This window comes from Tribolium castaneum, chromosome 7 (genome assembly GCF_031307605.1).
Source record: "Tribolium castaneum strain GA2 chromosome 7, icTriCast1.1, whole genome shotgun sequence".
NCBI classification, from domain to species: Eukaryota; Metazoa; Arthropoda; class Insecta; order Coleoptera; family Tenebrionidae; genus Tribolium; species Tribolium castaneum.
Genome location: NC_087400.1, coordinates 6,573,566 through 6,645,654, shown reverse-complemented (window position 1 = coordinate 6,645,654; position 72,089 = coordinate 6,573,566). Strand labels below are relative to the sequence as shown.

Here is a 72,089-nt window from a genome sequence, read left to right as displayed (position 1 = left end):
TGGTTTTTCGTGGTATAAAGTGTTTATTGTTGGAACTTGAAAGTGGATAAAAAGTGAAAAATATTTAAATTTTGATTACAAAGTGTTATCAAACAGTTGTCTAATTAAAGATTATAAGTAATGGATCACAGCGAACACAAAGTTTGGCTCAAGAAACCAATAAATTAGTGAAGTGTGTGAATTTTAGGTTAGAATTTTTCACTGAAAAAATCATGAAATGCTGCGGTAAATCTACAAAACTACAATAAAGATTAACAACTGCTGATACATTTAAACGTAAAGTATGCCAAAAGGTAGGCTTTTCAATGTCTTTGTAATAATTTTCCAATAAAGAAAGTGAACCAAACAGTCATTCGTTATTCGTGTTTTCTTCGTCATCTCTCATTTGTCAACATAAGTTTCTTGCATCAAAGATACAATAATCATTCCGCATAGACAATGCAATGATTGTGAAGCCCCAAAATTCGTACAATGCTCAAAATATCCGAATAAACATTTTCCCGCCATTTATGGTTACTGTTTTCGACCTAGCTCAGTAGCGCCCCCAACGGTAATTTTACTTTCGAATTGTTAATTAAATTTTATTGCGAACACGACCGTTAGACAACGTTGCCACATATCATTTATTTAAAATCCATTATTTATCAATAACTTTAATACAAAGAATTTTTTTACTATTTTTACCTTTATATATAACCAGTACTCTATTACACACCATTGAGTTGGTGCGCCAGTTTTTGAGCACGCTGTATACTACATACAAATGTGAAAAAAAATTGCTTTTCATGATAATTGGTGTAAAGAACTAATAAATTACCGAATTCACTAGTGAATTTGCTGATGATACACAAATACAGCTTTTTTAAATAAATTTCAGTTCAGTTTGAGTTAAATTAGTGATAAACAAATAAATTGAGCAATAACAGTAATGAGTGTAGGGCTATGGCAACAACATGTAAGTTATTATATTAAAAAAAGTGTAATAATTAATAATTTACTTATTTTTATTTTTTTTAATAATAATAATTTATTTCTAACAATTTATACAGATGTAGTAACAAAATTGATACAAAAAACGTCAGTATTATACACAGAAATAACAATAACATAAAAATAATTATAAGACATAAATCAAAAACCTGTCTAATATAGAATTAATTTAAAGTATATAGTTTAAAGTATAAAGTATACAATTGTATAGTTTTATTCCTGCATAATAACATTTTTTTCTGTCAGCGTAAGTTTGTGTCTTGGATACTCTAAGTCTACTTTGCGAGTGTTGTAGTTATGGTGGTTAGTGACATTAAATAGTAGATTCTGTTTAAAGAAAAATAAAAGTAATCTATGTATAAACCAGTTACTGTCAAAAAGTTATTGCTTTTAAAGATGTTCCTACAAGTTTCATATATTTTAAGTTAAACATAGTTCTCATGACTTGTTTTTGAGCAACAAATACTTTTGATATCTTTCCACTTTGCCTCCAAAATATTATACCATAGCTTAGTAATGATTGAAAATTTGCGAAGTATAATGTTCTTAGTTGTTCAGTGTTAATATATTTTTTTAAAACACTTGTTGTAAAATGTACTAAGTTTATTTTTTTAATAAATTATCTATATGATTAGTCCAGCTTAACTTATGGTCAATGCATATTTCCAGAAAATTAGTTTTTTCTATTAATTCAATTTCTTTAGATGATATTACAATTGTATTCGGTTTCTCTGTATTCTTGTGATTACAAATTGCAAAATGAATGCTGTAGGTTTTTTCAAAATTTAACACTAATTTATTTTCTTTAGTCCAGTTTATTACCTTATTCAAGCATGTCTTTGCTTCTTTCATTGAATCTATCACATTTTCACCCTAAATTAATATGTTTGTGTCATCAGCAAAGTTAACTGCAATATTTTGTCTGAGGCTGTTAAAATGTTTAATAAATCGTTTATATAAATTACGAAAAATAAAGGCCCTAGTATACTACCTTGAGGTACACCTTGTTTAATTCGAAGTTTATTTGATGTATATACAGTACTGTTTTTTGTTATTGTGATCTGCTATAAAATGTGATCAACTTTAACATAATTCCTTTTAGGTCCTATATTAATTTACTTATTAGGATCTTATGATGTAGGCAATCGAAGGCTTCGGAGAAATCTAAGAAAATTCCAAGTACCAACTTTTTTTCTTCTAATTTATGTAATAGAGCATTAGTGAAGCTAAATATAGCTGAGTCAACAGATTTTCCTTTAATGTACCCGTGTTGGGATGAGATCAGTAGTTGAAATTTCATTAAAATTTAGTTATCCTGGAAGATATAACAGTTTGAAAAATTTTAGAAAACGATGACAGCAGACTTATTGGCCTATAATTTGATAGTAATGTTGGGTCACCTTTTTTGTATATAGGAAAAACTTGCGCTCGTTTTAATTGTTTTGGGAAAATTCCACAATCTAAAGAGTTCAGTATATTAAACATTATTTTTTAATTGCTGCAGCAAAATCCGACCGGGGAAGAATGATGTTAGGATTATTGGATCTATGTAAATATGATATGATTTTAATTATAGCACAAATTTCAAAAGTGAGGACGCTCAAGTTGAAACAGAAATGGTTGTCTCTACCTTATAATTAATCGGAAAAATTATTGATTAGAAATAATATCTCAATATCAATCCCAACAAGCATGACTGTGTTTACTTAGTCCAATGTCATATTTTGTGTTTGTAAAAACCGCGTTCAAGCTGGTTTAGTGTTCGCGCTGCCGCTTTGTGCATTTATCTCCTGTTTTATTTGTTTTTTAAAATCCTATAAATTACATCTCGAAGTCCAATTTGAATATCTTTTGATAAATAATGTCGCGACTAAAGACAAGCAACAGATGCGTTCTCGTTGCCAGCATTTGCATGCAAAAGTTGTCCGTTCCGGCGCGAAGAGGTCCTCCACCTCTTGAATTTATTTTCCTTTCGACAGATCGAAACAATTTGTTTTAAGTACTGAACAATTACGGCGTTCGAGGTGTCTGATTGAAATTTATCTGTTTACAGAAGACGAAAAAAAGTTGAAAGCCTCCGCGTTCGATAAAAACAAATAGCTGTTTTTCGAGCATTGAAATTTATTATATTAAAAGTAATGAACCGGAATGGAGACTCTTGAGCTTTTGTAATAAACTTGAATCAGAGTGACATATTCCGGAAAACAGATTTTGGAGTTGTGGGGTTGGTATGCGTACAACTCGGAGTCGAAATGAAATATTTTGCGAATAATTATTTCGGTGAAGAGGAATTATGGGGAAAGAATTCTTGTTAGAATGAAGTTGGTGAAGTAATCTTGTAAAAATGTGTAAACTTGGATCAGTGACGGTATGAGTTAAAAGTGTGTTGAGTTTGAGAATGCTCGGCTCAGCTACAGCTTTAAAACAAGTTTAACATACAATGGAATTCAATTAAACAAGCAACTCTGTCGAACATCACTGCTCTAAAGTTCCAGAATAATTCCCCGTGTAATGTTAAATCCGAATTCCTTCAGGACGCCGCTTACCCAACTCTGTCCCTATAAGCATTCCTCTTCCTAAGCTGTCGTCAAATGCCTCAAAAATAATCGTTCAAAGCCGAAATTTCGAAAACATAACCCGTCCTTGCATAGATTTTAATTTTAATTAACTAGTACTAAAATACACTTTGTATGCGGCAACCTGCCTCCAGGTCGTCTGCTCCTGACACCGAACTAGGGCCAGACGAATCTTGCATTAAAATGCCCCATGTTGCGCCTTTGTGGCTGAAAGAGGTATTATAGGCGACATTTTGGAATTCTAATAGAAAACTGCCGTCATATTTCACCCCAGCTATTCCAACACTGAAAATTATTTTAATGTGGGTAATAAAAGACATCGTTTGTCTCTACTACGAAAAAAAAAACGGTCAACTTGTCAACAGAATGAAAACTAAAATGTACATTGTAGTTTGACTATTATCGCAGTTGCAGTTAAGATTCCTGGAAAGCTGCTGTTTACAGCTGCTGTAATTTCCCCTTTAATTCTTGAATTGTATGTGGGTTATTTCCGCACACATTATCCTTAAAGCATAGCCATAACTGCTGGCCTCCATCCGAATAAAGCTCCATATTGAAAGCTTACGTCCGAACTCGGCCTTATTAAAACCGACTCACTCGACTAAAGGCTAAATAAATTTCACACGAGTGATTTCATTTTGCACCACTAGAAATTTAATAATAATAATAATAATAATAATAATAATAATAATAATAATAATAATAATAATAATAATAATAATAATAATAATAATAATAATAATAATAATAATAATGATCAAAGTAATTATCTGTCAAGTTTTTCTCATACTTTTGCCGGGTCGAATAATAATAATAATAATAATAATAATAATGTAATAAAAAAGTCTGGCTAATGCTGTTCAAGTTCAGCTCCTAAATAAATCAAAACATAATCTATGAAATATAAATCCAAAAATAACTTAAACTAGAATAAATGCAAGGAGGAAATCATACCAAGAATAAACAGAAAATTATAAAACTCTTAAAATAACGTGAGAAGAAAAAGTAAGTAAGCACAGTAAGAAATAATAATATTAATAAAAATAATAATACAAAATAAAAAACAAAACAGCAAAAGAACAATTACTAAAGTAATAAATATTTTAATTTTATTCATTTTTTAAATAAGTTTACTGTCTTTGTCTTCAAATAAAAAGAAAATTAAAATTTTCACATATTTTTGGTGTTTTTCTTCCTATCTATAAGAGCAAAAACCAAAAAAAAATCAGGAAGATTTTTACCCACGTATTACCTATTTAAATGATAAAAACTCGAAGCCTCTTCACACAATATGAATTTCGATTACTGAGGCATTTTTAACTTGCCAGTAAAAAATTTATAACTTCAAAACTAAAAGTCCAAGAGAAACCGGTTTTTCAGGCACACTCTATAGTTCATTTTACATATACAAGGTGTTTCATCTAAACCCCACATTTGAATTATTGGTAGTTCTAATAATAATAGTCATTTGAAAATTTTTGTCTAACTATAATCTCTTAATTTTAAGATGGTGACACTTCCGATTATACCGGAAGTTTCTATCAACTTTTTTATTTTAAATGAAAAGCTATATTTTTTAATGCGTTTTTGGATTACTAGAGTTATTTAAAGGTAGTGTTCATAAGCTTTCCCTATACCTTAATTTTGCCGTTTACGAAATATTAGAGATTTAAAATTTTATTTTTCAGTTGAAAAATCGATAATATTAATAATAATAATAATAATAATAATAATAATAATAATAATAATAATAATAAAAACATGTAAGAAGATGAAGTCTGGTTAATGCTGTTCATGTTAGGCTCTTAAGTAAAACAAAACATAAACTATGAAATATAAATCCAAAAATAACTTAAACTAGAATAAATGCAAGGAAAAAATCATACCAAGAATAAACAAAATTATAAAACTCTTAAAATAACGTGAAAAGAAAAGATAGTATTTTTAGTAATGTAGAAACACAGTAAGAAATAATAATATTAATAAAAATAATAATACAAAATAAAAAACAAAACAGCAGAAAAACAATTACTAAAATAATAAATATTTTAATTTTATTTGTTTTTTAAATAAATTTACTGTCTTAATCTTCAAATGAAAAAAAAAGAAAATCTTTACATATTTTTGCTGTTTTTCTCGCTATCTATAAGAGCAGAAACCAAAAAAAAATCAGAATGACTTTTACACACGTATTACCTATTTAAATGATAAAAACTCGAAGCCTCTTCACACAATATGAATTTCGATTACAGAAGCATTTTTAACTTGTCAGTAAAAAGTTTATAACTTCAAAACTAAAAGTCCAAGAGAAACCGGTTTTTCAGGCACACTCTATAGTTCATTTGAATTATTGGTAATTCTAATAATAATAGTCATCTGACAATTTGTGTCCACCCATAATCTCTTAATTTCAAAATGGTGACACTATCAACTTTTTTATTTTAAATAAAAAGCTATATTTTTAATGCGTTTTTGGATTACTAGAGGTATTTAAAAGTAGTGATTATAAGCTTTCCCTATACCTAAATTTAGCCGTTTGCGAAATATTTAGAATTTCAGATTTTATTTTTCAGTTCAAAAATCGATAACTGCTATTTTTAAAAATTTAGAAATATTTTTTAACTCGTTTGAAAGAGGCAGTCTAGATGTTATTCTTTAAGTGTTTGTAAATTTCTAAAAAAAAATAGCAAATCCCAAATGTTTAAAGTTAAGTTTTCAGAACTCTACGCACACATAACTCAATTTTTGCATTTAATTCTACATTAACTTATATTAGTAACCCGTTTTTACATGAGAGATAACACAATTTTGAACATAGTTTTTATGGCTAACTATGCAAAAATAGCTGTGGTTAGTCAGAAATTTTCTACAATGTCAAAAAACCAAAAGATAACTTGAAAATTATTACAGATAGGTGTAGGGAATGCTAATACAGATCGATACAGAAAAAAAACTCTTTTCCATCTAGTAAAATAAAAATTAGAACATCCCATTTGAAAAAATTAAGTTATCGGTACTTGAAGTTCTTCAAACTTAACCTTAAAATTTTTGGGTTTATTAACTTCTTTTCCAATCTTGAGCACACTGGAGAACAAATATAGGCTTTGTCTTTCAATTCTCCAAATATGATTTCGAAATCTATAAAACTAAGAGAGACACCGATTTTTTAAGTGACAATTTTTTTTAAGAGCATATCTAAATATTTTCAAAAAAATTTAAATATCTCGAAAACGGTTAAACGTAGGTATAAGGAAAGCTAATAAAAACGGCTGTTATATAATAAAAAAAATTCAAACTGAATGGCCTTTAAAGATTTTCCTATTCGCCCTTCAAAATCGATGCCCTTCGAGGGTTGGGTAATTCGGACACGTCATTAAGCGTCGGGGTTGGGGACATTGAATACATGTCCAATTTCTCTGACACTTGGGTCATTTACTCAAAGCGTTGTGAGCGGCCAAATGGGGATATATGCTACAATTACATTATCTATTGTGGCCCTCGAACACCGGATTGAACCGCCTCTAAACTCACCGCAAATAGTTCGATAACTTTGTCGCAACTTAAATTCGAATTTGTTTTTTAAGCGAAACTTAATTATTTTGCATTTGCGAGTGGTGCGCTAGACGGTTTAAGATTTTGCTCAAACAGACGATAAATTAATGTTTGTGCAGCTGTTTAAATTAGTTAAGACAGGTTTATAATAAAACTTGTCTAGAATCCAATTTCTAGCTAAAACTAGCGATTTAAATTTTATAAAGTTTGCGAAGATGTTTTCAAATAATCTACCGCATTTTAAACGAGAATCGATTAAAAGTTGTTGATATTGTCTAAACTGATGTTTTAAAGATGCTTGTGTTGACGTTCGGAGCGAAACTTGCGAGCTTGATTAAATTTTAACAACTTGTGATATTTCCACGAAATAAAAATTACAGTCTGTGTCGGGACTAATTGTTTACTTCGCAAAAGCCGAGCGCTTCATTCAGGATGCGTAGAACTGATTAATTCCGTTATTTACCCAACAAACATCCGATTCGAAGATATAACGCTAATCGAATTCGAATAAGAAAAAAAGCGACACCAATAACGGCATTATTCACTTTTATTAGATGCTTTTGAAAGGTACGTTTTTCGAATATCGTGCCTCATTAATCGTTAACATGTCCCATAGGTCATTTGAGAAATTATGAGCCCCATTAGAGCAATTTGCTCTTAACGCAAAATCGAACCAACGACCTGTAACGCAGACTCGATGTTTAACCGGGCGGAAGCGATGCCTGTGGCTCTTGCAGGGATTGCCACAAACAAAAAAATCGAAATAGTATAAACAGAGGCTCAGGATGCTTTTGCTGCATTTTTTCTAGAGGATTAAAGCTAAGTCCAGCGCAAATTACATCGCAAAACCTCCACCTATTTTAGATCGTAAAAATGTTTCAAATGTTTCCTAAATGTAAAATCATATTCTGAAAACGATGGGTAAGTTTAAATGCTTAACAGAACAAATAATTTAAAAAGATCGTTAAAAATGTAGAGCTAAAACTAAAAAAAAAATGAAAAAATTAAATATCAAATTTTGTTAAAATATCTGTATACAGACTGTTTTGTATAAACCCAACATTAGAAGTATTGAAAGTTCTAATAAAGATATTTATTCGAAAGTTGGTACTCAGCCATAAATCGTTCAGTTCTACACGATAAAAATATTTTGAAGATGATGGCACTTGGTCATACCGAAAGTCGGTATCAACTTTTTTATTTTAAGACATCTTAAAGCTTTTGTGTTACAGTCACAATTTTATGGTACTTGTACAAAAAAAAAGACCTATATTTTTCTTTCAGTGAGTTCAAAATTGGAAAAAGATTACAAACTCAAAAATTGTAACAATATTTTTGGACAATTTCCGCAAGTTATAAGTCAATTTTACCAAAAATATTAAAAGTTTTTATTTAACTTGCTTTGTTGTCTGTCTGTCTGTTTCATATCTTTGGAGCCAAGTTTGAAAGAGTTCCTATTGTCCCAATAAATTGAAAATTTGCATACTTACTTAATCTACATGGCAATGCAATCTTATGTGGTTAAATACCTCCTAATAGCGTTGAATAAGGTTTTGAAATATTATAGTGTAACTTATACTAACATTTACGGTATGTTGATCATTGGGAAATATTTTAATACATAATTATTTTCATTACGTTTTGTTACAAATAAATGTCGATATTTTTTTAAATTCATTTATCTTAGACAATAGAGTATAGATACAGAACAGAGGTTTTGTATAAAAGGTTAACTCTCTCATACAAAAGCAAAATTTTAGTGATTGAAAATGGTTGCTAAAAATGGTGGATGCGCCGGGTTAAATAAATGCATTCTATTTTTTTTCTACCTTGCATCGATGACATTTTTCAAACCGACAAAAAACAATAAAAATCTGAAATAAATCAAGTTTTATGTAAATACACTAATTAATTTTGGAAAAAAAAGACAAAATAGATTTTCATTTAATGCTTTTTATCTTCATTAGTTCTGTTCCGTAAATAAACGTTTTAAAAATATAATTTCGTAAATTTAAAAATTGCATTTTTGCGTAAATTAAAAAATACTAATTTATTACTCGTTATAAATGGTAGATGCGCCGGGCTAAAAAATCTGTTTTTTTGGATTTGTATCAACCAAATATTGTTACTAACAAATTGATAAACAATTTAAAATTATGTTTAAAGCCATTAAAAACAGCTTTCATTTAACTTGCTTTGTTGTCTGTCTGTCTGTTTCAAATTTTTTGAGCCAAATTTGAAAAGGTTTTCGTTGTCCCAATAAATTAAAAATTTGCATGCTTACTTAATTTGCGTGACAATGAAATCCTATGTAGTTAAATACCTCCTGCAGAGGTTAAATAGGGTTTTAAAGTTTAAGGTTGTGTTTATTACAAAGGGTTTCCGATGTGTACATACCGTAACTTATACCAAAATTAACAGTATGTTGGTCATTGGAAAATATTTTAACACATAATGATTTTAATTACGTTTCGTTACAAATATATGTCGCTATTTTTTAAAAGTATATTTATCTTAAACGATTGAGTATAGATACAACAGAGGTTTTGTATAAAAGGCTAACTCTTTATACAAAAGCAAAATTTTAATGATTGAAAATGGTTGCTAAAAATGGTGGATGCGCCGGGTTAAATAAATGCAGTTTTAAAATCTTAATTTGTAAGCAAAAATATTCTCCTCTTATAGAAAAGCATTATTTTTTTTACTTTTTAGTGCATCTTTTAAATAAAAACCTGTTTTCTAAAAAAACCATTTTTTTATTTTTCCACAGTTTGACAAAGAAACGTTTTTGACTAAATAAAGGATACGTTCTGTTAGACACTGCTTTCTTTTCCGTTAAAATAAAATAAATTCATTGCATAATTATTTCGAAAACGAGTAAACTTAGGGAAAGCTGCTAAAAACTTTTTTAAAATAACTCGAAGAATTTAAAATGCAGTAAAAAACTTAACTTTCAATTTAAAATAACAAAGTTTATAATCTTCCAGTATAACTAGATATGACGCCATATTGAAAATATTTTCCTTGAGCAGAACTCAACAAACTTTAAAATTTTAGTGTAGTTTCTTTACTCAATATAAGACTAGTTCTAATACACCTTTTAAATTTTTATTTACATTTTCACGTTTTATTCCATGTTCAATTTTCAATTCTTTTGAAGGAATTTCTCATTACAGTCTAAATGTTAGCGATTTCTCCCGTCTGATGGGAGGTGTTGTTTAAGATGGGCCGCCAGCAGCTCATAAATACGAATTTAAAAGTCAATCAAATCTCTTGCTTTATTTTAAGGGTGGTGTATGCAAAGCCCAATATTGAAAACCTTTGCTACGGAACGATGCCTCCAGCTGCGCTCTGCAGGTATAATGTCACGGCCCGGATATGAATTCTACATTCGCTTTTTCATCAAACCACTTCCATCTTTCACCACCAACAAATAATGAAACTTTGCAGTTCCCGACTTATTTCAATAAATGTGCAAACTTTTGAAAAGCTTTTTTTTCATTACTACCATTAGCTACAAAAAAAAGTAATATTGACCAATTGATAGCTAATGAACATTTGACGCTGGAGGCAATACCAAATCAAACATCAGCAAAATTCACGGATAAATGCACACGAACTGGACGGACTCGTGTCGTGTTTGCTTTGAAACAATTATTGGGGGGAAAACGGAAAAAGTTAACAGGTAGCGGGTGGAAATAGCAACAAACGGCTGAAATTGTTAAGCCAAGTGGACGAATGACGGGTTTTTTAGCCCCGAAATCATAAATCATACGAGCCAAATCCGAATAAATAAACATGAAGATTTGGTAGCTTTACAAATGTATTTAGATGCGTCTTGCTTTGGTAACCCTCTATCAATCACAGCCAAGCATGGCTATATCCAACTTCAACTTCCATCCGTCTTTTTCCCTTCTTACCCAATCCCCAAACAAATTAGCTCCAGGAGGAAAAAATCTTAAACAATTTGAGATTGTTGGAATATCGTCAGGTAAGCACCGAATCTTTCGTTTTTGTGCCGTTTCGAGCGTCCCGGAAATATCGAAATGGCATTCAAATTCATTCCGGGCGCTTCCCCAGACTCCCATATCTGGATATCCCGCCCTGTCTCAGGCGAGTCATATCGCCTTAATCGTGTTTGAAGTGGAATAAGAACGGAGGGAATCGCGGAGCGAACCGGTCGACCTTTTGTGGCTGCAGACGCTGTCTGAAAGCAATTGTCAAATGTAATTTCACGCCTCCGCTGGCAACAGATATTTGGGTCATCCTGCTGCGAGTCGCCTGTATAATACGCCATTAAGGACCAACCTACCTGCCTTTAACGAACATTCTTCCGTTTCGGCGCCCGGAGACGATTTTCATTTCGCGAAATTAAATCTTGAGACGAGGCGATGATTGGGAGCCGACCCGGGAGAAGGGAACTGGTCAAGGGAGGAAGAGCAACAAGTAAACTGCACTTCACATAGCAAGCGATTACCTACTAAGAGTTTATCCCAAGTTTTAAATTTTTGTTGGCTCATAACACAGAAATTAACAGGAAAAAATATGTAGAACATTTTATTCCAATTTCAAAAAAGTTTCAAAGAAATTTTAATTTTTAATTTTAGTAATCTATTTTATCTATTTTAGAGGGCCCAACTTCTGCTTTTGTTTGATCTTTTTTTTCGCTAATTTATTTATCTGTACTCAATAGAACTGTAGCTTTGTATTTGTTCCAAATAAACAATATCATCTCTGTAGTGTGAAAATTATTTTTAATGTGGGTTATCTTTTCCTGAATAACTCTATGTACTTAAAAAAAAACTTTAATCAATTCCAAGCAAAATCCAAATATTTCTACATTTCCAGGTATTGAGCTTTTTGATTGTTAAGAAAACAAATTAAATGCCTGATAATTTAATTAAATGCTACCCTAGTAGCACACTTACATAACCGAGATGTAACCTTCTAATATAACCGCCAGCTCCCAAATGGACGCTTTTATAAGGTAACTGTTAGTTAACCCCCTTATCTAACCGTTATCTACGCGCGGTTATGTAACTCCTTTTATATCTCGATTATATTGTGGATATGTGTCGTTATCTAACCTTTATTTTGCGCTTAAATTACCATTCTTATATTTTTTGTACAACTTTTGCTTAAAATTTACTTAAAAAAACTAGATTTTAATACAAATTAAACATTTAGGATAAATAAATTGGTGCTTCTATCCAACCTGTTTGGGGTGAACGACATCATTAGTACACAATAAATATTATTCAGTGTTTTGTTGATTCCTTGTTGAAAAATTTCAAAAGAATTTGTAGGAACGACTTTTGCAAGAAAATGTTTGATGACCAGAACTAACATAGAACTGCCTATATTAAGACTGAAGATGTTGAAGACGAAATACAAAAGATAAGATGCTATCTTAGGGCAAAGCTTCTAATGCAGTGTTTTTGTGTTTAACTTTTTCCTTCAAAAACAAAAGTTGGTTAAACTGTAGACAAATTACAGTTATTAGGAACTAAAGTATTTTTGTCCTGACTGACAAAAGACTATGTATTGAAAGCAAAAATTTTCACAATAGGTAGCTTTTATATCGTAGAGATGCACTAAGACATGATTTTTTAAAAATCATTTCCTAAGAGGGTTAAATGGGGTGTTAAAATTTGAAAAAAAATCCGTCATTTTTCAAGTTATATGCTTGAAAATTAGTATCTGAGCTTTCGGTTAAAAAAGAAGAAAGACGTGTTTCAGAATTTTTGGAAAATCAACCCTTAAAAGGTTTAAATGGGGAGTTGAATTTAGAATTTGAATTTAAAAAATTCCTCATTTTTAAAGTTACATCGAACTTACATCTTTCAAAATTAGTATGGGCTTTTGGTTTAAAAGAAGTAAAACGTATTTCAGGTTTTTTGAAAAATTCTTTATTGTTGAAGTTATACATATGAATTAATATCTTAGACTTTCGGCTAAAAAAGAAGAGGTGCATTTGGTCATGGTTTTCAAATTCACAATAAAGTTAGGTGTTTCTACTTTTGTTAAATTAAGTTTTGCATTGTTTTTCTTTGTTTTAAAATGGGTGTGGACATGCGTGCAAAGCCGTGGCCAAATGCTAGTTATTACTAAAAAAACAACGTTGTAAAAATGTTTATAACATTTTAGATATTTAGATATTGTATTTATAAGTTTAGTTAGCAGAAAGCGCAGATCAGCAACTTTAAACAAACGTCTGTTGAAATATGTTACTGTCTAAATAAAATTATTACCAAAAATTTTATTTTTAGATTTGAAGGTGGATGTCGGTACGAGTACCAGAAGGAGTGGGTAAAATTATAAAATGACAATTATTTAATCTTTTCAAAGTTGATATATAAGGCAAAAAATTTTGTAAAAATTTTATTTTTGTTTAATTTATCAACTAAATCAAGTGAGGACAAAACACTGGAAACGAAGCAATAGTTGGGAATGTAATTCAAGCTTTTGAAGAGAATCCAGTCAGCAGTGTACGAAACATTTCCAAAGTGCTGAATGTTTAAGTGTCTACAATCTTTCAGTTGTTGTTCAGTTTTTTAGTCCTTTTTGGAAGAATTAAAGCATCTAGTACCAAAAGTAAGTCAAAAATATTGTTCTTTAACTTTGTATGGGTGAGAAATAGGTGCGAAATGTCTCTTGCGTGACAGTTACGTTTCTGCGAGTAGGATTGACCAAAATTCAATGGTAGTGCTAATTTGTCTCATAGAGATCTACGCTTTTGTATCTGTACCCATGTTTATCAGTTTGTTTCTCATTTTTCTCACGAAGCAGACGTCTTCTACGAACGAGTTTTTTCTAACAACATTTTTTACTGACGATAAATTTTTTTAATATAAGTCTTAAAAGGCTTAACATCTTAAAAAGGCAAGTAAAAATTACGTTTTTAAGACTTGAGTTGTTGCATTAATTGGATTTTAATTTATATCTTCTAAAATATCTGCATTTTAAATTTCTTAAAATTTTGACAAATATCTGAGATATCAGGCTCGAAAGTCTTAGTTGAGACACCCTGTAGAAGGCGATTTATTTTTATTTCTAAAATAAACTAATTCGACTGCTGTCAAGTTAATTAAATTAAAATTTGATTGCAATACAATGTTTTTAGGGATTGAAAAAAGGCAAACTATGTAAGGAAGATTTCAAAAAAAGTTGTAAGTCAAGCAGAACCAATAATAGTAAAGCACTTTCTCGTAGTGTAAGCCTTGTCGTGCGTGAAAAATCAGCCCTAGTGAATCTTTCTACTTTCACATCGGCAATGTATCAGCGTCAGTCCGTCGGTTGCGAATTATTGTCCCCTTTTGGGCTATTTGCTGTTAACGCGGCCTCGAACCCGCGATCTATGGCCGTGTCAGCTGCAAACGACAACACACCAACCAAATGAAACGAAACATTTTACCCGAAACAAATTTACAAGATGGCAAGTCTTAATTTCACCCACTTTTGACACCTTTCGCGCCATAATTCCTGTGGAAAAACTTGCAGAATGCCGTTTTGAAACATTGTTTACCCGATCAATACCCGGAATAATTGTCTGAAACAGGGCAGACTGTCAGCGCGGCCCGAAGTCCTCGAAGCAGAGCCAATTAATTATTGCAAGTGCCAACCCTGCTCCTGGCCATAAATCTCGCATCTAAAAAGGATTATTAATCGAAATTCGTTTTATCCTCTCGATTCTTGCGTCGTCAGTGTTTACAAAAAATTAGAATTGTTACTCCGCATTTGCTCCACCTGACCGGACACGAGTAATTGCGAAAGTTTGCCGATTTTTACAAATTATTACAATTCGAACATCGATTTCAAAGTTTGCCAAACTTAAAATTGAACTTCCACCCTCCAACCTCAAATTATCAGTAATTGCGAAAGCTCATTTACTAAAATACTCGCCCAAGTTGAATTTTCAATGAACTGTGAGTGTCACAGCAGGATTATTATGAAGGGGGCTTCTAATGTAAGACAATTAAACACGAAGAGACGCAACAGCAATTTATACTTGACGGTAATTTACAGATTGGATTTTATGGAAATGCGAACGTAAATAAGCAAATAATTACAGATAATATATTAAAGTGCTTACGCTTCCTTAGCTTTGGCGAAACGCAGTTCCATTCAAACCCACCGTCAAACCTAATTAGTTAAGACGCGGGGATTCACCCAAAACGAAAAATAATACACTGTCAAAACCGTTACGTTTAAAAGCTTTGCAACTGCGCGCGTACAAGAACAGTTGATGCACTCTGTACAGTACATACAAATAAATGGAATAACTGAAATTTAACAGTGTTTTGGGGCTATTACTTACGCTATAAACGTCTCTTAAACACATACAAGGTAGGAAAGTCTATTAAGTTAAAGGTAGTTTTTGCAGGATCTCGATCTCGAAAGTTAATAATCAGTTAATCACACAGAAATCAGCAATTGCTTTTTTTTCTTTTTTGTTGACCATGTGTTAAAGACATTAGCAACTTAAAAAACAACCGTTTCTCTGTATCTATTCAAATGTTAAATGGTTTTTGACTTTTAAATGACAGTGATAGAGTTTATCAAAACTTAACAAAACTTCTCGGATGTTTTCGCGAAGTTCAAGACAAAATTTAGAACACAGAGAAGTTTAGAAAGTAATAAATTTTTGATTTTGTCGAAAATGTATGAAAAATGTTCAAATATCTGTCAGGTTTTTGGTGATTGAAAGGGTTTAGCGATGAGAGGCGGTTGTGACGTCACGATTTCTTTCTTTAGAAGCGATTATCTCGCTTATTTCTTACTGTACAAAATTTTGAAAAAAACCTACTGGTATAAAATGAACGATATTTTTAGTTTTTGTTAAACAGGTAAAATAAGTTGCCAACGCCTTTACTGTCAATACTCATGAACGATTTTGCCTAAGAAAGAATGTACGAGTTTTTATGGACGTAATCTACTCTTTTTTATACACTATTTTGTTATTTTAATCTTTAAAAATTTGATTCCTCTTCTAGGGAATTAAATAATTTATCACCTACTTCTCTTTAGTGAACATAAATAAATCCTAAACATTTGTTCTACAATTTTTTTCTAGAATTTTTTATTATATTTTTATGAATAACTTTTATAAATATAATTTTTTTGTATTTTTATTTTTATTTGTAAGCAAGTCTCTACCAAACACTGTTGAGTTGTAGCGCCGTTTTTTGAGCACTCGGTATAAATACAATTTTATGAATTAAGTAATATTAAGTAATATTGTGTAGAAAAATACGTAAGAACTAGGTTTTATAATTGTTATTTTTTATGATTTTATTGCCGTAAATAGTATTAAGAAACGTATTATAATTCTTAGAAAATTATAAAAACAATATTTGCTTGGAGCGACTTATCATTAATTATTTAACAATAAGTTTATTATAATAAGTAAGTGTAGAAAAATTCTAAAAATAAACGCACAGGAAAATAAGAAAGTATGTAATAGCAAAATTTGCATGAATTCTGGTGTGAAACTAATGGTGAAAATACAATGTGTTTTTAAATGATTGTCATCTAGTTAACTTTGAAATTGGTTTACTTGTAAAAAAAACTAAATTATTACATTGTGCAAAAAAAACACTTTTATTATCAAAGCTTATTTCTGAATTCGAGATTTAATAAATGTCTAAATGCTTAATATTAGTTCTATGAAGAGGCGTTTTCTGATTTTACATGAGAAATTCACAGACGACTAGATCAGAATCGTTTAAAAACACATTGTACTTTTAGCAGGCACACCTCGTTTATCTCGGCTTTTTGGTTTATTTGTGGCAATTAAAAAACGTAAAATAACAATTTCCCCAAGTTTACCATAGGATTAAGTTTATCTAAATATGTGCTTAACATAAATTTAATTATCGAGTTAGTGCTTTCCGACCTAAACTGTGTTTAGTTTCAATCAATCCTTATTTGGAGAATATGTTCTATCTAATATGATAATACGTTTGTTTTCCACACAAATTAAATCGTTGATTAATTACCAAAAACAACTTTTGATTTTTTTTGAGTTTTAATTTTTGACCTGACCTGAGCTGATTAGGAAGAGCAAACTTTCTTATTTATTTTCTGAATGGTGGCAACCCTGCTGCGAATGAATTCCTGAAATATTAGGAGCAAAACTCTGATCAGATTAGACATGAACTCGGTGAAACTTCGTCGGTGTGCGTTATTTCTCCCACAACAGCAATCCCCCTTATCAAAACTGCATCTGTCGGAATTGATGTCTCCCAGTAAGTGAATAGTAAATCGCCTTAGAGTACGCCAATTAAGCAACTTCTTCCGTACACATGCAAGCGGAATTAATAGTACGAATTAAAGTTTTAATGGGATATTCGTAGAGTCTTAAAACTTAGAAAAAGTAGCATCGAAGGAAGTGAATTAAATTTGGAGTCTGAAGGAGAAAGAAACGCTTTTAGCCCGGCTCTTCATCGCGAACCTCAATCCATTATGTTTTTCTCCATTGGGACGTTAGTACGTGCGCATTGTCATTGATCTGCTATAAACCCTCGCACTCATTGCATTTTCTTTGAGCGGTGGAAGCCGTGACGTAATTGAAATTGTCGGAGAAAAAATGTGTCCGTTTGAATTTTTCATTATTTATTCTGATGAAGGTTTTAAGAAGAGGATGCTAGTCTTTACGAGCCCAGCTCCTGATATATGGCTCTGTCATATGTTACAATTTCCATCGTATAATCCCGGCCGTTATATCCTTTGAGCCAATCTACGTGCTATCGCAAATACGGCCCTGCTATTACACGCCGACTATCCCTTTAGTCGAATTTCGGCGGCCAACTAATCAACCACGTCTTGCTGATGGATCGTCTGTCCGTTGGAGGGAACAGCCCATGGCTCTTTTGAATCCTCGGCCTAGACATTGTTGGCCTGAAATAGTCTTTGATATTGCGCTATGAAATAGGGCTTGATAACTGCTAATTGCTACTGACCTGTAAGATTACAGGGAGGGCTGGTTATCGCATCATTTGATCTTTTATGCGATTGTCACCAGAAACTTTGGCAATTAAGCGACGATTTGCATGCCGGCGAGGGACGCGATCAGAAATTACCGATTATGGAGGTTATTAAACAGGCAAAGAAAAATTACATCATTTACCAAAAAAATTTTATTGAATTCGGGAAACTACAAATGTTTTCTCGTTAAACAATTTCATGGAAAAATATTTTTCAGTTTATTTTTTTCTAAGAATTGAATAAGTACACATTAATGCGTGAAACATTAATAAGTTCAAGTTTCCAACAAAATTACAAAATAAAAAAATATGAGAACATGTTACAATTTTACACAGTATTGACAATTTTAAATTTATTATCTGATTTTTCCAGTTTTTAGGAAACTGTAAACTAATGAGTTATTATTTTATTTTGGTTGCGTTTTTACCGAAATTTCTGATTTACAAACAAATTTAAAAAATAGTATGGGGTTTGTGGAAATAATGCTATTTTTGCATCAACTTTATGAAACATTTTTAAAATAAAATAAATACAACCGTATCAAAATGGAAATTTAAAAATAAAACAATTTTACATATGTAGATATTTGTTAATAAACATGCATTTATTCGCAAAAAGAATTTTTTGTAACATTTTAATTGTACATACAGAGTGACCCACAGGTGCGGTTTCTAACTTTTTTATTATTTGAAATATTGCCATACCGTTTTTACTATCCGATAGATCATCTTAACGTCCACAAACTAAAAATATTTTTATAATGCACAGGGTGTTTTATATAAAGTGGTGAACCAAAGTTACATTTTATAAATGGAACACTCTATATATATTTGCATTGTTGGATTTCATGCGAAAAAATAATGTAACTTTATATAAACAATTATGAGTCTATTTCTATCTGTTTCGGAATTATTCAACTTTTCGTTAGAAAAAAAATCGATTTTAGAAAAATCACTGCAAATTTTATGAATGCCTATAAATGTTTTCCGAAAAATTTGCAACTGAAAAACTCAAAATACCCTGTAGTTTTAGCAATAGTCGACTTTTACTTGAAACATGAAGATAATGTACAGAGTGTCCCAAAACGCAAAAGTATAATAACTTGTTTTTTTAAAATGGAACACCCCGTATTTCTTTACATATGTTGATAACATTTTTCATAAGCTGTCTAATGATATGCGGTTTGTGTAGCAAAATCAAAATATTTCCTTAAATGTTCAAAAAAACTTTTTTTTAATTTTATTATTAATTCTTGATGAGCAAAATTTATTTATGTATCAAGTAATAATTAGATTACTAATGTAATAAGTCACATTAGTACATAGCAAAAAAAATTATTATTTGACTCATTAGATTCTAGGATAACAAATTTTTTGGAATAAATTTTTTTTTGAAAAATCGCAAAATTTTTTTTTAATTTGCTACAGAAATTTAATACAGCTAAAAAGCTTATTAAAAATGCAATCAATACATGAAAAAATACAGAGTATTTCATTTTAAAAAAATGTGTTATTCAACTTTTTGCGTTTTGGCACACTGTGTATATTATATGCGTGCTTTAACTAAAAGTCATCTATTTTTACAATTGCAATTACAAATTGTTCAAAATTTTTTTTTGCAAATTTGCCAGCAAGTATTCATAGGCGACTTCGTAATAATTTTTCAAAAATTAATCTATTTTGTAACAAAAAGTAGAATAATTCCAAAACGAATAAAAATAGATCTATAATACTTAATGCAAAGTTACATTATTTTTTGCGTAAATTCCAATTATGCAAAAATATATAAGGTGTTCAATTTAAAATAAAAACTGTGCTTTACCACTCTGTATACAACACCCTGTACATAATAAAAATATTAGTTTGTTGACTTTAAGTCGGTAATATCGGATAGTAAAAACGGCATATTTCAAATAATAAAAAATTATAGACCCACTACACACCCCTGGGTCACCCTATATATAAATAATTTAAAAAAAAAATTTTTTTTCGGTGAGTATAGCATACTAAAAGTAATGTGATTAGTATTAGATTTTTCATTACCGTCTAAGTTATCAGAGCAATGAATTTGAAAAAATGGTTGTATAACGGTTTTAAATAATTGATACTTTTCTGTACGTATGTAACATTTTCAGATTTTGTTGAAAATTTTTTGTAATTTAGACAAAAGTTAAAGTTAAAGCAAAAGTTATTATCTTGTCATTTTATGAAAGCAGAAAATTCGTAAGGCAGTGACGTAGACACTGGAAAATTACAAAAAAGCAAACATTTCTGCTATACAGTGACTTAATAAAAATTAAAACCAAAATAAAAAAATTGATAAAAAACGTTCCAAATCGCCGACATAATACAACATGCAAAAATCGCCATTATTTTATTTCTGTTAGATAATTAATCATCATTACTTATTATAGAATTCAAAAAATAAATTATAATTAAGATCAATTCAATAGTCTGCTGATAGACTCGAAACACAAAAATTTTGTTTTTATTTTAGTTGGAATGTGGGTTATTTCGTAACTGTAAATAGGTCTAGCCTGTTTGAGCGTTTGAAACTTGTCTCAGGTTTGGGTTATTCAATTTATGAAATTCCGTATCGAGTGCGTTAGAGAATTTAAAAGAAAGGAGATTATTTTTATGTTGAAAATGTGAGTCTTTGTGTGCTGGAACGGAAACGGAGGAAATTCGTATTGAAACGACTAGTGAATTGAAAACAACGGTCTTAGAAGTGTCGTTGAAAGCAATCTTTTCCCGAAGACAGGCGAGCTTGTCACCGATCGAAAAATGTGCCTCACTTCCTTAAAAGCTAATACCAAAACTTTGATAAAATTCACGAATAATAACAAGTCGCTTTATAAACCTTCCACATATGATTTACTGACTCGCGTAAGTTATTTCATTTTTTCCAATTTCTTTCAAGTTTTGATTGGACGCGTTGAGGAAATCATGAAATTCAAATTACATCTCGGAGACGGAAAATTTAAATTACCTGAATCGAAATTTTTATTATTTCGTAAACATTTTCGCGATTTTATTTTACAAGCTCTTGCTTGTAGTTAATTAGACTGTTGTCTGAAGCCGAAGCGATAAATCTTCCTGCACTTCGGAAACATAAAATTGCGCTTCAATATCGAGAATATAGGTGCTTTTGTGGCAACACTGCGCCTGAATCCTTCAGGACTATAAATCTATCGCAAACTCGTAAGCTAAGGTTGGATACAAGCATCGTTTGTTTGTTCCAAAGACCACCACCCAAGCACAGCTCCTGGATATTGGCTGATATCAAACCATTTGTGTTGAGACCTGACGATTAAAATACGACTTTTTGTGGTTATGGTAAAAATAATAGTTTCCTTCTTTGTGGAAGTTTTATTGAAGCTAATTTATATTTAAGAGACAGTAAACCGGAATAGATTTATTATCGAAACGAAATAAACTTTACGGTATTTTCCAAATCACTATTGCAACCGGTCATGAAATGATTGTTTATGGAATTGAGAATTTTATAATAAAATTTTATTGGTTTAGTAATAAAGCTGTGGAATTTGCAGATAGGTGTACCCACACAATTAAAATTAATTGAACCGAAATCAATAACTAAAATTTTACAAATTGTTAAATATCAGTTTCCTTCTCACAAAATTTGAAACGCCTGCAAATACGCAAATCCAGTAACAACACCAAATCTTGCAAAATATTTATCTGTTGCTTCCAGCACGCGTAAGTGAGTTGTTTTTATTACAAATTATCCTTGATTTGTCCTGAAAAGACCAGGAGAACAATGGTCTTTTTTTGATTGGTTTGTCTGCGAGCAGCTGTATTATTGAGCAAATCCTCAACGGACTTACGGTTTAATGGAATTAAGACCAAATAAATTGACTTTCTCGGAGATTTAATGATGGCATTTGGGTCCGTTTACCTCATACTAATGAATCAGAAACATTTTTAATTAAGTTTGTGCTCGTTAGCAATATATGGTGGATGCGCCGGGATAGTTATTAATTAGTCTAGTTATTCATTTCTAAGTTGTGTTACACTGGATTATGGTTTTTGTGCAAATACGGGCAAAGTTATTAAACAATTTAAATGATTCAATTGTGAGTAAGTGATTTAACAAATTCGTCTGAAAGAAGCGAATCAATCGAAACGATGGAAAATTTATGTTGTTGATTTGCTAATAAAATAATCGATAAAGTGAGCAAACAAAGTAAAATACAGTTGGAACTAAATTGTGCTTTATCTGGTAAATTGTGCTAAATCGGTTTGGTTAACCGCGACTGAATTTATAGTGTTTTAGTGAATTTTCGAAGGAGAGAAACAGTTGTGGAAGTTAATGTGTTTGTCGGTCTACAAAAAAATACTTCCGCTTTAACTGCCACAACTAAATTGAAGTTTGTCATTAAAAAACGATTTTTACACCACTAATTACAAACCAGAACTTGAAAACAAGCCAAGATTTTGATTTTTATGAAATGTAACTGAACTGTATATTGATTGCGTTTTAATGCTATTACTAACAAAATTAAGTCTACGTGTGCAATTACTAAGTTGGTAAGTCCAAAACTGTCGAACATTGCTAGTCCTCATCAAATACGAAGCCTTGGAAAGCCACTTAACTTAAGTTCGCTCCGAATATGGTCAATTACCACTCACCATAGTGCTGTTCCAAAATCACACAAAGCCTCTCTCTTGATTAATTACCTGTTTCCTGTCGTCGATGCATTATTGAGTCAGAGGAGCTCTTTCAAGCCTTCGCAGCGATTTATTTCATTTGCCCGCCAATTTCCCACTGTAATATTCTTAATTCCTTTCGCCACATTCGTTAAAAAATTTATCGATTCGTTTTAATTAAACGTCAAGGGTGGCCATTGTGAGTTATAAATTGATAAAAATTTCAAGTGTCTTAAACACAGAACGAAAGATTTACTCATTTCGAGTTTTAATTTAGTTGGCTCGGCTCTTAGCGAACACGCGCCTCTTACGCACAATAAAGTTATTTCCAACCCCTCGAGTAATATCAATGACATCAGCTTTCCATTTTACCAATAATGCCCGAGCTGCTGCTGGGGTTGATAATTGGTTTCTGCACTCCAAAGGGGAGGAACGAAGACCGGAGAGCAATTAAACACAAAAAATATTTTTCTCAAACAAAATCGAACAAAAATCAAAAAATTTTAACAAGAGTGGGCCTCACAAATTAAAATATGTTCTCATTTAAATATTTTTCAACAGATGGCCCTAAGTGACTCTGCCATGAAGTTAGAAACATATACATCAGTCTTGGTGGCGCCCTCTTACGCCTGGTAGCTAAGGTTCTAATTCTATCAATTTCCCGAAAAAGCAATTTTCCTCAGTCATTGATCAATAACTCGTCGAAATAACACGTTTACAATTTTTTCTTTCCCAGAAACATTAAAAAAATCAATAGCTACTTGATTATTTGTGGCTGGAAGAAGCCAAGCTTTGTCGTTATCAACTCCGGGTTTCCAGAGCCGCAAATCAGGTGCACAGCTGGTAATGGCCCCAGACTTGCGACCACATCCGGGATATATTCCGGGAAATGTGTTACCGAAAATTTAGTGTTATCGCATAAAAAGTAAAATTGGATAAGAAATATAGACTCTTGAAAAATCCAATAAAGAGCTTTTAACTTATTTCTCTTTACATCATTTCACGTTCTTTACCAATGAAAACGTTTAGTTTTTCAACTCATTAGCAAACAGTTGTCGCTAAATGAATGAAGCTGAGAGAGCCCTCTGGCGGTTTCAGCTCGAATGAAATTTCAGGATAGAATGCTTGTTTTATTTTCAGCGCCTCGAGAGATGCCTCTGCGTGTTTACCGTGTGTTAGAAATTTTAAAATAAGTGATTGGTTTTATTGATAAACTTCTGTTGAAAGTTGAATGGCGAAAAATTTTAATTTAATTTTTGTTATTTTGTTAGAAAATTTAATTTTGTTTGAGTGAAGCCAAGTCTGGCCCATATTTCCTGCATTCATTAGTTTTGATTGAAACATTTCTCTTTAAGAAAAACCCAGAGCAAGCAAATAACGAATTCATTTTATTCCGTCCGGAGAACATTTTCCGAGTTTCCAGAAATTAAGTTTCTAATTCAATAAGTTTTCTATTTTGGCACGTATTTAAATAATTTTTCCATCCGTGAATCCGAGATAGACTCGAGGTTAATGCATTTTCATTATGCGAGTGTTCCGCGAAAGCGGCGGTGCTTTTATTTAGTTTGTGTCGAGAGAAACTCAATTTTCGTTTTGGAAAAATTCCCAGTTAATTGTGGCCCAATATTTGAGGGTTTTCGCGATCAAAGCAAAGAGGAGAGTTATCACAAGTGAATATGAAATTCTTGGATGAGAATAAGTCATCGAATATTGCACGAATGGAGCTAAAGGATGTAAACTTTTCCTCCAGATTGCTTTACGAAGTTTGGAGGGGATGTGAGATCACAAAGTTTCGGATTGGTCTAAAAGGTTCTGATTGCATTTGCGGGCGAAAAAGTTTACAAAATGGCACTTTTATCGAATTTGACAGATCGAAATTCATTTAAGAGTGAAGTTTTTATTCGATTGTGGGGGAAAATTTCTACATAAATGGGCCATTAGTCCAAAACTAATCTGACTACTAACAGGTTTTTGCACGTAATTGGCAAACAAAAAATTACGTTTAAAAGTCACCTCCAATATTGGTTTTCGGCAACATTTGTGAATTCAAGTTTTCGAATCAGGGTAATCTAGAGCTTCCAATTCGTAATTGCGAGTAGCTAAGCCTGGCTTAGTAATTAACACGGATCTAGCTAATGTATCTATTTTAGTAAATAATAAATGTCCGAATCGATGAGTTTATTTTCTGTAATCGGTTTATCCACTCGAGCTTCGGACTTTTTGCTGCTTGATTCGTTGAAATTAAAACTTAACTTCGTTAGTAGTGATTTTTTTTCACCGGCACCGAACTAAATCCGGATTTTAAACCCAACTGTCGGATTAGAATTAACGCTTTAAGTACCTATATTTAATAGAAACGGAAATCGGATTGCACCGTAGTTGTCTTTGCCTCGCTTAATCCCTTTAATTATAGTACGATTCAAATAAAAAACAGCAAACCCAAATTAACTAAATTAGTTAAGTCGCCAACAATGGTTATTATCACCGGTCCGGATTTGAAATAATGTGTTTTAAGGACATAAACGCGTTTTACAACCCCATCTGTTCGTAAAAAATTCGACGTCCTACAATAAAAACGAACTGCTCCAACTTTTAGGTAACAGCTGGGTGAATCACTGAAACTTACATATTGGAAAATTATCCAACTTCGACATATTGGACTTTCTTTAATTCTTCACCAGAAACTATTTTAATATAATTGTAAATTATTTGTTCAGCGGAATAAAAAATAAAACGCGCTTTTTAAAAACAAACAAATTAATTCGGGCTGATTTCGCATGAATAAACAAAGCCAAACTTGTTTTGTTTATTTTTGATAAAATTATCATCCATTTTTAATTTTCCAACAACAAACAAATTGGTTGAGAGTTTTTCCGGTAAATACGAGTCAATACCAACTGCAAACACGGATTTGTTTCATCCACATTAATTACACATTAAAAAAAACATCTGAAACATTATAACAAGAGCTCGGTTTCCTGTCTAGAACTTTATAAATTTATTAACATTTTGCAATTAATTAGAAAAACTATTTAATTTATTAAAAATTAAGATTTAGTTTGCACCATGTTTATAAGATCTTCCTACAAAGGAAAATGAATGCGCTTGAAAGCCTTTAGCTTTAAATCTGAACAAACTTCAAATATCTGAGAAATTTAACTTCTTGAAAGTGTAGCTATATTAGTGGAGCTTTTTTTTGTCTTTGCATTTTTTCTCTAATGCAAAGAGTTTTTCGAAATGTCTTCGATTGCATCACAATTTTACACTTTTTTCTGATTGAATTTTATTTTTTGGGACCTAAAAATTTTTTAATTCAATGCAAAAAAACAGAAATGGGAACAACAGTGGTACTCATAATTTAACTCTTCTGACTATTTTTGATAGAAACAAACCCAAATTTTTTTTGAAAACTAAAGATGAATTTTTTTAATTTAATTCTCTAAGATTTTTAAGTTAAAAAAATATCAGTGTGTCTAAATTTTTAGATTTTTGAAAAAATGGTTTACTTACGATACTCGGAGCTTACAATATAACTTCGAAATTATTAGTAACAACATTAGATGTAGTATCATTAGAAAGCTGTTTTTACTTTATATCATAAAAAACATTGTGTTGTGGCTAATAGATTTTGAGACCACTTGACAATTATTAACAGTGGTCATCTTTACGAAGTCTACGTCAATGCTTTACATTTCCATGGTAATGGTCAGCAAAATGTATAAACATAATTAGATAAATTGGACAAGTTAAAAACTTGTTGTAATTACAACAAAATAAACAAAGCAAAAAATGCTTACAAGCCATTGATTGTACTTAGTACTTAATACTTAATATAAAGTATTGCAACCTATATTTGTAATATTCAAAATACGAAATTACAAATCGATGACGGACGAGACACACAAAAAAACTCACATTTTTATCGTTAAACAATCGTTATAATTAAAAAAACACAATTCCTACAACTATTTTTGAAGTAAAAGGTAGAACTTGTAAAAAATTTTAAAGCCGTCAAATCGAAGAACAAGGCAATATGTAACCATTTAAGACTAATTTACTTTCTTTTTCTTTACGGACGGGACAACAAAATCTTGTGTAGAAAAATAAAATTCTGAAAAATGCATTCATACAAGTTTTAAAAACAATATCAAACTTAAACAGTGGAAAATAAAAATTGTTGGTCTTGTTTCACGACGTAAGAAATTAGATCAACATTTATATGTTTGCAATAACGGACAAGACAGCAAAATTCACAAAGATAGAAAAGGTAATATTATATTACTAACCAAAATCAATTTACTTACAGATTACCATTTTTTAAACTACCAGTAACTAAACAAACCCTTCAAAAATTATTCAACAATTGTACTACGATAGCCAACAATATTTTATATTATGAATTACTTTAATTTAAATCTACAACGAAAAAACTTTTTTATCGCAAAATACATTAAATATAAACTGAATCGTGTATTTTGAAAGAAACTTTACATTACTAAAATTATTTTGAATATTTCAGTGTCAGGTTCCTAAAATATCTGTTTTTGAAAATTAATTATTCTCGTAATTTTAGTTTTTTGTCTAGACTTCATTAAAACTTTTAATAGAAACAAACCCATTTACCGTTGCGAACTATTTCTAAACTTGACCTAAGAATATTAAAGACTTTTTTCTGATTTCTAGGCCCTTAAAAGTGCAATAGCGTCAATTTAAAAATTTTTTCTTAGAGAAAAGCTTTTATTTAAAAGATGCATTAAAAAGTAAAAAATAATGTTTCTCTATCAGAGGAGAATATCATTGCTTACAAATTAAAATTTTAAAATTTATAAAATTTAAATTATAATTTTAAATTGTTTATCAGTCTGTCAGTAACAAAATTTGATTCATACAAGTCATAAAAACATATTTTTTAGCCTGGCGCATCCACCATTTTTAGCAAGTAATAGATTAATAATTTTATTTTAATTTACGCAAAAATGCAACTTGTTTTATTTTGAATTTTTATTGTTTTTTGTTGGTTTAAAAAATGTCATTGATGCAAGTTAGAAAAAAAATTGAATGCAGTTACTCAACCCAGCGCATCCACCATTTTTAGCATTCATTCTTAATCATTAAAATTTTACTTTTGTATGAGAAATAACATAAATTTATTACGTTGCATTAAAAAAAAAACCTTTTATATCAAAACTCTATATAATTTCTTTAAGGGGTATTTAACTACATAGAATTACATTGTCACGCAGATTAAGTAAGTATGCAAAATTTCAATTCATTGGGACAACGGAAACCCTTTCAAATTTGGCTCCAGAAATATGAAAGAAACAGACTGACAACAAAGCAAGTTAAATAAAAGCTTTTTTTAATGGTTTTAAACATAATTTTAAATTGTTTATCAGTTTGACAGACAAAACTTAATTGATAAAGTCAAAAAAAACATTTAAAAAAAAATTTGGCCGGCGCATCCACCATTCTTAGGGGGTAATAAATTAGTAGTTTTTTTTTAGTTTACGCAAAAATGCAATTCAATTACGGAACAGAACTAATGAAGATAAAAAGCATTAAATGAATATCTATTTTGCATTTTTTTCCAAAATTAATTAATGTATTTACATAAAACTTGTTTTATTTTAGATATTTATTGTTTAAAATTTGTTTAAAAAATGACATTGATGCAAAACAGAAAAAAATAGAATGCAGTTATTTAACCCGGCGCATCCACCATTTTTAGCAACCATCCTTAATCGTTAAAATTTTGCTTTTGTATATATAAAACAGACAGACAGACAACAGAGCAAGTTAAATAAGAGCTTTTAAAAATAAGAACGCAGCTTGAACATTTACTCTTCTAGCATGTAACTTAGACAACCACTGTTTTATCAAGTGAAATAAATAGGGTCGAATGTGCAGACTTATCAGAATAAAGAATGAAATTTAGCTCTCGTTTCGCAGTTTTGTTAAACCGTCTTATCAGCGAATTAAAATTCCTGGAAGTGGGATAGGCAACATACGTATATATTAAATTGGTATTGCTCTTTCGCAATGTTCCAATTGAAAGTTTCTTGTTTCAGCTCCGTGCCCGGAATGTAGCATAAGCAATCAAAAGAGCAGGCCAACTCCGGCAACTCGTATCAACTTCTCTTCAGAGGCGATCTGTTTCTGTATGTTGTGAATAGCGTGAATTGAACTGCTTCACGTTTCATTCTATTTGCGCAGTTTGAGGTATAAACCCACAGAATCACGATATCAAGTTTCTTGAAAGGATGTTTGGATCGGTGCCATTGTGCGAGTTTATAAAAGCTCCACAGGGCCGGTCGGTCATTTTATTTATTTCGGCCGGATCCTCGCTAAGTGGATTTTTATATATTTGCTCTAATTAAAAAGTTGCAGCGACAAACTTGCGACGCTTTCTATGCTCGTATTCCTTCTACCTTTTCATTTAATTTAGTCAATAGAGCTCAACCGAAAAGATACTCTGACTTGGGAATAATCGTGTCTTTTGATAAGTCAAGTCCACTTGATTCGCAAAATCCTAACGACCAAGTTATAAAGCTTGAGGGTTTTACAATTAGTTTTCGACTGATTCCAGGAACTTACAAAATTTAATTTTTTGATGACTGCGACAAATTTAAACTACTCTATTTCACTAACTTGTTATTAAATGAAAGCTTTCTTAATTTAAATTTTAGTTATTCTGGCGTTCGCTAAAAATTGCGAAATGTTGGCGGTTTTTGGTAAAAATTATGTCATTGTTTTTATATTTTACTGTTTCAAAAATAATTCCCCTCATTGTTTGGGACAATGTTTTGGTTTCGGACAAAGCAAATACCTCAAACGCGGCATTTCCAATTCTGAGTAAACATTTTATTTTTGTTATTTCTCTCTCAACGTGAGTTGAATAAGTGAAAATGGTCATTTGTGATCTGTGTCTTTGAAAATCACCAAATATTTATCTTAAAATCCCTCACAATTAATTATTTGTGTTGAGTTTGCGTTTTCCTAATAATTAAAAAGTGGGCTTCAAATATTTGCACCAGAGTATTGTGCCCAGCAAATGACTGTTTCATTTTAATTTAAAATGTTGCAAGTCGAGCCGAAAAAATGAATGGGCAGCATCACTGTCTGGCAAATATTTATTCCTGTTTGAACTGCAACTCACTTTAGCTCCGAACACAATTACGGATTGCAAATAATTAATTCCGTTGAGACCGATTCGAATTCGACTGACAATGGCAAACGCTGCAAATTAAACTCTGTTGCTCTCCTGTAAAAAACATTTTTATTTAACTTTTTGTAATCTCTCATTTCGCGAGAGAGAACTTATTAAAGTTAAGAGAAACAAGTCGCAGCTTCCGGATTTTCTCCCAGTTGAGTACCAGGATTGGACTGCTTGCATTATCAAATGCACACACAAAGATAAAACGAAATAATAAGTAGTGGGCGGTGATGCCTGTTTTGTTGTATTTCTTTGTGTTTGGCGAGGGAAAACTGGCCGAATTATGAAAATCCAATACTGGAGATGGCAGTTATTGTTTCAGGGAGGATTATTTATGCCTCTTGAGGGCTTGTCGGAGCGATTTGATACCGACAATGCGACACATGAGATATCGAGAACTGAACCAATCACAAAATTAACTCGAAATGAGAATTTAATACACCAAGGCCCGCTTGCTCAGTTCGAGCTTAAGCTTTTGCTTACATAAACTCGGTTTAAATTTAAACTAAGTTTAAACCGTAGTTGTATTAGCTAAGCCGCGCTGAATTTGTCACATATGTGGTTGGTAGTACCAGAATTCTTATTCTTTTTCAATAAAATTTTTGTTAGTAATTTATGTCAGAAGTTTATGTCGAAAATAATTCCAAGTTTATAATTTCTGTCAAATGTATAAAATGACATAATTTTACGTCAAATTTAACCAGGGACGTCAAAAACGTAGGAATTTTGGAATTACTATTCAAAACAAGAAAATAATTGAATACCTACAAATATTAATGTTCACATTTCTGAAATTTTTCGATATTTATTTTAATATAAATTACATAACTTAAAACATACTTCAGTGTTAAAAATGCTTTTCTTTGAGTCACAATTTTTAGTTAAACATCGCGTTCCAAACATTGGTCATCAAGAACTCTTCATAATTTCCGTCGTTTATTTAAATTTGCCAAAAAATGATATTGAAGGTCTTCTCGTGTGAAAAACGTAACAAAACCGTGAATTCCAATAACTTTGTAATTTGAAACAAAATTTAAAGTTCACGTAGATGCTAAAAGCGGCCAAGCAGCGACAGGTTCAGCTTTCCTAAAAATTAGACCCAATTTTGGGTTCAAGAAGCTTGTAAATGCATAGACAAATTTCCAAAATTTTATAGTTTTTATACATAACAATATTTAGACAATCCACCTTTCCAAAAGCTTGTTAATAATAAAAGTAAAACTTGGCAGGGAAAGTTCAGTTCCTCTCTCTTTTATCGATGATTACCATTTCTTAAAGTTAAAGGAAAAATATTTATGATGAAGAGTTTAGACGTAAAATTCTTGTAATTAAAAAGAAATTTTTTTTTAAATTTGGAATTCATATCAAGAAAGGCAGTTAGTCGACAAAAAACGAAAACATTTTTTGACAAATTTATTTCACTTTTCGTCAAATTTGAAGAGTAGCACCACTAATCTCTATCCCAATTTATTTTTTACACATTCGAACGAACATATTTGAAACAAAAGTTTGAACAAAAAGTGCAATTTATCGTTCAAAACCCTACTCAACCTCTGTAGGAGGTATTTAACTACATAGGATTGCATCATCACGCGGATTAAGTAAGTATGCAAATTTTCAATTCATTGGGACAACGAAAACCCTTTCTAATTTGGCTCAAAAAATTTTTAGCAGACAGACAGACAATAAAGCTAGTCAAATAGAAGGTTTTTTAATGGTTTTAAACATAATTTTAAATGGTTAATTATTTTGTCAGTAACAAAATTTGATTGATACAAGCCAAAAAAATTTTTTTTAGCCCGGCACATCCACCATTTTTAGCGAGTAATAGATTAGTATTTTTTTTAAACAAACGCAAAAAATTAATTTTTAAATTTACGAAATTATATTTTTAGGACGTTCATTTACGGAACAAAACTAATGAATATAAAAAACATTAAATATAAATTTATTTTGCATTTTTTTCAAAAATATTTTAGTGTATTTACATAAAACTTGTTTTATTTTGTATGTTTATCGTTTTCTGTCGCTTTAAGAAATGTCATTAATGCAAATTAAAATAAAACAGAATGTAGTTATTTAACCCAGCGCATCCACCATTTTTAGCAACCATTCTCAATCAATGAAATTTTGCTTTTGTATAAGAAATAACATAAATGTATTACGTTGCATTTAAAAAGTTAACTTTTTATACAAAACCCCTGTTCTGTTTCTACACTCCATCGTCCAAGATAAATGATTACCATTTCATAAAGTTAAGAGAAAAATATTTATGACGAAGAGTTAAGACGTAAAATTTTTGTACTTGTAAAAAAGTCTCATTTAAAATTTGGAGTTCATATCAAGAAAAACAATGAATTGACGACGACTGCCAGTCTAAACCATTTCTAAACGCAGTTAGTCGACGAAAAACGGAAACATTTTTTGACAAAGTTATTTAACTTATTGCCAAATTTGAAGAGTACCACCACTAATTTCTATCCCAGTTTTTTTTTGCATATTCGAACGGACATATATGAAACAGGATTTCGAAGAAGGTGCATTTTATCGTTCTCTGGCTTTTATTCTTTGTAAACACAGTTTATTTGTTACTTTTGTGCATTTGAAGACTGAGGCTTCCTCACTTTTGAAGCAAAACAATTTTATATAAATACTTTAACTGTTTAAGAAATTGTGCAATAATTAAAATCGCATAATATTTACACAGTATCAATAATTCTAACACCAATCTTTCCTTGAGTGTCGGATTTTGCTGCAGCAATTAAAAAAATAAAAAATGTCTAATATACTGAAATAAAAATAAGTAAATTATTATTATTAGACATTTTTTAGTTTTTTTTTAAATATACTAACTTACATGTTGTTGCCATGGCCCTCTACTAATTACTGTTATTGCTCAAGTTTATTTGTTTGTTTCAAGTTTAACTCAAACAAAACTGAAATTTATTTAAAAAAAAAGCTTTTTTGTGCATCTTCAGCAAATTTACTATTAAACTCGGTAATTTATTAATTGTTTCACTAATTATCATTAAAAGCAATTTTTTTCTATTTTTGTGAAAGGAAGTAGTTTATGGGCTAGATGGCTCTTCAGCAGTCTGCTTTTTTCTAACATTGTTGGTTTGCATATTTTATGATTGTTTTTAATTGCCTCAAATTCTTCGTAATATAGCAGCCTCTCTACGGGTGTTTTCTATTGCATTAAATCTAGGTGCAATTTGGGCCCATGCTTCATTTTTTTCATTAAGCGTAATCAAGTATCATTTTTACAATCCAGTGTTAGTTTATAATTTTGAACAAAATTGACGAAATTTTTTCTTTGCGCTTAAAATTGCTACTTTGGTTTCTTTTATTTATCTGTTAACGATTTCAATAAAATTATAATGTTACGTATATTCATAACGTTATTATAAAAAATGTTTAGCGATAAGCCAAGATCGACCGCTTAGTTAAACCAATTTTAAGCAACACTTAGTTTAAAGTTAAACTCGGTTTAATAAGCTCGAAGCGAGTTAAAAATTTCAAAAATTCAGCCCACTACAACCCTCGTTCAGGCATTAATACCATCAACCTCCCTCGTCTTGAGACGTTTGTTTGTGTTCATCAATCACCCGATTTCAGTATCAAATATTCATACCGATTGAACTCCAACACCGTTGCGGATCATCCCTGACGCGAGATAATTTCTCGATTTGATATGAATAACAATTTATTTAAGGTCGTGCATTACTTTAAGTCCATTTTCAGTACACAAAGGCTGAGAGATCCCAGTAAATCTCCGGACTTGGAACGAAACTCTAAACAAACACAATACGTGCGCCGACCCTTTGGTCCACAATCCTTCCGACCTTTTTAACTCGCTACATATAAAAAAATCGGATAATAAATAACTTCCCTAAGTTCGCTCGGTTCCGTTTCACGGATACAACAATCGGTTTTGCTTTCTTATATATCGCCGGCTAAAGTATATTGAATTACAGCTCGAGTAAAGCCGCTTTCGCTAATTGATTTTTTCCCAAAATAATAATTTTAATTCGGCGTGCATCTGATGCAGTTGGAGTAAATTGTTCAATTCCCAAACGCAATTATTTCAGACGGCTCCAAGTTCCAGCAGTCAGCTCGCTAAGAAAATTAGATAAAATTAAGTCAAGTGTGAGCTTTATCGAGCTTTTGATCGATCTCCAAATGAATAACACTGACTCGCAGAGAACATTACGCTCTTATCAGCGATCGAATGGTCTTTTCAAAACGATCGAGGATTGAGACGAGATGACAGGACAAAAGATAACAACCGGACTTTTATGCAAATTTACGGGAACTTGTTAAGTGATCGCTTGTTCAGTATTAACAAAAAGCTCAATACAAAAGCGTATTTTCAGGACGCAACAGTCACGAAAGACTTAACTTCGGTATAAAATACTATTTTTACGTAAACAAATAGCTTCCCAAAGCAAAATTAGTTGTCGGTTTTACTCATTTAAAAAAAATTACCATTCAAAGTCATTTGTTGAGAAGTTTTTTTTATTTAGTTAAAAATTTATTAATAACAATTTAAAAGTCTTTACGTAGTAGATTTTTCGAAGAAGTAGATAATAATTACAGTATTAGGATGTTAGTTGTCAATAAAAACATTAAAAAAAAATTATTTAAAAGATGCACTAAAAAGTTAAAAATAATATTTTTCTATTAGAAGAGAATATTTTTGCTTACAAATTAGTATTTTAGAACTTAAAAAGCTTTGGAAATAGTGCTCAATTTAAAAAGTAATCCTGGAATGCAGTATTGTTATGAGTTATGACTTATGACCGTTCCTAAAGCTTTTATAAATTATAAAATTCTAATTTGTAAGAAAAAATATTCTCCTCTGATTGATAAACAGTATTTTTAACTTTTTAGTGCATCTTTTCCTAAGCTATTTTCCAAAAAAATACTTTTTTATTTATAGCTTTTAAGTCTTTACTAAACGTCTTTTTCTCTGAGATTTACTTTCGTCGTATTATTGTAACACCATTATTTTGCTGATTTGTGCAAACTTGTTTAGTGGTATTTGATAGAAAACAGCTGTTAACATTAAAAAAACATTTTAAGCTCTGTTCTGTGTATACTCTATCGTCCAAGATAAATGAATTAAAAACAAATAGCGACATTTGTTTAAAACGAAACGTAATGAAAATGATATACTAAAAAATAATAAAGGTATTAATATACTTTCCAATGATCATCATACCGTTAATTTTGGTATAAGTTACGGTATGTACACATCGAAAACCCATTTGTAAACATAACCTTAAACTTCAAAACCCTATTTAACCTCTGTAGGAGGTATTGAACTACATAGGATTGCATTGTCACGCAGATTAAGTAAGTATGCAAATTTTCAATTTATTGGGACAACGGGAACCCTTTCAAATTTAGCTCCAAAAATTTGAAACAGACAGACAGACAACAAAGCAAGTTAAACAAAACCTTGTTTTAATGGTTTTAAACATAATTTTAAATTGTTTATCAGTTTGTCGGTAACAAAATTTGATCGATTAAGTCAGAAAAACATATTTTAGCCCGGCGCATCCACCATTTTTAACGAGTAATAAATTAGTATTTTTTTTATTACGCAAAAATTTAATTTTAATTTTAATTTTTAATTTCGTTTAATTACGAAACAATACTAATGAGGATAAAATGCATTAAACAAAAATCTATTTCGCATTTTTTTTCAAAATTAATTAGTCTATTTACATAAAACTTGTTTTATTTTAAATTTTTATTGTTTTCTGTCGGTTTAAAAATGTCACTGATACAAGTTAGAAAAAAAATTTGAATGCAGTTATTTAACCCGGCGCATCCACCATTTTTAGCAATCATTAAAATTTTGCTTTTGCATGAAAAATAACATAAATTTATTACTTTGCGTTTATAAAGTTTACCTTTTATATAAAACTTTTGTTCTGTATCTATACTCTATCGTCCAAGATAAATGAATTTAAAAAAATTGCGACATTTATTTATAACGGCACGCAATAAAAATAATTATGTATTAAAATATTTTCCAATGGTCAACATACCGTAAATGTTAGTATAAGTTACGGTATGTATACACCGAAAACTCATTTGTAAACGTAACCTAAAGCTTCAAAACTTTATTTAACCTCTGTAGGGGTTATTTAATTACATAGGATTGCATTGTCACCCAGATTAAGTAAGTATACAAAATTTTAAATCATTGGGACAACTGAAATCTTTTGAAATTTGGTTCTGAAAATATGAAAACAGACAGACAGACAACAGAGTGAGTTAAATAAAAAAAAGCTTTTAGAAAGGTAACAGTTTAAAAAAACTGTTGGTCCGTACTTTTTATTCAAATACATCCTTACGAATGTATGTTGGTATTTCTCTTTAAGCAAATAAAACTAGAAAATAAAAACAGATTTGAAGACGTTTTAAACCAGGCCAGTGCTTGGCTCAGTTTGCTCAAGGAAAAATGTCCTCGTCCCGCCATAAAACCCTCCATATCCTGCTTTGACCTGCATCCATCTGATGATTTAACGTGCCATATTTCCGAATATAAATGTGTGAACCGAGCGATAAATCTCGTCGACACTATGGCGAACACATATGCCGTGTCAAACTCTTTACTATCTGTTCATGATACCCGGCGTTCTTTCCTTGCAAAATACGGCGGAAAAGATATTAGCAGTAGAAGTTATAAGTTGAGAACAGGCGCACACTTTCTGTAAACTACAACACTCGACCACACATGCGACATAAATCACGCCAACTAAAGCACTTGGTGACAACACCAGATTTTGGCGATACAAACTACCACTATATTTGATGCGATAAAGCGCCGAAAAGGGATAGAAAATTGCAGATCGTGTTAGACACACTTTTGGCTTTAAAAACCGCAGCGCCACCTCTGCCCCAGCGCCTAATTAGCCCGATGCAATTTTTCTTTGTATCTCTTTTGCCCAGTCTCTCATATTTAACTAGAACTCGACGATCAAAGCGGAATTATTAAAACAAACAACTGCGGCTTGAACCGCTCGAATAGTAGAATAATTTCCTGATGAAAAATTATTTTGGAGCTTTTATTTTGTCAGGAGCGAGTAACGAGCTGGGTTTCAATTACTTTCACGGCGAAATAACTAATTAACAACTTACACAAATCTGCACAGCCATGTCTGCATAAAATCACTGATGTGGGCTCTTGGATGTGGTTACTAACGCGTCGCACAGACCCAGTAACTTCATAATATCTTTCCTTAAGGACCATAATTAAGTGATGGCATGAAAGCACCGACCACTCGTGTATGATCCTAGCATACATCGAACACATTATAAGTTACAAATTAATTTCGGAGCGAAGTGGTGATGTTGTTTTAATGTAAATTGTAGCCACTTGTTGGCGAGATTTATTGTTCCAAGGTTTCTTACTAAATAATGGATCATCCGCCTTTTAAAATTTATGTCATGAATCAGCGTTCTGGACGTTTACACTCCGAAACAAAAAAGGGACAGGACTTGGATATTTTTCTAGCAAAATTTGATTATTGAAATCGGGAGGAAAGATCGACTGGTTTGGAAAGACGAGGTTTACTTCGTTTGTTATTCAAGAGCTCCTCAGGGACCGGTGGAAGCAAAAATTATTCCTGTTTAACTTTTTACTTTAAGTTGTTCTATTTATTACTTAATTATTAACGAGCTTTGGGAAGTTAAGCTTTCTTCCGGCATTAATAACAAGGAAAGCGTTTCATCGATGAAAGATTCATTTTTAGGGAGAAAAAATTAAAAAGCCTTAAAACCGCCTAAAAAATTGACAAAAACAATTCGCTGTGCTTCGAGCGTTAAACCGTTTTGTCTCCAATTTGTTTTTAAATTAATTGATATTGACACGATTACTAATCGCCTGGAAAAATATGCAATTTAACTCTTAATAAGCTAAGATTTTTCACGGCAAACATGAAAATTAAAGTAAAAATTTTAATCTTACGCTTTCTCCCATATTTTTCAAATTATTCAAACAGGCTTAATGACAAAAAAACAAAGTGGCAGAAAAACGCTCGCAGAACTATATCTCTATCATTAACATCAAAAGACATTTTTACCGTTGGTTGAGTGCTGAGGAAATACTTTTAAAGCAATTTAAACCTAAACGAATTAAAATTGAAATATGGACTTCCGCACACTTTTGAAGGAAACTTAATTCTCTACAACTTCATGTTCTTTATATTTTTTTGTATTTTCAATCAAATTTGCATCGTTTTAAGATTGGTATAAGTGTGATATAGCATGGAATTTTCAACCGGAATAAAATTCATAACTTTTATTTAGCCGATTTTGGTAAAAATTCCCAAAACAGGTCATTTTTTATTTTTCCTTGCCTACTTTTTAGTGCATTTGGTTTTCGTTTATCTGTCGTCAGAAATGCACAGCTACCTCAAACTTTTTTTTAATGTAATGGTATGTCAAGTGACACTTCGAATGAAAGCCCTTTTCGCAAGCATTACACCGCACTATTTGTTTTTATAATTTTTTCAAAGCCTACATGATAAAAAAATAAAAACCAATTTTATAAGTTGAACATTATTTAATGCAACAATTGTTCAAAATAGGCACCGTTGCTCTCCAGAGAAACGACATAATGATAGTAGCATAAATTTCCAACATTTTGCAACATTTCTAGTGTGATTTGCCCAATTTCAACTCATAAAAATTGGTTTTTATTTTTTTTATCGCGTAGGCTTTGAAAATATTCAGAAAACAAAGAGTGCGTTGTATTCCTTGCAAAGTGCTTTTTCACTTGACATACCGTTACATTTAAAACTAATTAATTAACACATACAGGGTTATTCACATAAAAGACCATGCCTGAACTAACCAGGTAAAAAAACCCTTAAAATTTTTTTACTCTTTAAAAAGCAAAAATTAATTGTTAATTATCTGGACTGTACTCGTAAAATAACAGTTCCTGAAGAAGTTAGTAGAATATTGACAGAGCAATAAATTCCATCATCGTTATCTATACAAAAACTGAAACCAACTCATTGTCTGAAAATACTTCAGTTTTGTAATATTTCTGAAACAATTATGACTGAAAATTTTGGCGATTTTAAGGTTCGGGACAAAACAAAGCTTTATAAACAAACTGTATTTTGTGTTGCTCTTTTAGCCTAATCAAGCGCAGTCTGTTAAATCAATAAGCCTGTATAAGTCGTTGAAATTTTTTTATCATTCCAAATAACATTCTGAAATATTTTAAAAAAAAGGTCGCTAGCATTAAAACTACCTATTAAAAGTTTCCACAATAATATTAATTTGAAAGTTTATTTGCAACTCATTTTAAATATTTTCATAGATTTTATTGACGGCCAGTAAAATTGGAATTTAACGTGTTATTCTAAATGGAAAGGTTGGTATGTTTTTATTGCGTTTTCGGGACAGGTGCTCAAGTTATTTCCATAAATGACAATGTTAGAACTCAATAGTTTTAGACGGAACAGTCTGTTTATTACGCATAATGAATACCGAGACAAAAACTTTTAAAAATATATATAATATGAATTAATAGTGTGATACTTCTTCATTTGTTAAATAAAACGCGTGTGTATCAAATCTCCCAATGCAACAGCACCATTAATATAGAATGCAATACAATTTTTCTCTTGTCAGTTTTATTTAGCATTACGGGACCAACAATTTTATTTAAATTTTTATGACAACAGAATTCACATTATCAATGAATATTTATTTTGATTTCCCGCAAAAACTGTATTTGTATGCGCCAAGCTTCTGTAAAAATTGTATACCAAAATAAACATGAGTGTCTAAATGCGGATATGTTTTTAGCGATTTTGTATTACAATCAAAATAAAAAACATGCTGATGGTAACAGTTTTCAGTTGAATAATTTTTTTGGTTTGAAAGTGATTTTAAAGCGTCTAAATCTACGAGCATTCCATATGCAACAACGTAATAAGATTGAGCATAGATTACGTGTTCTCGGAAAAATGAAATTTTCTGCTCAATTCAGTGGCAGTTGCAAATTTCGATGTTTATGGAATATGGTTCTCCGGATTTTGTCCCGGAGTCGTTCCGGGCGCGCTCCGCGCGCTACCTCGTAAATAACCGTCTAGCATTCGAGTGTTTACCTCAATTCGGGCGATTATCAGCTAAACTCGGTTTAGCAAATCGACACGTTCTCACTTTATATACCGCATTGCGCCTGCATGTCGCGCTTCAGCCCCTCTAGTTTACATGCAGCGGGTGTTTACAGCCGCCAGGTGGCCACAAATGCTGCATATATCCGAGAACTCGCTGGCAATTTAACTTTGACACAGCTAGTAATATAGTATAGGCGAGCTTTTATAAAAGCTTCCATAAAGCGAGTCTTTTGTAGGTGGCGAAGTCGACGACGATAATTCGTCGCGGCGACGTACCGAATCCACCTTTCACCCAACAATTAAACCTCAGGAAGGAGATATTTACTTCAAAACTGCTCGCTTTGTACATTTCGTGATAGGTGAGAGGAAGCCGTTAAGAAAACAAAGAAACTCTTTCTGAAGGAACTTGCAGTTCTCATAAATGCTTTTTTATCTTGACGGGCCACACACTTTAAACGAAATTGGAAAACAGGTCGCAAATATATAATAACAGTTAGCAGTTACCCACGGCTTCGCACGCATGTTCACAACCATTTTAAAACACGGAAAAACAATGCACAACTTAGTATAATAAAGAGTAGAAACACATAATTTTATTGTGAACTTAAAAACCGTGACCTAATGCAAACCCGAGTAAATTTTGCTTTTTTTATAATTGCAAACAAACTCATTCCCTGTTTAACCCTCTTGTGGATGTAATTTTCAAAAATCTTAAAACACATTTTCTTTCTCTTTAACCGTAAGACCATATGACCATTTTTTTGGATATAACTTTAAAAATAAAGAACTCCATTGGGAATGGGATTTCTAAAAATGCTGAAATATACGTATCTTCTTTTTTAACCGACTGTCTAAGATACTAATTGATATGTATAATTTTAACAATAAAAATTTTTTGTATGTAAACTTTAACAATGAAAAATTTTCTTGTTTAACATCTTGAAACACGCGTTTTTTTATTTTTAGACAAATGTTCAAATACCAATTTTTTGGTTATAACTTCGAAAATGACAGATTTTTATATTTAACTATTTTGGAGATGAAACTTCCAAAATCCAGAAATATGTTTTTTTCTTTTTTACTCGAAAAATTAAATACCATTTTTTATGAATATAGCTTCAAAATAATAACAATTTTTGTTTTTTTACTTTTCACTGAAAGCCCAAATACTAACTTTAATTAATGTGAATTCAATAGTTACGAATTTTTATACAAATTTTATTACGCCATTTAACTCTCTTAAAGGTTGATTCTTCAAAAATTTTGAAACAAGACTTTTTTCTTTTTTAACCGAAAGCCCAAATACTAATTTTCAAGAATATAACTTAAAAAATAGCAGTTTTTTATTCAAATTTTAACTCCCCATTTATCCTTCTTAGGGTGTAATTTTTTTAAAATCTTGAAACATATATTTTTTTTAACCGAAAGCCCAAATACTAATTTTCAAGAATATTACTTTAAAAATGATGGATTTTTATTCAAATATTAACACCCTATTTAACCCTCTTGGGAGTGATTTTCCAAAAAAATTTTCTTTGCACATGCTTACGTTATAAAAGCCACATAAAATTTTAGGTTTCTATACTTCTACTTGTTATATATCTCTTATATCCCAGTTATTTGTCAACGGCTTGTTATGAAATTTAAAATGCACATATTTTAGGAGGTGATCTTTCAATTAGGGACAAAAAATGACCTCAAGTTAAAAAATTAAATTTTAAAACACATATCTTTTATTTAAAATTAAGCCAAATTACCGCAGGATCATTAAACTCCGAAAAATAAATGGCCACACAAAAAATTAACCAAATCGCTCGACTGATCCAAGAAAAAATTAAATTTTGTTGTTAAAAACTTAATCCAAATTTTGATAGTAATATGGGCAGTCATCTTTTGAAACAATTGATGAAGCATTTCTATGCGGCATTTTGTGTACCACTGAAAAAAACTGTCAACATTGTGCGCGCTGTCAGAAAAGTAAAATTGTTTTAATTTGGTGAAATTACTTTAAAAACCAATAACAGTGGCTGAAATTTCTGTGTTGTTGAAAAGAGAATCAATATTTGCCTATGGAAAATATCGTTGGACTTTTTGTGAAATGTCAGCTATGAAATTTAAAGATCAAAGAATCGTCAATAATTTGAAGACACATGAAGTACTCATTTGCCTCATAGAAATCTACGCTTTTGCGTCTGTACTTACGTTTAACAGTTTGTTCTCATTTTTCTCACGTAACAGACATCTTCCACTAACGAGTTTTTTCTGACAGCATTTTTTACTGACGATAATTTTTTTAATATAAGTCTTAAAAAGCTTAACATTTTAAAAAGGCATGTAAAAATTACGTTTTTAAGACTTAAGTTGTTGCATTAATTGCATTTTAATCTTTATCTTCTAAAATAGCTGCATTTTAAATTTCATAAAAATCCGTTGACAAATATTTGAAAAATTAGGCTTGAAAATCTTATCTCAGACATCCTGTATAATAACAAATAAAACGGCATTTAATAATTTGTTTGTATTTATGCCAACAATTTTTATTGTTGTTTTAAATTGTTTAAATTGTCCGTTTCTATCACAACAAAAATAGTTCTGCTCTTTTATTTTTGTACCCAGTGGCGGGTACACGTTTTAGTATATTATCTTTTACCAAATTTTACGTAAATTTGCGAATTATTTATTGAAAAATTACAAATAGAAAAGATGCTTTAATTGTTGGGCCCTGTTACCTGTTAAAATTAGGATACGTTTTTTTGATACACCCTGTATATACATTTGAAATGAATGAATAACGTTTCATTTTCGCGAATTTGATGCTTTATGGGCCGCCACTGGGCCCGATCCAATCGGAGCAACAGTGTTCAGCTTTATTGCTGACATAAAATCGTGAATAAATTATTTCGGTTTATTACCTACACTTGGCAATGTTTATTTTCCCTTCGATTTTTTCCTCTTCGCTTCGTTTTACCATTTATTTATTTGCCCCATTCCGGATTATGACATCTCAAAATTCAAAGAGTCAGCACTTGGGCCCTTTGAATTAATTCCCCGAATTTATTGTATTTGAGATATCATCGTAATTATTTGCTCGCGACCAAAAATTAGTAATTCCGCTGCTGTGGTTTAATTAATGCAACTGCTGAGATGAAATTTAACCACACAACACACCTCCACATTTATCCGGACACGACCTTTCCTTACACATATTACCGTGTAATTAAAATTTGCTTTTAATACGAAAAAACATTGACTTGCATTTTTAGCTCGCGTGCGGCTTCGCCTATTTGTTTTAATTAAACATTATGTTAGGTCTGTTAAAAAGAAGATTAATCTTTGTCTCTGGGGTGGCTGTTGGGTTTTCTATGCCTAATTGCATGTTTCAGGCAAGATAAAAGATACTCGCGTGCGAAGCTAATGGAATTAAAGGCTAGTCGGATATCATCTGAAGAACTTTTACATATTTCTCCCAAAACAGAATTAACGCAACTGAAAAAATTCAATTTGTTCAATGGTTTTCCAAATTAGTTCGAGTCCAATGAATCGGTTGCAAAAAGCGCTAAACCTAGCCCACAATATATGGCCACAGGTGGCGCTTAAGCCTCTTTCGATGATTTCCTTTTTTATTCGGTTTATATGGAGAGATTTAGCAAAGCTATTACTTTCGACTCTCAAAATATGTTATGAGCTTATTTGCTCATTTCTGCACCCATCAAATCCTTAGCAAACAAATTAAATTGAAAATTCTTTGTAGGCGAAAACTTTGCGAAGCTTCCGCTTGTTTATATTAATTTATGCGGCGAAAAAATCGCGATCTTCTTAGTTTTAGAACACGTCGGAATTAATTAAAACCAAACAGTCGCCACTTGAGCGTTTTGTCAAAAGTGAAACGGATACAATAAAAGCCCGCCACTCCGGATTAGTGTTTGATATTTCCGGGCGTATATTTTCGGCTTTTATAACCTCATATCACACATACGCGTATCCAGAAACAACAGCCTCGAGAGAATGGAACATGGAACGTGGTCGGAATCCTGAAGAGGGACTAACGGCCAAGGTTGGCACTCTATGAGCTTTGATCTATCAATATCCAACACATCATCATTCATACGCGGGGCCTCAGACACCATATTTGCAACTAAAGTGCACGGCTACTTCTGTCTTGAGCGAAACGTGATGTCACGTACGGAAAAAAGGAGTTTTTATTTCGGGTTTGAGACGAATCAAAGGACGCTTTAAAAAGCCGAACTTTATTGAATTAAGCTCAACAATAGTAATAACTGGATTTGTCGCGGTAGTAACGTGTATCGATATTAGAACCTAAAAAATCGCAAATAAAAATTAATTTGACAAATCAGTATGTCCAGATTTTAGGACGCAACACAGTAAACACACAGACGTAGATATAACGTTTTTTGACGTTACAACGGTTGATATAACGTTATACGTTGAAATTTACAACGTTGTTATTTGGTTGTATAATTACGTTTTTTTAACGTTTATGTTACGTAGTTTAAAAACCATCTTTATTCTTTTTACCAAATTTTAACGTTTAAAATACGTCTTAACTTAAAGTTATATTTACGTAAAAAACGTAAAAGAAATTTAACGTTATTAATAATCGTATTTATTAACGTTTGTTTTAAACGGTTAGTTAACGTTTAAAATACGTCTTAACTTACAGTTGTATTTACGTAACTCTAACGCTATTAATAATTGCATTTACTAACGTTTATTTTAAACGTGTAATTAACGTTTTAAAAAAACTGAATTTTATATGGCTCTGTTTAACGTTATATTTGAACGTTATATTATTGACGTAAATAACTACTATAACAATAACTACTTATTTTTACAGTAATTATTATCTGAATAAAAACGCTGCTTGTAGACGTTGAATTCTGGTTTTATATTTTCTATAATTTTATGTGTTACAAATTAATTTTAGTAGTTTCTAAAAAAACGTTAATGTTTTACGTTACATACAACGTTATTTCCGTGGACATTTTTGCGTTGATACAACGATAAAAGTAACATTTTTGCAACCTAATAAACGTTTCTTTCTTTACGTTATTTTTACGTTAGTTTGCTTACTGGGACGATGTCAATGCTTTCATTATTTGCTTTTACACGTTTGAATAGATATTGCAAAAAAACTAAAATCTGGACTAAACGTATCAAAAATTACAAGTGTCTCCTTTGGCAAAACCGAGACGAGTGTTACTTTTACTGCGCCCTGTAATAACACACAGACGTAGATATAACGTTTTTTGACGTTACAACGGTTGATATAACGTTATACGTTGAAATTTACAACGTTGTTATTTGGTTGTATGATTACGTTTTTTTAACGTTTATGTTACGTAGTTTAAAAACCATCTTTATTTTTTTTACCAAATTTTAACGTTTAAAATACGTCTTAACTTAAAGTTGTATTTACGTAAAAAACGTAAAAGAAATTTAACGTTATTAATAATCGTATTTATTAACGTTTGTTTTAAACGGTTAGTTAACATTTAAAATACGTCTTAACTTACAGTTGTATTTACGTAACTCTAACGCTATTAATAATTGCATTTACTAACGTTTATTTTAAACGTGTAATTAACGTTTTAAAAAAACTGAATTTTTTATGGCTTTGTCTAACGTTAAAATAACTATATATTTGAACGTTATACTAATGACGTAAATAACTACTATAACAATAACTATTTATTTTTACAGAAATTATTATCTGAATAAAAACGCTGCTTGTTAACGGTGATTTCTGGTTTCATATTTTCTATAATTTTACGTGTTACAAATTAGTTTTGGTAGTTTCTAAAAAAACTTTAATGTTTTACGTTACATATAACGTTATTTTCGTGGACATTTTTGCGTTGATACAACGATAAAAGTAACATTTTTGCAAACGTCTTTTTTTTACGTTATTTTTACGTTAGTTTGCTTACTGGGACGATGTCAATGCTTTCATTATTTGCTTTTACGCGATTGAATAGATATTGCAAAAAACTAAAATCTGGACTAAACGAATCAAAAATTACAAGTGTCTCCTTTGGCAAAACCGAGACGAGTGTTACTTTTACTGCGCCCTGTAATAATCATATTAAAAATAACATAGAAAGTGACAATAAATTTTTACGTTTCTTCAAGCAAGCGTCACACTTGCACTTTACAATCGATTTGAGGCCTAGAAAAAAATTTGAAAAAACTTATACAGAGTGGTCACTAAAATATACGGTCAAAATATCCCTCCTTTTTACAGACGACTGGAACGTGGCAGTCGTAGCATCTGCACACTTTGACTTTGGATTGCTTGGCGCATTTGCAACATTTGCACGGTTTTTTGAATTCAGTGTTTGAACAAGTTGTTTTTTGAGGAACAGGTTCCTTGTTAGGTTTACATTTGCAAGGCTTGGTTTTTAAATCAGTATTTGGACAACTAGTTTTTCGAGAAACAGTTTCTCGAGGTTTGACTAATTCTGATTTGAAACATTTGCAGCAAATACACATTTTGGGTGTATTTGCGGTTTTTTGGATCTCGATGTAGTCTTCTTGAAGGGGTTTGTTGCATTTGCAACAAATGCACATTTTGGTTTTTTTGTACGAATTGTCGTCGCGACATGGCTACAATTTTTATTGTTAATTTTAGTCGTTTGAATTTTTACTCACTTCTTCATCGTGTGTTTGCATGCAACTCGAAACCGTCTAAAATATGAATTTTTGATAAATTTTCACGAGTTTGAGTGGAATATTTACGAATTGTGGGCAAGTCATGGTGTCACATTCTGACTAAAAATGCAAGATAATCAAAAATTAACTCGTTTTATATTAAAAACACTTACAGTTTCAATACTACATGTCTCTTTCAATTTCTGAAACCGCATTATTATTTAGAGCATCAATCATTTGAAATTATTAAATTTTACTTACATTTGTTTCTTTCTCAACCTCCTAGAAATAAAATAAACAAGAAAAATCAGTAATTTAAATTAATCTACCGGTTTATCACAGGTCACAAATCGATTACAAATTTCCATAATGGCTTGCAATCCTGTGAGAAAAACTTCATCAGCAGTTGGTCCCAAAAATCGGTTAAAAAAATCAGTGGCTTCATCACAGTCAAGCACTAGATTAAATTTGATTGCATTTTTTTAAATTTTGGTGAAAAATACCTGTCCAGTTTTGACCCTCAGTTTTGTCACAAACTGAATTTAGTTTAGCGAGAGGTGATGGTGTATCAGTACAAACCTGAAACCTGAATTTAAAAAAATCAATTGTGTGAAAAAACTTGCATTTTTTTGCTGATAATTGGGACAGTGAGTTTTCCAGTTGGGGCACCAGGAGGAATATTTGCTCATAATGATAGTGATCGGTTCACTGAAATTTTAAAACTTGTTGGACGTCTGTCACATTTGACACATGTCTAAGACTTATTTAACTGAAACAAGTAAATTGCTTTCAGGAAGGATGTTTATTTAGTTTAATGTCGGTCAGAAATTTAAAATGAAACGTCGTTGTTTGCTGAAAAAATAAAACACAGTCTCTGTTCGTGGCAAATGTCCTTAACAAGATGAAATTATTTACACGAATAAATATAATTCACCAACTTGAAGCAGGCCGAGATGATGGAAAACCTGGTATTAGTCTGTACACCTGAGCTGAAGTGGAACATTTTGAGCTGAAACATTACTTATAATTATTAGAGAGGCTTACATGAAGCAGAAATTATAGCACTGAGGATTTTAGCATGTTGGCGCAGTTTCAAAGAACAGAGTCGTTAAATAATTGATTTTAGAATTGTCTTTTCAATAAAGTGAGTGCGTTTCAGGTCACACTAGTCGCTGAAAAACGCGTGTGCGGTGCTTTTGGTGCACGAACTCAGTGAGAGCACTCGTAGCAAAATTCGCAACATTTCCCATTATCGTTTTATTCAGAAATATAAAGGCCTTATAACAAGCAAATGCATGCGCTGAAACTCGCTTTGTAATTTCGAGTTAGCGTTACATAAACGCAAACGGTTGGAAGACAAGTAAGGAGTGCCGGCAACTCGTTCAGAATGATCCATTCAATAAAGCTCGACAATTGCACTTGATTAAAATTTACCCCTCGTCAAAAACACGATTTTCATAAACATAACAAAGAATTGTGTATCTTGAAATTGAGAAATGGCTCATTTAGCACGAGAACGTGTTTTGACGTTCTGACAAGGTAGTTAATAACTGCTTTATTTTTAGTTTTGATACGGTTTATGGGGTGATTTATGGAAGGAAACTGACAGTAAGCCCCGCTACATGCAGGTTAGTAAAGCGATTTGCATGAATTATAAGACTGTGATAAAAATTTGTTATCTGCATTTAGTCAGGTCGGGTGCAGGGTTTTACACAAAAATTACCAGAAGCTGGAGCGTAAATATAATTTGCATTTAATGATGAGAAAAAACGAATAAATATTAGAAAACAGCTGCCAGAATTGCTGCGAAAATAAAATAAAGTGCTATTGAAGTTTTATTACTCGGTGCACTCTATAATATTGCAATATAAAAACTGTAATACAGAGGCAGTTTTAAGAATACATTTCATTGTACCTAAAAAACACAAAAATCAATAACGATTAAAAATTTGCTGGAAATATTAGCGGCCTTTTTTTCTATATACAGATTAGTAAAGATCTGTAAAATACTGAATAATTAATAAATTCATTACCCGATTGATAAAGAAGATATGTTACATTTCAACAAACCTTCAGTTAAATTCTAATAGCCTGATTTTAAGTTGAGTTAACTGACGCAAGTCTGCATTGTTATAGCAACGACGCAAATCTAGCAATGTTATTGGTTGCTGCTATGCAACTGCGATCTACGCAACAGCTAGATTTCAAGTTTGGTCGCAAAGTTGCGCAGGTCGCAGTTGCTTAGCAGCAACGAATGACATTGCTAGATTTGCGCTGTTGCTATAACGATATCGACTTGCGCCGGTTGTAACTCCACTTGAAATTAGAGCATTATAGACTGATTTCAAGTTGAGTTACAAACGACGCAAATCGGTATTGTTATAGCAACGGTGCGAATCTAGCAATGTCATTCGTTGCTACTAAGCAACAGCGACTCGCCCAACTTTGCGACCAAACTTGGAATCAGCTCTTAAGGGCCTAATTTTAAATTTGGTCGCAAAGTTGCACAGGTGGCAGTTGCTTAGCAGCAACGAATGACATCGCTAGATTTGCGCCGTTGGTATAACGATATCGACTTGCGCCGGTTGTAACTCAACTCAAGTTGGTCGGTATTGCATAGCACTTACGCAAATCTAGCAATGTTATTGATTGCTGCTATGTAACTGCGACCGACGCAACTTTGCAATTAAACTTGAAATCAAGTCTTTATTAAGCAACTTGAAATCAGCCTCTTAGGAGTTGACGCAAACAGGGTTGTTATAGCAACGGCGCAAATCTAGCAATGCCATTCGTTGCTAGTAAGCAACAGCGAACTGTGCAACTTTCAGAACATACTTTTAATCAATTTACTAGTTACTAAAAATTTACCATTTTTGTGTTCCAAGACCAAATATACGTAAGAAAAAGCATTGGAGCAGTGTCAAAATGTAGTAAGTATATTTACAAAAAATAAAATTTTTCAGTTCGAGAATTTTTTTTCACAATAATCCATAACAAAGATATAATTGATAGGCATAAGATTTCTGGGATACACCCTATACACAATAATAAAATAAGCATTTATAGTAAAAACTGCTATTAAAAAATTATAAAAAAGTACCTACATATAATTCAAAAAAGAAAACAAAAATCAAATCAGACAACTGAATATTATTAATAAAAATCGATAATATTTTAAAACACTATTTAAACAAGAAACGCTCGGCTGCATGTTCTTGATTCACCCAGTATAACGTAACGGTTACAAAAAAATATTTTTTTTCGACTTTGGTTTCACAAATTGTTCATTCTAAAACTGAAAGTAGTTTCACAAAGAGAACTTTTGTGCAACTTCTTTTGGTAAATTTTTAAGAGTTGTATTGGCAGTGCTCATCTAGGTGTCATCAGTCATCCATGTAATTTAGTGTGTGATCGATCAACAGCGTCAAGTCCTTTATAGATAAAGCCCGAATAATTAACGAAATTATAAGAAAATAGTTTGAACAAATTTTGATAAGTTAAACTAATTAAAAACAAACAACAAAAATGAAAAATAGAAAATAGTATATTACACTCGTTTTATAAGACTTAATTGTGACACTCCTTCGTCGTGCTCCAAAACCATTCGTGGGAAAATAGAACGTCTTATAAAACTCGTATAATAATATATTATATTAAAACGTTGTTCTTTATATTTTTCATTTTCTTTCAGTTATAAATTGTAAAACGTAATTGTAAATAAAACGTGTAATTCTTTAATAAGAAAAAAATTCAGTCTTTATTACTTACTAAAGTTAATTTTAGTAATAGTTAATAAAAATGTCTTTTCTCTTGTATATTTTCTTGATGCATCTCTAAATATTTAAAAACCGATGTCTTTATGAACAGAAATACAAATACATGTTCATCAGTTTTGCTTGAGATATAAGAAAAAATAACTTTTTAAATATTTACATTAATTAGTAGTATTTATCCAGACACGAAAAACAGTTTATAAAATAATTGCTTATCTTTGTTTGCTTTCTGTTTGACACAAAAATGCAACAATATTTAGACTAGACAGAAGATCGACGACACATTTTTGGATTCGTCTGCCAGACATGTTCCCAAAACCTGCCAATTTTTCATCTGCTATTTAAAAACGAGTGGTTCAAGCGCAAACTAAACAGCTCTAACTTTGATTAAAAGTACATTTATTTTAATTTCTCCTCCCATGAAAGTGTTCAATGAATTTTCGTGATAAACATAACTGCGGCCGCATGTTGAGTAACGCTTGCGCACCCTGCAGCCGTCTGCAACCCTCGGGATGCTCCTTTATTTCTGATTCACGTTCTGTTCGAGTCGCAGTAAAAAGCCATCGTCTTGTCGCATCGCGAACTTTACTCAGAAACCATCAAAAACGCATGAGTGACAGTGGGCAGTGATGTGAACAAAAATGTGCAAAATGACTCTTTATCAATGTCTCTTCGTCCTCGTGATCCTTCTCAAAGGTAGGATTTTGATTTCAAGCCGGCTTTCGGTATTAGATATTTGTTACTACAACAAAATTAACTTTTTTGTTAATCAGCTTAATGTCAGGACAAATATTAAATTAATCTTCTTACTTTTTAATTAATGAGACGTTTAATCAGTTTATTATGCGGCTTGACAGGAGAAGAGTGTAAAACTTCATTATTCAGAGCACCAAATTTGGGTTAATTAGTCCAAAATTCGCTTTTGCGATAGCTTTAAATAATTAATTGAGTTTTTGAATTTTTATTTTAAAAAACTGTTTGCTTAATCTCCAATTAATGAAACGCGTAATCACTTTATATTACGACCTGTGATGAAAGGAATATAAAATTTTATGGCATTACTAAAATTAGGTTAATTATAATCGTGAAATTCTCCTCTTGCTTTATTTTAATATTTTATGGCTAATTTTTTTCCGGTGTGGGCCACACACGGTGTCAAAAATTCCTACTAAACGCTTCATTAGCCACAGGTCCGGTAATTATAACCACTTTTAATAGCCCGATTATCATTCTTTTCTTTCGGCTCATTTCCTCCCAAAAATAATTTTTTAGCTAATTGGGTGCCAACAGCTCACTTTTCCTGATATTTATCGGCGAAATGGTCACCTGTCGGCAAAGTTAATAAGCGAAACACTTCACAAAATCTCGTTTTCCAGCACTTGTGGCCTTATTGTAGCAATTTTCGTTCCGAATAAAATCAATAAGAAAACGAGCCGAATGACGGCATTTCTCGCAGCTGCATTTTCGACGTGCTGTCTCACAAAGTACGCGAAAAGTCTCGCAGAGGTGCAGGTGTTAATGCAATTCTCCTCGTGTATTTCTGGACGACGCTTGAAATAATTTATATGTTCCCAGATGTTCACACAAGACAACGCTGCTGCTCCTCCTGCTTGCTCTAAAAATATTGGACGCACTTCGGTACATTAATTCTTTTCACGCCCTATAAATACACGCACTGGATTGAGCGTTTAATAAAAGCGCTTTTCGGCCCGAATTGGACGACGGAAGTTAGACTTTTTCGGAAAATATCGCTTTTGATTAAGAACAGTTTAACCGCAGGAAGCCGACAGCCAAAAAACAAATCGTTTACAAAAAATTGCCTGCCATAATGCGTTCAACTGTCTTTTAATGTGTTCTAAAATAAAAACCATTTTCACTTGTACTTACTCACCTATAGTTCTAACATTCTGTACAGCTTTCGTCTATAAAAAAATTTCATAATGGTTCTAGTACTATATCTATTAATCTAGTACTTGAATTTGACTAGATTTTTTTTCTCTAAAAGCTTTGAATCGAATGTATATTGTACGAATTCAAGATTTATTGCACTATAGTTCCAGTCTTAATAGTACTAGTATGTTCCAAAATTCTACCTGTATAGCTATAACCCTAGTCTAGAAATACTAGTTTCGGTAAAACTAGATGAACTAGTTTAACTGCTAGTTGAATACGACTATCGGTAAAATTTCTTAAATAAAATTTGCCACCTTTTGTACAATAATATTCTCTTCGTATAGTACTGGTTCTCACATGGTCTGTAAAGTAACGTATCGAAATTCTGTCTGTATAGTACTAGTGTGTTCCAAAATTCTACCTGTATAGCTATAGCCCTACTCGAGAAATACTAGTTCCGGTAAAACTAGATAAACTAGTTTAACTGCGAGTTGAATACAACAATCAGTAAAATTCCTTGTACATTCAATTCGCCACCTTTAGTACAGTAATAATCTCTCTGTATAGTACTGTTTCCGACAGTCTGTAAAGTACCGTATCAAAATTCTGTCTCAATAGTACTAGTATGTTCCAAAATTCTACCTGTATAGCTATAACCCTAGCCTAGTAAATTTTATTTTCGGTAAAACTAGATAAAATAGTTTAACTACCAGTTGAATACAACTATCGGTAAAATTCCTAGTATAAAATTCGCTACTTTCGGTAGAGTAATAATCTCTCTGTATACTACTGGTTCCGACATAGTCTGTAAAGTACCGTATCAAAATTCTGTCCAAATAGTACTTGTGTATTCCAAAGTTCTACCTGTATATCTATATCTTTAGTCTAGTAAATACTAGCTCTGGTAAAACTAGATAAACTAGTTTAACTACTCGTTGAATACAAGTAGTAGATTTTCGGCGTAGTCTGCATAACTTTACATATCTGTACAGCATTCGAATGTTGTTGGATTCTAACTGCTAGATCTTGCATAGCACTAAAACTTATCTGTATGGTGCCGATTCTACTTCTGTGGTATACGTACTAGTCTTGGTTTTTATTTGTAGTTTGATTATTTATTTTAGTGATTTTTACAAACTAAAAATTAATTTTTTTACATCTCCAGATTTGAATTAAAAGACGTACCATTATACGTTCGACTGTATAGTACTTAATTATTGCTTATTTTTACTGTACTTGATTTGACACAGTCTGTAAGTGTATACTGATGTCAAGCTTCAAGATGATATTAAGTTGCGTAACTATATTCTACCTGTAAGAAGTGTTAGGTCTGTTAAATATCTTCTGTAGAGAAAGAATTCTATTTCTCTTCATGGTACTAGTTCTACCGGGTTCTGTATGGAACTCAATTCAGTTCATATAATTTCAAATTTAGTCTGTTAGTACTCGTTTATTCTAAAATGCTATCTCTACTGTAGCATTAAATTCAGAGTACTAGCACTAGAAGTACTATTAGTACTACCAATAGTACTAATACCTTCGATCTAATTGGTATAACGTTTCTCGCTATAAGTACAGCATCGTTAGATTCTCACTGTTAAATGCTGTATAGTACCAGCACATTTTTATACAGCTTTAGAAATATTTACTTGATTTTACTGTATAGCATTGGAGCTAACTTACCTCAGAGCTTTATGGTACTAGCTAGCATTTTTTTTATTTTACATTACTAGATTAGATGCTTTCTGATACACCTATGTATTATATTTTTTTGTGTATATTAACTACTAGTACCGGATTAGTTTTATAGCACTCTTATATTCCAACATTTGAATAGCATGTGATCTAGTCCTTTGATCACCACTTGAGATTTTTAGTTCTAGTTCGTCAATAATACTACCTCTTGTTCGCATAATTTTAAATCATGTTACTCATATTAGTGTAGCTAATATTCTATTTATCGGATTCTAGCTGTGTACTAAATTATCTTAAACAGCAAGCACTAGCACTATATTTCCCGTCTATACTACGTATAAATTTTTTTATTAAACTATGTTAAACATAAAATGTTTTAAAACCCGAAATAGTTTATCCTCTGTTATATAGTCAGTGTTATGTGTGTTTTCTGCAGTGAAATGTTTTCTGTTTTGAAACTGAATTTAATATTAACTCAATGGTATGTACTTACTTTAAACGAATTACTCAACTTTTATGCGAGAGCTTTTGACCTTTCTAAAACATGCAAGTCGTTTTAGTTATGGTTTATTTAAGTACTCATTCGTTTGGCAGCACAGCCTTTATTTTCACAAGTTTCAATCAATTATAAAACTTCGCTCGGAATCAAACATTCCTCTTTTACAAAGCTTCGAGCAAACCTCACCGTTCTGTTTCTAGTGTGACTAATTATTATTGGCAAGTAAAGCGTAGCTCGGCGTTGTTTCCCCAAACCCATTTACTCTTGGAAACAACAAACCGGCGCAATGTTTTCCCGACTTGTCTTGACCACAACAGAGCAAGTTATATTGAAAGTGCGTCAAATGCACCATTACTGCAAAGCTCTCAATTAATTGCACCATAAAAACCTGGGATAAAATTAATTGACGTTTTATTGTCCGCCTTTACAGTTTGTTTTGACTGGCGTCTTACATAAATCCAAGTAAACAAAAGTTCGTGATCACAAGATGCAAGCATATGTCGGGCACCGCAAGGGGGCGGAATTATTTCTTAAGAGATTACAAGAAGATTTTCTGTTTCGAGAAAATTCATACGATGATATTTTCTCAGCGAATGCACTGAAATGGCTGCACAGACTGCTTTTATTCGTAATAAACTGTAATGGCTGACCTTTCAGACAGAAGCGGCGATACTTTCAGAAGTTGATTTTCCATTGCCAACGCAGAATTACTCTTTGTGCCAGCTGAACGACTTGCACAGTTTTTTACCGAAACAATCAAGACAAAGGGCGCTTTTTAACCAAACTTTCTGCTATACAAATTAATAGCTGAAAAGGGATATTTCAGCAAACGTCATTCTGGAATTATCTTATTTTCTTCGTCTCTGGCAAAAACTGGGAACCGGAAGAGCGAAATCGTAAACACGGCGATCACAGCGAGAAAACTGCGAACTTGGACGGCAACTACTTTAAGTAGATTTCCAAACGAGGCTAAGAGAGACGGAGGAATAGTTAAGCGAGCTTTGGCGAGAAAGCTTCTCTGATTGGGGTGTGAATTTTTAAGTTGGGTCGAGGTGGGTTGCCGTAAACGAGCCGCTTTCCCAATCTTTTATGGCAACAATGGAATAATAAATTTATTAAGATGATCCGCAGTTATCACAGCTATAAACATTCCTCTAGTCTTCATAAATGTTTCTCTTAGGGTTTAGAGGAGGTCCTTCCCAGTTTCACAGACAATTAAGTGGCTGGAAGCTGTTGCCTTGAATAAATAAATGACTTTCAAATAATTTACGAGAAAATTTTAGTGGATGCTTTACTTTAAATTAATCTTGTTGACAAAGAAGGGGATTATCAGGAGGTAAACAAGACGAAATGAAATATCTAATTACACTTCAGACGAAGAACAAAGTGATTAAGTGTCAGTCGTAATAACCGACTCAACTATTTCCGAAATTTCCAAAAAATGTGTTCCAAGTTTGGCCCGCATTACACTGTCGCAATTTGCGCCATAACGTAATAACAAGTAGTGTATAACTCGATTACGTCGTCGCAATAACAAACTTTAATATATAAAATTAGGAAACCCAATAAAGGTTTAATGGCACAACAACTCGATAAAGTTTAGTGTTGTAAAGCGTGCCTTTACAGCTGGCCCAATTCCCATCTAGTGTCGATCGCACCTTGCCAAATTATCCGTTTTGAAATTTTTGCCGAAAATTGAATTAACTAATTTTCATCGCGTGTACGAAATTCGATTTCAGCAATATCGGAACGAATATCAGACTAATTGCTTTCGATGTAGTGGAGGCTTAGGGAAATTTATCGCTTGCACCTTTATGAAAAGCGATCACAGACGAGATCAGCGCGCTGTAACTTATAATTACGAGATAAAAAAATTCGGGGGAACGCGCCTCAACTTTGACTACAAATCACAGGCGTAATTCGAGGAAGCGGAATTATGTCGTTGCGCTAAATAAGCTTCTTGGCTTTAATGTACACTTGACCCCATCTTTATTCAATGAAACGGGAAGAGGGCTTGTATTGCCGCCATTATTAGCCCTATTTCTTCCCAAATCGGTAGCTAATAGCGTTCTCCCAAGGTTTATTGTTACTCACTTAGGCCCGGTTGCTCAGTTCGAGCTTAAGCTTTTGCTTACGTAAACTCGGTTTAGATTTAAACTAAGTTTAAACCGTAGTTGTGTTGCTTAGTGGAAAGTTTAGCTAAGCCTCGCTGATGCGGTTGGTAGTACTGTACGCTTGCGTACAGTATGAGGTTGCTTGGCGAGATCTTGTTTTGAAAAGTTAGGTTAAAGTAAAATAATATCATCATTTATTAATATTTTGGTACACTGTAGTAATAATATCGCTACAATAAGAATGATATGTTTAAAAATGTATTTCAATATAACTATTAATTACAAAAATGGCATTTTCTTACTTCTTGGAACTCTTTTATAAGCGGATTTTCAAATTATGCTTCTTTCTGACAAAGTGCAATTTATCGTTTTTTAGCTTTTCTTTCAAAACGCTGCAATAAACTGATTTGCACAGTTTATTTGTTGCTTTTGTGCATTTAAAGACTTGGGCGTCCTCACTTTTGAAGCATAACAATTTTATATAAATAATTTAGCTGTTTAAAAATTTGTGCTTTAATTAAAATCACATAATATTTACATAGTGTCAATAATTTTAACATCATTCTTTCCCTAACTGTCGAATTTTGCTGCAGCAATCAAAAAAATAATGTTTAATATACTGAAATAAGAATAAGTAAATTATTATCATCATACTTTTTTTTATTTTTTTTTAATATGCTAATTTACATGTTGTTGCCATGGCCCTCTACTCATTACTGTTATTGCTCAAGTTTATTTGTTTATCTAAAGTTTAACTCAAACTAAACTTAAGTTTATTTAAAAAAGCTGTTTCTGTGCATCATCAGCAAATTTACTAATGAATTCGGTAATTTATTAGTTCTTTATCACTAATTATTATTAAAAGCAATTTTTTCTACATTTGTTAAAGTAAGTAGTATAATGGGTTAGATGATCCTTCAGCAGTCTGCTTTTTTCTAACATTGTTGGTCTGCATATTTCAGGATTTTTTAATTATCTTATATTTATCGTAACATAGCAGTCTCTCTACAGGTGTTTGCTATTGCATTAAATTTTAGTGCAATTTGGGCTCATGCTCTATTTTTTTAATCGAACGTAATCAAGTATCTTTTTTACAATCCAGTGTTAGTTTATAATTTTGTACAAAATTGACCAAATTTTTTTCTTTGCGCCTAAAATTGCTACTTCGTTTTTTTTTATTCATCTGTTAACGATTACGTTAACGTTAATATTAAAGATGTTTAGCGATAAGCCAATACTTAAGCCGCCAGATCGACCGCTTAGTTAAATCAATTCTTAGCATTGGCTTAGTAGATATTTTCTAACTGAGCAACACTCGGTGCCGGCTTAAACTTGAAGTTAAGCTCGGTTTAAGCTGAGCAATCGGGCCTTAGTCTATTATCCCGGCGCATCCACCATTTTTAATTAATTAAATATTCAAAAACTGGTTTGTAGTTCCAGCTGCCTCTGTTTGTGTTCCATTTGCAAATAAAATGGTATTTTAAAAATAGAACAAGACAGTACTTAAGCGGCCAAGATCGACCAAGTTAAACCAATTTTAAGCATTGGCTTAGTCAATATTTTGTAACTGAGGAACACTTAGTTTAAAGTTAAACTCGGTTTAAGCTCGAACTGAGCAACCGGGCCTTAGCCTAGTTATCCCAGGACTAATTGAGGAGGATATTTCACACATTTTTTACTAGTTGAGTTTCTTTGGTCTAATTTACCCCCGACTCTGCGTAATCCCATCTCTAAAAATCTCTTAATTAACATCCCGCCCTTGTTGTAAACGTAACTTTATTAATAAAATCTAGTGTCTGCTCGAGACATAACCGCTTATCCTCATCTCGAATCGTAAATTGTAAACTTTAGGAAAATCCGTGGTATTCTTACCTCGCGACAAGTAAAATAAATCTGCAAGCGGCTTTACACACCAAATAAACATGCTGATTTGTTATCAAAATAAAGAACTGCGAGATTTATTGATTGAGAGAGTTGAGAAGTAAACGATCGGAAGATGGAGTTTGTTTTCGACTGCGAGAAGTAAATTCAAATTTATCTAACGTGTTTGAGTTATAATTCGTACAATAAACTCAAGTTGTCTAAACTGTTATTTCCCGATTGTCGATAAATAAATTAAGGGTTAAGCAAGAACATTGCTCCGAAATACCTAACAGAAATAACGTTTTTCCTAATACAATACAGAATATGACACAAGACAACGTATTTTAAAAGCGTATTTTTTCACGATTTTCCATTCGGGCTTTTAGCGGCATTAATGTAGAAAATAAGCCAATGAGAAGATACGTTTTTCAGCTGTGGCCTAATAGCAAACTTTACTTTTTCATCCCTTTTAATAATAATGTAATGGTAATACTACGGACTTCATAAAGTGACATCTTTATAGCTTCAGTAATTATTAGTGAACAAACTTCGTCTTGCATATACAACAAGTAGCTTCTGGCAAAATTCTCATACCTTGACAAGCAGTTATTTATAACTTATAATAATAAAATATTCAAAATTTCTGTTACAGCTAATACCAAAAATAAAAATAAAAGGTAGATGTTCGTACAATTATAAACTTTAAATTTTTAAAACTTCAAATCTTATAAATAGTGGGAAATTACCAGGGTTTGTGATTTGGCATAAACATTAAAAAAAACAATTTAATAAGAAACAAATCAAAAATTTTTTCAATAAAAGAACTGTTTAGAAACAAAAAGCCCTTGAACTTTAATTTATATAAAAAAATATTCTAAATATGATAGTCACGACAATTACTTGCTTCAACATTATTGCGAGTAAAGAATAGTTTTTAGGAGTTGGTTTGTGTAATTGAAATATTTGTATTTTTTATCAATTATTGCGGAGACCTAAAGCTGTTTCAACAATGCATAGAATTCGATCCTATGTCTAGAAACAACTTTTCCATACAACTACTTTTTTATGTGGTTTTTAATTTCAAACTGAACCAAAAGTGCCCAAAATTTATAGCTTTGTTATTGGTCATTTTTTTAAACACATTCTTGATCAGGTTGTTACATTGGTTTTTGGCATTTTGAGTAATGACATCATTTATGTTTTTTTTAATTACTACCAACATTTTGTGTATGGGTTGTGATAGTAGGTACACTTTTTTGTCTAAAGTTCAAAATTAAAAATAAAATGAAGCAAAAAAGTAATTTTATTTTTTATTAATTTGTTGTAGTTCAATAAAATAAATAAACAAATAAATAAAGTTACGGAAAATAAAACGGAAATTTGTAACATTTACTTTATAAAAGCCAATATGGGTTTCGATACCTAATTGGCACGGTCAGTAGGATTTTCAAAGACGATTTTATATTATGAATTTTTTTTTAACGAACGAAAATAATATTTCTACGATTAGAGTTAAAACGAATTAACAAATCTTAGCCAGTTAAATCTTAACCGCAAAATCGTTTATTAGAACTTTTGCTTGAAATTACAGAAGTAAGTGTTTAGGTATTATTTAGTTTTTTAATGTGAAACGTTGTTGATGTATATTTTATTTCCGAAAAAAATTTGAGAGAGCTTTACGGATCAATGAAATTGCAAACAAATAAAACGAAATTTGCATAAGCGGTAAAAAATTACCCCGTTTCTGTTTGTTTGAAATAGATTTGACCTCGCCCAAGTCGGGGTTTTGGACATTTGTCACAATTCGGTTTCTTGAAGTAAATCAAAAAAAAAAAAGATATTTTGTTTGAGAGTAGCTGTTCTGAGTGCGCGCAATTTGTAATGTAAATTATTAACGAAACAAAGAATTTTCCTATTTCATTCAGTAAAACTCGTAATTCAATACTTCCGTTCCATCTCGTATCGACTCCATTACCCCATTTCTTAGCAAGATTTATCGAATGCTTGCCGGAATAAAGCTTCGCCGTTGGTAATGAATGAAAGTGTCGCTTCTGTATACTTTATTAGATCGATCGGAGCTTAGCTTAAGAGACGTGTCCACTAACAAGCCCTTTCAAGTGGAATCGCAACCCCGGAGGCATAAAATTGCTCCGTACTCATCATTGTGAGAGTTTTTACATCGTTACGGAACTCTCTCGAGAACACATAACAAAGCACTTGTAATGCTGCAAACAAACACTCTAACACTACTTATCTCGTGACCCTGTTGTTACTCTTGCTCGGCCATTGTAGCTGGTCATTTGCGCCCTAATCGGCCTCAATTTCAGACGTCTTCGCCCTCAAAGACGTCGTTTTGACTATCAGGCCCGAAGTTGTCGAGAGGGGGAGTTTCGCCACCCTTATATGTTCCTACGACCTCGAAGGAGCCACGCTCTACTATGTCAAGTGGTACAGGGGCATGCACGAGTTCTACAGGTACACCCCCAGCGAGCGGCCCACCACCAAGATTTTCCCCATAGACACAATCAACGTTGATGTGAGTTATTAACTAGTTCTGCCAAGTTTTAAACTCGGGAGATAATCGCTTTAACTACTTGCTGACGAAGTGATGTTTTATCGGTACAAATTAAATGCACAGTATTTTATTTAAACGACAGATATTTTTGATCAGTAAAAATAATAAATACACAGAAAAAATAATAAACCCACAGTAAATAAAATAAATGCACAGTAAAAATAATAAGTGCACAGTGAAAATAATAAATGCACAGAAAAAATAATAAATGCACCGTAAAAATAATAAATGCACAATAAAATAATAAATGCACAGTAAAAATAATATATGCACAAAAAAAATTATAATGGAACAGTAAAAATAATAAACGCGCAGTAAAATAATAAATGCTCAGTAAAGATAATACTTGCACAGTAAAAATAATAAATGCACAGTGAAATAATAAATGCACAGTAAAAATAATAAATGCACAGTAAAATAATAAGTGCACAGTAAAAATAATAAATGTACAGTAAAAATAATAAATCCACAGTAAAATAATGAGTGCACAGTAAAAATAATAAATGCACAGTAAAATTAATAAATGCACAGTAAAAAAGATAGATGCAAAGTAAAAATAAAAAATGCACAGAAAAAATAATAAATGCGCTGTAAAATAATAAGTGCACAGTAAAAATAATAAATGCACAGTAAAATAAAAGTGCACAGTAAAAATAATAAATGTACAGTAAAAATAATAATTGCACAGTAAAATAATAAGTGCACAGTAAAAGTAATAAATGCACAGTAAAAATAATAAATTACAGTAAAAATAATAAATGAACAGTAAAAATAATAAAAGCACAGTAAAAATGATAGCTGCAAAGTAAAAATAAAAAATGCACAGAAAAAATAATAAATGCACAGTAAAATAATTAGTGCACAGTAAAAATAATAAATGCACAGAAAAAATAATAAATGCACAGTAAATTAATAAGTGCACAGTAAAAATAATAAATGTACAGTAAAAATAATAAGTGCACAGTAAAAATAATAAATGCACAGTAAAATAATAAGTGCACAGTAAAAATAATAAATGCACAGTAAAATAATAAGTGCACAGTAAAAATAATAAATGCACAGTAAAAATAATAAATGTACAGTAAAAATAATAAATGCACAGTAAAATAATAAGTGCACAGTAAAAATAATAAATGCACAGTAAAAATAATAAATGCACAGTAAAATTAATAAACGCACAGTAAAAAAGATAGATGCAAAGTAAAAATAATAACTGCACAATAAATAATAGCATCTCAAAACTAGAGAGTGTAGAATTCTACATTTCGAGTTTTACATTTTCGAGTTTAATTGTTCAAGGGGTATGTTTTTTTTTTAGTTTGCTGGGGCGAAGTCCCAGTCTGCAAGCTAGCTACTAAGCGTTTATTATTTAAACTGTGCAAACTGAAACTAGATACTGTGCATATGCGATTTTTTTTCTAGACAAATTTTAACAAAATACTATGCGTGGTTTACTTGTCATTTAAATTTTTTACTGCGCAAAAATAACTTAAATACTGATTATTTATTATTTTTATTGTGCAAAAATTAATTAAATACTGATCATTTATTTTTTTTTACTGATCAAAATCGAATTTATTACTGTTTGCTTAATTACAACCCATTTTTTATTTCAGGTGTATCGTTCCAACGCTACTCAAGCCGTGCTTACAGACATAGACTTCAAGCTTTCAGGAAACTTCAGCTGCGAAGTCACCACAGACGAAGAACCGGCCTCCACTGAAACGGCCGTTCAGTCCATGCTAGTCGTACGTAAGTAATTAAGATTCGCTTAATTATTGCGAGTTTTCGTTTATTTGCTTTTCTTCGCACTAGTAAATAAAAGTCGCGTCTGCGAAATCTCTAAAAATCCTTGAAGCCATTTAATTAGAACGCTGGAAAACAAATTTGTCCCATTTACGTAACATTCCGATTGAATATACGTGATTATTTCAGCCTTCTCCGTTCCAATCATTCTGTTTATTTCAGGGAAGAAGTCTGTTAATTTATGCGCCGTTTTGTCTGTACATTAAACGAGTTGTTTAGTATTCAAACGACTCCTCCGTCGACTTACTGTCCTCAATTTAGATTGATATAAAGTGCATGTCGTTCCAAAAGCACCACCATTCAAATCCTCCAAGCTCCAACTGTTTATTATTGTCATGTAACATGTAAAACTGTTCCCGGGCGAAAGAAACGAGAAAAACGTCGTCAAACTTCCGGTATTAAATCGGAAAAACCAATTGATGGATGATAATAAGAGGCGGCAGCGATGCTTGCACTCGACAAGTCGTTAAATTTGTTTACTTTCAAGTGACATAATACGTGTTCGAAAATAACAAAATAAATACAGCAAATGAATTTGTATTTTTTCGAACCATAAATATTGATTCCATTTTGATGTACTTGTTTTCTGTTGGCTGGATTTTAACGATACTGGATGCAGTCGGCTGAGAGATGATATATTTGCAAACGTGAACTGTATAACTGGTGTAAAATATTAACTCTAATTAATTATTCTTGTCCACATTGCAATTTCAGGCATGTTTAAGTCATTAATAACGTTATATTGTGTTTTATTTGAATATGTTACAATAAATTCGAATCAGTTTAATGGACCTTGATGCAATGATTTCGACCAAATTACCACTTTCGAGTGTATTTCACAACAAAAACGCTGGATTTTAAATCAAAACCTGTTTATACAGGGTCTTTTTTTCAATTTTGTCAAGTAATCTAAGTGCTCAAAAACACTTCAATTACAAGAGTTTGCTCTGAAAAGCTGATTTTTTCAATATAAAGATCATTAACATATTGTTTTGACAAAACAAGCACCACTTATCTAATCAGTGTATTTTTAGAGTTTCTATTATTTATGATGAAATAAAAAATTTATTTTATTTGCATTTGTTGTTTCACTAAAAGTAAGAGATGTTGTATCTTCCTTGTTTTGTCTACGGATATCTAAAAATTAGGATATGAAACGATGTACAAATAAATCGCCCCCGTCTTCGATAGTTCCGTTATTGTCACCAGAGGCGCAGTTGTTCCCCTACCGTTCAATTTTTCAGAGCAATAAATTTACAAAACTAGTTGTAATTAAATAACGGTTAACACAAGGCGAATAAAAAAAATACAGGCAGTTAGAGCAGTAAATTCTCAATAGTAGGAAATAAAAGTAATGCAAAAATTATGTTCTAAACTATATTTAAAAAAATTCAAACGTTTACCAATTTGTATTCTGCCTCTTATTTTTCAAAACGTTGCAAATACGGTTAGAGATACAAGAAAAATGTTAGGAAAAAAGTTGTTGAGAATTTAATTTCCTTTAAAAAAGTTCGCAAGACCATATTTTTATCTTCAACCATTTAGGCCCCAAAGTCATTCAAAGACGCTCAAGCGACGGATTTTCTTTATTTTGCCGGTGGTCAATTATTGGAAAGTGAATTTATACCTAAACCGTTGAAGATATAAATATGGTGTCGCGGACTTTTTTATAGAAAATTTAATTCTCTACAACCTCGTTCTTTACAGACTTTTGTATCTTCAACCGTATTTGCTGCGTTTGCAAAAATATCAGCTAAAACACAAATTGATAATTTTAAGCGATAATTTTTTGCGCACTATCGCCTATTTATTAAAACGCTGCGAATACGGCCAAAGATATAAAAAAGTGTAAAAAATGAGAATGTAGAAAATTAAATTTGCTACAAAAAAGTCAGCGACACCATATAACTATCTTCAACGGTTTAGGTATAAATTCACTTTCCAATACTTGACCAACAGCAAAATGAAGAAAATCCGTCGCTTGAACATCTTTGAGAGTCCTTAGGGCCTAAACCGTTGACGATAGACACATAGTTATGTTAACTTTTTTAAAGAAAATTTAATCTCCTACAACTTTTTTCTAAACATTTTTCTTGTATCTTTAACCGTATTCGCTGCGTTTTGAAAAATACGAGACAAAACGCAAATTTTAAATTTTAAATATATTTTTTTATATTTCTCATAATAATTTTAGTCGTCTGCTTTTCTCAGTTTGTTGAGAATACAAAACTCAACATTTCTACACTTTTTTTCAAGTAATTAGTTAATTGGTTGAATTTAAATTAATTTAAAACCTTTTGTCACTGAGACGTTATAACGTTCGAAGCGCTCTCATTTTACTCTGTCGTACTATTTTTTTTTGTGCAGAATATTTTTGTTTCGTCTCCTTAGTTATAGTCCTTCGTAGTTTTGTCTTCACCACAAATGTATTTATTATCAGGTGTTAAAAGGAGCTGTATTCTACATTAGATTATACATTTAGAGCTGGTTTATACAACATTTTCATCCCAATTAAAATTTAATTTGAAATTAATTTGACATTTGTCAATGCATTTTAAGTGGCAACATAATTCGAATTAGTTAATTCTGAATTAAATTTTAATTTCGCTTTCTGTAAACCGGCCCTTAAAGTAATATTGGCTTTGCGACATGGACGGAAGTCCTACATTCAAATAAATTTAATTATCCTTTTGTGAAAGACATTACGTGAAAAACCCACCGCAAGTTTTTAATTTTGTGAACTGGGAAACGTGTTCACGATCGATATAACATTGCTCGTCCCATAGATGGAATTCTCGTTTAACTTTGCCTTGAAATCAAATATTCCATTGTCAGTGCATGTTACAGTTTGAAGTATTTGAGATAAGCATTTTGCCCCGGATCTAAATGAAAAATTGAATTCGGTTTGAAGCGGTCTCAGTTTGAACGCTAGATACGGAAAACATAAATGTAAGAACGGCGCAATTTCTATAAAGCAATAAAACCGAAGGAAACTTAAATTAGAGGTCGAGAAACTGCAACAAGGCGAAATCGTCCTGCAAGAAAGCATCGATAGTAATTCGGCCAAATACAATTCAGCATCGACAGTTCATGTGGGAATTGTGATTATTTCTGCAAAGTTGTGCAATGTGTTAGGCGCTCGAGTCCCTCGAGTCTTGTTGCAGAGCAGCTCTGGTTATTTCATGCAACATGCATTCCAGCATTATTACGTAATCTAGAGCAGAACAGAGAACACGTGTCGAATCTCAGTTAGGACACAAAGACTCGACAAATATTTAAACAGGACCACACCGTCCGAATTTAAATTTCGCTCAAAAAGCTGCTTTTATTAAATTTTTTAATTCGCACTGCTCCAGATGTCACATCTATCGATAACCACTTAGACGCATCTATTTGACAATCTCGTGTGGCAGCTTACAAGATCGAGAGATAAAGTTCGCCGAGTGATCAATCATTCTTTTGTTAAGCGCTTCGGAAATTATCTAAACAATTACGGTGAAAAAGTTGAAGAGAAAATTTTACACGTGTCTGGATACGATACGTGCAATTTTCTGCACCAGCAGTCGGGTTTCAAGCGACTCTATTATAACTCTTTAATCGATAAAATAGTTTCCAAACTGGGTTTTTCGCTTTACGAATGATTATCACTTCGAACAGACAGCGTGAACAAATGTATAGATGATTACAATAAAGATGCTAATTAAGATGAGTTAGTAGAGGTCTCATTTAGTTCACGTCAGTCTCACGCCTTTGCATTTCTGGATCATTGTTGGAGAATTATCTCATTACGACATGATGGAGGAACTGCAGACTACCAAATGAAGCCATACTGTGGAAAGTAAAGGATTCAAAGCGGTTTGGCTTATTGCAAGTTATAATAACAATAATTTTTTTACGGGATTACGGAGTGGACCAAAAAAGTTATTTTACCTCTGCTGTTTTGTCAATAATTTTAAAGTACACCAAAATTTTCATCATTCCAGTTCAGCGGTTCTCAAAACCTTGTTCTGCACGATTTTTTGGGAAAACTGTTTTCGACTACTTTCAATTTTTTTCTACATCATTTCCTAACACGTTGTATAACTTAACGAACTATACAGACTAAACCATAAGTAGAAAAGGTCACATCTTTGTTGTGAATTATTTTCCAAAAAAATTTTTGAGCATGCCGATTTTAATCTAGTAGCACAGTTTTACTGAGTTATCTTTTGGTTATATAACCGCAATACACAAATCTCACTATTGGTTATGTCTGAGTTAGCCTATATAACGGTTATCTAACCATGGTTATTGGTTATGTTTGGCGTATATAACCATGGTTATATTACCGTTAGATAACCGTTAGGTTTCTTAAGCAATATGGCCCAAGCTAGATTCAGGGTATATATCAGTTATCTAATCATAGTTATGTCTAGCGTATACAGCGAAGGTTATGTGACGGTTATATAACTGCTATGTATGTGATGCAATATAGCGTATGCTAAATTCAGTTTATATATCGTTGATCTAAGCATGGTTATGTTACAGTTATATTTAGTATTCGCCGGCATTTTATAATAATAATTACAAAGCAAAATAAGTGATCTAAAAAGGTTTTGGTTATATGGTTGAAAATTATCTAGTTTGTTGCATTCAACAGTGATTTTTGCTTTTTCTTTACTTCTACGTGTTGCAACCATGTGAATAGTCATCTATATTTACTGTTTATCATGTAATTAGAGTACAAATTAAATTTATACTTAATTGAAAACTGAAAAAGCTTGCCTAAATGTATTTTAGTTTTGACCACAAAGAAAATAAATTTATCTAAACCAAAGCAAATTATTATAAGAATAAGCGTTTTCTCACTTTCTACCTGCCGACCCATTAATCCTACAATGTTAAGCTGGGTTTGGAGAACTTCTCCAAAGCTGAGAAACAATGAAGAAAACAATGAACAATACGATTTTGAAAATAGTAATTCTTTAATTTCTGATAACTGTAATTTGTTTACAGTTTGACCAACTCTTGTTCATTGGAGGAAAAAGTTAACACAAAAACACTGACTATGTTAGAAGTTTTGATGGCATCTTATCTTTCGTATTACGTCGTCAGCATCTTCGGTCTTAATATAATTAGTTCTTTGTTAGTTCTGGCCATCAAACATTTTTCTTACAGAAGCCGTTTCTAAATTTATTTTTTTAATTTTTCGACACAGAATCAACAAAACACTGAACAATATTTATTGTGCACTAGTGATGTCGTGCACTCCAAACAAGCTGGATAGAAGCACCAATTTATTTATCCTAAATATTAAAAATTTTAATTTCTATTAAAATTTACAGAGTTTTTTTAAACAAATTTTAGGCAAAAGTTATTAAAAAAGTATAAGAATGGTTATATAAGCGCAATGCAAAGGTTAGATCACGAAACATAGCCGAGATAAAAACGAGATGTAAAAAAAATTATATAACTGAAATATAACCACGTCTAGATAACGGTTAGATAAGGTGGTTAACTAGCAGTTACCTTAACCGAAATTTTTGCAAAATGTCAAGACGACTTGCCAATATTCTGAACAATGTAATCATGGATTAATTTTAAAAATTTTGAAGGATTAACCGATCTGGTCAGCTGGAATCAGTATTATTAATTGTATATTTAGAAACATTCAGAAATAACTCACTATTGACTTACCCTGTATTATAAAATAAAATCAAATAAAAAAATATTAAGTGCTTTATAATTTTTTTATATTTTTTTGTGTTTTTCAATTTGTACAAAAATTATGACAAGTTAATTATAAACTAGAAAATTAAACGGCGTACTTCGTAAAGATTTCTGAAAGTGATTTTATCATCGTTTGAGTCTGTAGAAACATAGCTATTACAATAAGCAATAAATTCTAGCCTAGTTAGTTCAAAATTGTAATTATAAAATAATCTAAAATAGAAGCAGAAAAACTATTTGAATTGAGTTGTAAATTCAGTAAATAAATGCTGTTGATTTGTTTGAGGCATAGGTATTCTCAAATTTACTGTAGAGCTAATGAAAACCATAAAAAAAGTAAAAAAACTTAACCATTTATAAATTACTGATTAGTTTACTCCTGATTTTAGCAAATAAACTAATCACTGCAAATTGCACATTTATTCCCATAATAACTTACTAAGTACACAGTTACTCTGAAATCTATTAAGGCTGAGGGATCAATTGCAAGGACCTAGTTTAAAGCTTTTAGGTCTCGGTTTCTTCAAAGATAAACAAAATATAATGATTTAATTATATATTTGGCAAATAGTTTTTATGTATGAGTAAAATTTTTTGTTATACAGAACAGTTTGAGCGCTTGAGCTACGTCAGTTCAAAAGAAAAAGATCACATAAAATATGTTTTTTCAAAAACAAGATTTTTTCTCAGTATCATTTACACGCATATCCTACAGGCATGCAGAGTTTCAATGCATTTTAATATTCGTCACCATTTAACAACCCGAAACTCGAAACTCTAATTAACAAACTTGCTTTCAAATGTTTTCGATTAGATGTACTCAGTTTTCGCATCTAATTGTAGCCTAAAGGCGACTAACATTTATTAAAACAATAATCACTTGCACACGCTTAACAAATTGATTTGAGTAATTTTGTCATAGAACTTCCCGAGTTTTTCCCCACAATAAGCGTGGGTCGAGACCCTCTGGACTACGGCGACGTCCTCCGTGCAAACTGCACCTCTCCACCGGCACGTCCCGCCGCCAAACTAAAGTTTTTCCTCAACGACCTGCTGGTGGCCTCCACGCCGCCGCTCTCGCCCCGCCGCTCCCAGGAGGTGCTCTGGAGCGACCTCAACCTCGAGCTGCCCCTCCACGAGTACCACTTCATGCAGGGCAAGCTCGTCCTGCGGTGTGTGGCCCAAGTGGCTGGAATTTACCACGAAGAAGCCGTCCTGGTTCTGCCCAGTCTGCGGGACCCCGTTCCTGCAAAAGGTAGGTTTTCAGGAGTGCTTTCAGGGCTGATTGTGAATTTTCAGTGAGCGCGGACGACTCGGCCCGTCTTGCGCCCGGTGAATTGATCCTCCAGGTCCTTTTTGTTTTGATTGCTGGTGTCCTGTACTAGAAATTTATTTCGGGCTGGAAGTGCCTTGTTATTTTGGAAATTGATTTATTTGCTAGTTGACATCGGCGGTTGAATAGATTTTATGTACTTTTATACGTTAGAGTAGCGAAAAGGAAATTTTCACGAAATAATCCGGATTTGTTTGACAATCACACGTTTTGTGAAAATTTTTGCTCACTATCACTGTTCTTTTGTTGGCAATTAAAGAATTGTTATCTGTGATAATACTAATAAAGTCGTTATGTTTACTCACCCTCGTGTTATTTCTGTCTCTATCGTTTCGATTTTATCACAGCTTTATTTTTAGATAGCTACAAAAACAGACAAATGTGTTTTCACAATATCAATGTTTATAGGTTCCACTCATCCTCGTCGTACAGGAAATGAAAGTTGGTTATCTTTCGGTTCTATTTTACTGTCCATTAGACATCTTTCAAGCTGAAACAGTTTGTTTGAAAATTTCAGACGAAATCGTGTTACGACAGCTATTATCCTTTTCAGACCACAATTAACGTTATTACCATTCAATGAAACAAACGGAACCGTACAATTCTGACTTTCTTTGTCTGATTTTAACAATAGTTCGTATCAGCTTTATCAGCAAGAAAACGAAAGTTTCTTCTATTTACCGAAAGACGAAACTAACTAATAAGACAAGTTTCAAACTTAGTTAGCAGGTAGTTAAATACCTTTAAATATGATAAGCGAGCGTTAACAAAATGGCTACATCGATGCCAAACAAAGCTGCGAAAGCTCAGGTAAGTCAAGTCTTAAGTCAATTCAGCAAAACAATTTGTTGCTGCGACCTTAATTTAATTCGATGCTAGTCGTAAATCTCCAAGAGGAAGACGAGAATTGAGGTAATGGTAAGGACAACAGCATGTAATTATTATGCGAGTTGACTCCAGACAACTTCAATCAAATTCAGTGAAACAAATATTGAAAGTGTAAAAAGTATAAAAGCATAAGTAGATTTATATGCAGATTATAATCTCAGGTAAAATTATTTATTTTATATTTTGGTGCGTTTAAATATTTTATAAACATTGTATCTTTTTAAATCATCATTATTGTTCATTTTGATATTGGAAAAACATGTTTATTTACGTAGCTGGAATTAATCCCGCTTTATGAGCTTTCATGCTTTCGCCAGTAATATATTTTGTCTTTTATCAATTTGTAAACTGTAGTTATGAAATATTTAAAATCGTTGAAAAGCCACTCATTTATAAATAAATCAAAAACGGAGTTTGGTTTGCACCATTATTTGCAACTAAATTATTTATTTCAAAAATTAAAAGAAAAAAATTACTTGTATTAACGCAGAATATGTAGTAATAACTACTATAGTATTAACTCCACTTTGACAATCATTACAAAAATTAAAAAATAATATCAACTTTTAGGAAAATTGGAAAAATTGCACTGCTTTACATTGCTATACCAAAGCTTTAAATCAATCTGCCCTTAAAAGGACTTAACCGTTTTACAACTGCCGGAGGGGGTGATACTTTTTCATACTGCATATTGTATAATAGAAAAAGATTATCTAAATAAAAACAGCATTTTTAAAACCTTGTTTGTTGACGTTGATTACTGGTTTTATATTTTCTATAATTTTACGTTTTATTCTTGCGTTACAAAGTCGTTTAAATAGTTACTAAAAATAACGTTAATGTTTTACGCTATAAACACGTTATTTTCGTTTTTAACGTTTGTTTCTTTACGTTATTTTTACGTTAGTGTGGTTACTTGGAAGATGATATTTAAAAAAAAGAGGCTTGGTTTCGTACTTTTTATTCACTCTGTTGAGTTTCTGCTTGTAAGAGTACAACAATTTCCAATTTTTTCTTAATTTAGTAATTTTTCAAACTTATATAGATTTTTTCGTCTAAACCCCACATTAGAAGTATAAAGACTACTAATAACGATAGTTATCTGAAAATTTGAGTACAACCATAGTTTTT

At 31.7% G+C, this 72,089-nt stretch overlaps 2 protein-coding genes across 3 annotated transcripts; one reads left to right on the top strand and one right to left on the bottom strand.

The window, feature by feature from the left end:
* Positions 1–44,372: 44,372 nt before the first annotated feature.
* Positions 44,373–47,586, bottom strand: LOC103312907 (uncharacterized). Of its 2 annotated transcripts, XM_064357850.1 has the most exons (11): positions 47,434–47,586; positions 47,314–47,389; positions 47,140–47,267; positions 47,072–47,092; positions 46,984–47,013; positions 46,898–46,930; positions 46,811–46,846; positions 46,378–46,765; positions 46,281–46,328; positions 45,327–45,374; positions 44,373–44,458 (listed from the first exon to the last, which is right to left on the bottom strand). In XM_064357850.1, exons 1-11 carry the CDS (start codon positions 47,497–47,499, stop codon positions 44,403–44,405), a joined length of 930 nt encoding a protein of 309 aa, XP_064213920.1. In that variant the 5' UTR covers positions 47,500–47,586; the 3' UTR covers positions 44,373–44,402. The 2 variants fall into 2 exon arrangements, with proteins under 2 accessions (XP_064213920.1, XP_064213921.1); XM_064357851.1 differs by lacking the exons at positions 44,373–44,458; positions 45,327–45,374 and adding an exon at positions 46,070–46,230.
* Positions 47,587–50,982: 3,396 nt separating this feature from the next.
* On the top strand, positions 50,983–70,370 carry LOC659208 (uncharacterized). The gene is made up of 5 exons (XM_965535.4): positions 50,983–51,279; positions 60,975–61,183; positions 62,839–62,974; positions 69,660–69,992; positions 70,037–70,370. Exons 1-5 carry the CDS (start codon positions 51,225–51,227, stop codon positions 70,120–70,122), a joined length of 819 nt encoding a protein of 272 aa, XP_970628.2. The 5' UTR covers positions 50,983–51,224; the 3' UTR covers positions 70,123–70,370.
* Positions 70,371–72,089: the final 1,719 nt, after the last annotated feature.

Bases quoted from the DNA above. Each gene is read 5' to 3' on its own strand.
- LOC103312907 (XM_064357850.1), bottom strand. From the start codon at position 47,499: ATGAGCAAATATTCCTCCTGGTGCCCCAACTGGAAAACTCACTGTCCC. The intron at 47,268-47,313 runs GTATTTTTCACC...AATTTAATCTAG, and splicing joins TGAGGGTCAAAACTGGACAG to TGCTTGACTGTGATGAAGCC. The intron at 46,931-46,983 runs GTAAGTGTTTTT...TTGCATTTTTAG, and splicing joins AGACATGTAGTATTGAAACT to TCAGAATGTGACACCATGAC.
- LOC659208 (XM_965535.4), top strand. From the start codon at position 51,225: ATGTGCAAAATGACTCTTTATCAATGTCTCTTCGTCCTCGTGATCCTT. The intron at 61,184-62,838 runs GTGAGTTATTAA...TTTTTATTTCAG, and splicing joins TAGACACAATCAACGTTGAT to GTGTATCGTTCCAACGCTAC. The intron at 69,993-70,036 runs GTAGGTTTTCAG...GTGAATTTTCAG, and splicing joins GGACCCCGTTCCTGCAAAAG to TGAGCGCGGACGACTCGGCC.